Source organism: Cololabis saira, chromosome 11, assembly GCF_033807715.1.
Source record: "Cololabis saira isolate AMF1-May2022 chromosome 11, fColSai1.1, whole genome shotgun sequence".
Lineage (NCBI taxonomy): Eukaryota > Metazoa > Chordata > Actinopteri > Beloniformes > Belonidae > Cololabis > Cololabis saira.
Window position 1 is genome coordinate 41,121,070 of NC_084597.1, and position 71,328 is coordinate 41,192,397.

At 47.7% G+C, this 71,328-nt stretch overlaps 1 protein-coding gene across 1 annotated transcript; it reads right to left on the reverse strand.

Annotated features, from left to right (window-relative positions):
• Positions 1-14,213: 14,213 nt before the first annotated feature.
• Positions 14,214-41,044, reverse strand: LOC133454775 (nuclear receptor subfamily 5 group A member 2-like). The gene is made up of 6 exons (XM_061733498.1): positions 40,943-41,044; positions 40,699-40,840; positions 27,313-27,896; positions 26,872-26,991; positions 26,340-26,481; positions 14,214-14,461 (listed from the first exon to the last, which is right to left on the reverse strand). Exons 1-6 carry the CDS (start codon positions 41,042-41,044, stop codon positions 14,214-14,216), a joined length of 1,338 nt encoding a protein of 445 aa, XP_061589482.1.
• Positions 41,045-71,328: the final 30,284 nt, after the last annotated feature.

Below are 71,328 nucleotides of genomic sequence, written 5' to 3' on the forward strand. Positions count from 1 at the left end.
AACTAATGTTTCCTCAAAGGGATTTTGTAAATTGAAATGTTAAATAAAGTTTAAAAAGAAAAAAGATAAAGTATGTCGCTCTTTTGTTGTCGTCGGTTGCCATGGTGAATCCTTGTTTCAGGGCTCTACTGATGATGGCTTTTTAACTCGAGCTTAACAAACTCAGAGTTGATTGAACTAACTCAAATCCGCTGTTCTGGAACCGAAAACTCCGACTTTCCTATGTCAGGTTAAGTCAACTCAGGCCCCGTTTACACGGGGCAAAAACGGAGGCGTTTTCATGCGTTTTGGCCGTTCGTTTACACCAAAATGGAGGTCAAAGCCCCCAAAAACGATCATTTCTGAAAACTCCGGCCAAAGTGGAGATTTTCAAAAACTCAGTTTTCACATTTGCGTCTAAACCCATGGTCTAAACAGACAAAACGGAGGAAAACGGAGATTTACTTCACATTATGCGACAGAAACGTCACCAGCAGCGTCATGAGTGCGACCTGTGTTTCCAATTTGTTTGGCCACCTTCAATATTTTCTTTTATTTTACCTGTTTTAAATTCTCTCAGACTCTCGTTCCGTCTTGGAAGTAAAGCCTGAATTATGGTCCCGCGTTAAATCGACGCAGAGCCTACGGCGTAGGGTACGCGGCGATGCGCTGTAGGCTACGCCGTCGATTTTACGCGGAACCATAAATCTGCCTTTATTCACCCGCCCGAGACTCGCCTTTTATTCGCCCCACCAACCGCCCTGCGCTCCTGAAAGAAACTCCTAAAAGAACTCCTAGACAAGGCGGCAGGAAGAAAATAGAAGCAGGTCTAACGTCCGACCAAAGTGGGGAAAAAACGAACAAAATAACGGCGTGTGGTGACGCAATGAAACAGCGAACAGCTGGAGTGAGCGGCGTGTTCGTGGTGTTAAAGCAGCAAACATGTCAGATCATTACTGGGATGTGGGGAAAAAGAAAAGGACAGGAGAAATGATCAAATAGGTACCAGATCTTGTTGGATCCGGCAAATTAAGCCCTAATAAGATTATGATAATTTTATTATTATCTTAATATATCTTATTATTTTTATCAGAACCTTCCAGCTCCCTGGCATCTCCCTCCAGCAGCTGCCACTTTATTGAGGTTCTTGTATTGAAATGACTGTTTCCTACAGCGCTTTCAACTTTTTTTTCAACTTTCAACGGCTTTCAAAGCGAGCGACAGGAAGAAAATAGAAGCAGGGCGTGCGACAAAAGTCCAACTCAAAACGGCGCCGCGTCGCTCGCAACCAGTATAGTCAGTGCAATAAAAAATAAAGCAATGGAACTGTTTTTGACGCTGACGCTCGCTCGCTCGCATGCAGGGTAGACACGGTGTAACGCGGAACCATAAATCAGCCTTAACTGGAAGTTACACGTGTCATTTGTTGATGTTTTTTCCAGGATTCTGATTGGCTGGCATGACGTTACCAGCGTTTTCATGCGGGTCCGTGTAAACGAGGATATTTTTGAAAACGGAGAGGGAAAAATATCAGTTTTTGTAAATACCCGGCTACGTGTAAACGTGGCCTCAGAGTTCAGGTTTAAACTTGGAATTTGTTGAACCTGCTTCCTGGAATACCCCTCTGGACTACTTTTGTACAAACAGTCCGTTTACCCACTTTGAATATAGAAGTTTATTCAGATGTTGCAATCGCCCCCTGGGTGAACATTATCCATTATGTTAAAACATGTTATCTGTCTCAACTCAAAACAGTTTAAAGTGACATTGTTTTGTTCCCTAAAGACACTTTACACTCCCTGACTGTCAGGGTTTTGACACTTCCTCCCAGTTTTAGTTTCAGTTCTGTCTTGCCTGTGTCCCATCTGCCCTGATTGTGTCCGCACCTGTGTCTCATCTTGTCTCGTTATCCCCTCAGTATATCTTGTCTTGTCATTCCTTGGTTCCCTGTCGGTCCGTACTGTTCCCTCCTCCATGTGCTCCCAGTTTTGTTCTTTGTTACTTGTGGTTTTTGATCCTGCTCTGCAGCGCCTTGTTTTTGCCTTTTTATGGAATAAATCCCTTTTGTTTTTGAGAACTCCTGCCTCCAGCCTCCCTCTGTCTCCTGCACTTGGGTCCTGGAAAACCTAACCCTGACAGAACGGACCGACCAGGTGGACCCAGCGGGAGACTACCTCACCATGTTGGACTTTCTCTGCCGTGAAGCGGCCAAAAACGTGCGCTGGGCCGAGGAGGATTATTGTGACCCCTTTTGGGGAACACGCCTGGCTCTGGGTGGACCCAGGAGCCTGCAGAGGCTACGACGACGGCGTCAGCGCCAGCCCCAGCCCCAGCCCCAGCCTGTTCCGGTGGGGGCCCTGGACGCACCTCTTCCTGTTCCCGAGGTGGTCCTGGACGCATCCCAGCCTGTTTCCCCCTTCTGGGGAACACGCCTGGCTCGAGGCGGGCCCGGGGGTTCTCAGCCCCAGGGGAAGCGACGGCGTCAGCGCCAGCCCCAGCCTGTTCCTGCTCCAGCGGTGGTCCTGGACGCATCGCCCCCTGTTCCTGCTCCAGCAGTGGTCCTGGACGCATCGCCCCCTGTTCCAGCGCTGGTCCTCGACGCATCGCCCCCTGTTCTGGCTCCAGCGGTGGTCCTGGACGCCTCAGCTCCTGCTGGAGTTCCTCCTCCGGTGATGGTTCCAGACCCCCCTCAGCCAGCTCCGAGGATCCGTGCCCCCCCTCAGCCAGCTCCGAGGACCCGTGTCCCCCTTCAGCCAGTTCCGAGGACCCGTGTCCCCCCTCAGCCAGCTCCGAGGACCCGTGTCCCCCCTCAGCCAGCTCCTAGGACCCGTGTCCCCCCTCAGCCAGCTCCGAGGACCCGTGTCCCCCCTCGGCCGGCTCCTGGATGTGGACTGTGGGGACATCTGGGATCTGTCCCTTGAGGGGGGGCCAGCGCCCCGGACCCGGGTACCCCCGCAGCCGGCACCTCGGACCCGGGTACCCCCGCAGCCGGCACCTCGGACCTGGGTACCTCCGCAGCCAGCGCCACGGACCCGGGTCCCCACTCGGGCAGCTCCGGGGATCCTCTGCCCCCCGACGCCGGCTCCCCGCATCCTGTCTGCTCCTGTTCCGGTTCCCCGCATCCTGTCTGCTCCTGTTCCGGCTCCCCGCATCCTGTCTGCTCCTGTCCCGGCTCCCCGCCTCCTGTCAGCCCCGACTCCGGATCCTGAGGCGGTCCTGTAGCCCTCTGTTCCTGAGGCGGTCCCGCAGCCCTCTGTTCCTGAGGCGGTCCCACAGCCCTCTGTTCCTGAGGCGGTCCCGCAGCCCTCTGTTCCTGAGGCGGTCCCGCAGCCCTCTGTTCCTGAGGCGGTCCCGCAGCCCTCTGTTCCTGAGGCCGTTCCAGAGCCCCGTCAGGTTCCAGAGCCCCGTCAGGTTCCCGAGCCCTGTCAAGTCCCCGAGCCACGCCAAGAATCCCCGTCATGCCCCCCGCCAAGACCCAGGCCTAGGCCTCGGGGACGCCCCCCCGAGCTGTCTCGCTGGTCTGACCGGTCCCGAGGTCGGCCCCCGGAACTTTGGCCGTGTGTGGCCTGGGCCCTCCTCCAGGCCCCCTCCGCCCACCCTGGGTTAGGACTCTGGGGACATCTGGGATCTGTCCCTTGAGGGGGGGGGGGTACTGTCAGGGTTTTGACACTTCCTCCCAGTTTTAGTTTCAGTTCTGTCTTGCCCCGCCTGTGTCCCATCTGCCCTGATTGTGTCCGCACCTGTGTCTCGTCTTGTCTCGTTATCCCCTCAGTATATCTTGTCTTGTCATTCCTTGGTTCCCTGTCGGTCCGTACTGTTCCCTCCTCCATGTGCTCCCAGTTTTGTTCTTTGTTACTTGTGGTTTTTGATCCTGCTCTGCAGCGCCTTGTTTTTGCCTTTTTATGGAATAAATCCCTTTTGTTTTTGAGAACTCCTGCCTCCAGCCTCCCTCTGTCTCCTGCACTTGGGTCCTGGAAAACCTAACCCTGACACTGACAATGCAGGGTCCAGGCCAGGATGCAGAGCTGTAGTTTAACACACTTCTCTGCTGCTTCTCGAGGACCAAGGCCTGCCAACAAAACTGTAGGATTGCATTATGTAATTAGCGACTCTAAAACTGTAGGATTACATGATATTGGCGACTCTGGCCAGGTGCCTAACAAAATAGAAGTGGTTGCAGTTCCCCGCCCTCCAAAAGTTCACCAGGTGCAGCGTTATAGAGGCGTTAACCAAGATAACCTTGTAAAAATTAAAACCAATGTACATTTGGTACCAATTACAGACCGAAAAATTAGATGCGGACTACTAAATATACGATCATTAAGCTCCAAGTCTCTGTTAGTAAATGATATAATTACAGAGAGCAGGAGTGATATTTTCTGCTTAACAGAAACATGGTTACAGGAGGAAGAGTATGTTAGTTTGAATGAATCAACTCCGCCCGGCTACTTTAATCATCACATTCCTAGAAGCACGGGCCGAGGCGGAGGAGTCGCAGCAATTTATAACTCCGGTCTCCAAACAAAAAAAATAAAAAATAAAAAATTGAACCTAAGTGCAACTATAATACATTTGAAAGCCTCATGCTTGGTCTGAAATTTCCGAGCTGGAAATCAGAGAAGCCAGTTGTGTTAGTGGTAGTGTATCGGCCCCCTGCTGGTGTTTATCTAGAGTTTTTGTCTGAATTTTCAGATTTCCTTTCTGGATTATTGATCAGCACAGATAAATTCATCATAGTGGGTGATTTTAACATTCATATGGATGTTGAAAGCGATAATCTTAAATTAGCCTTCGATTCTCTTCTAGAATCAATGGGTATCTCACAAAAAGTGGATAAACCGACGCACTGTTTTAATCATACTCTCGATCTCGTTCTCACCTACGGTGTTGAAACTGATGGTCTGTTGGTGTCACCTGTAAACTCCTTTTTATCCGACCATTACTTAATAACGTTTGAATTTAATTTTGTTGACGTTGAAGTGCAAAATAGGAGGTATTATTTTAGCAGATGTTTGTCTGATGAAGTTAAATTTAGGGAGGCCATTGCTTATCTTACGACAGTGCGAAATAGTGATGTAGTCGAGGCCAGTGACCTGGGTTCTACCTCTGCAGATGTTGATTTCCTTGCTAGTAACACTCCTGATTTGTTGCATTCAGCTTTAGATGAAGTTGCTCCTTTGAAAAGGAGGGTTTCTAGCCACAGGAGCTTAACTCCCTGGTATAATTCAGATATCCGCATGTTGAAACAAAACGTGCGTAAAATGGAAAGGAAGTGGTACTCTTGTAGGTCTGTAGACTCTTATCGTGAATGGAAAGATATTCTAATAGTATATAAAAAAGCCATTCGCAAAGCCAGAACAGCTTATTATTCAACGTTGATAGAGGATAACAAAAGTAACCCACGTTTTCTGTTCAGCACTGTAGCCAGGCTGACAAAGAGTCACAACTCTGTTGAGCCGTGCATTCCTGCAGCTCTCAGTAGTGAGGACTTTATGAGCTTCTTCAACAGTAAAATCGCGAGAATTAGAGAAGAAATCAACCAGCCGGTTGTAGGTGTTTCTTCAGCTTTAGCGACTTCCCTACGCTCTGACTTATCTCTAGACTGTTTTGATCCTATAGACCTCCCTGAGCTGACCTCACTCGTCAATAGAGCTAAGCCAACCACATGTATGTTAGACCCCATCCCGACTCGACTATTCAAACATATTTTTTCTCTTATTGGTACGACAATACTGGACCAAATTAACCTATCCCTAAGTTTAGGATATGTACCACAGGTTTTCAAAGTCGCAGTAATTAAACCTTTACTTAAAAAACCTTCTCTTGACCCAGACACCTTAGCTAATTATAGACCAATTTCCAACCTTCCATTTGTGTCTAAAATTCTGGAAAAGGCAGTTTCAAGCCAGTTATGTGACTATTTGTATAGAAATGATCTGTTTGAAGTCTTTCAGTCAGGGTTCAGAATGCATCATAGCACAGAGACAGCACTGGTTCGAGTCACGAATGACCTCCTTATGGCCTCAGATAAGGGATTAGTGTCCATACTGGTTCTACTGGACCTCAGTGCTGCTTTTGACACTATAGATCATGGCATTTTACTGCACAGGTTAGAGCATGTTGTTGGAATTAAAGGGACAGCTCTATGTTGGTTTAAATCATACCTATCTGACAGGTTCCAGTTTGTTCATGTACATGAGGTTTCTTCAGAACAGTCAAGGGTCTGTTATGGTGTTCCGCAGGGTTCAGTGCTAGGGCCAATCTTGTTCAGTTTATACATGCAGCCGTTGGGAAGTATAATCCAGAATCACGGCATACACTTTCATTGTTATGCTGATGATACGCAGCTCTACTTGTCTATGAAGCCGGATGAAATAGAACCGTTAGTTAAACTTCAGGCATGTCTTAGGGACATCAAGGACTGGATGTCCAGAAATTTCCTGCTTCTAAATTCAGATAAAACAGAGGTTATCATTCTTGGTCCAGAGCATCTTAGGAAGGGATTAGATGGTGTTGCGATGGCTTCCAGTGCAACTGTGAGAAACCTTGGTGTTATTTTTGATCAGGATTTGTCGTTTAAACCATATGTCAATCAGGTTTGTAAAATAGCCTATTTCCATCTCCGTAATATTGCAAAGGTTAGGAAAATCCTCTCGCAGAGTGATGCAGAAAAACTAGTTCATGCGTTTGTATCTTCTAGACTAGATTACTGTAATGTGTTGTTAGCAGGATGTCCAAGTAATTTGCTGAATAGGCTCCAGCTGATCCAAAATGCAGCAGCACGAGTACTGACAGGAATTAGCAGGAGAGACCACGTCTCTCCAGTGTTAGCGTCGCTCCATTGGTTACCCGTAAAATTCAGAATCCAATTTAAAATTTTATTACTTGCGTATAAAGCCCAAAACGGCTTAGCTCCGCATTATTTGCAAGACCTGATAGTGCCTTATGTTCCTGTCAGAGCTCTCCGTTCTCAGAGTGCAGGTTTACTTGTAGTTCCTAGAGTATCTAAATGTAGATTTGGAGGGCGGGCGTTCTGCTATCAGGCACCACTACTATGGAACCAACTTCCAATCTGGGTTAAGGAGGCTGACACCACCTCCACCTTTAAAACTAAACTTAAAACATTTCTGTTTAGTAAAGCCTATAGTTAGTGTTTAGTAAACCTCTAGCTGGTGTTGGTAAATCTCTAGGTAGTGTAAACTTTAGTGTGTCAGAGTCGCTCCTGTAGTTTCTTGTGCTGGCCCCCCCTTCTCCTCCCTTTTCTCTCTTTTGTCCATGTTGCAGCATCCTTTGCCGGACACCGGAACCTGCAGGTGGTCGTGGGTGGCTTGTAGCTTGCATTACGGAGCACAAGTCTTTCCCTGACCCTGCACCCCAACCTGGGACTTGCTGATTGGGCCGGAGCTTCGGGAGCTGCGTGCTGGCCTGCGGTCCCCACCCCTGGTCATCCCGTTGCTGGCCCCCCTTCTCCTCCCTTTTCTCTCTCTGCAGGTGGTCGTGGGTGGCTTGTAGCTTGCATTACGGAGCACAAGTCTTTCCCTGACCCTGCACCCCAACCTGGGACTTGCTGATTGGGCCGGAGCTTCGGGAGCTGCGTGCTGGCCTGCGGTCCCCACCCCTGGTCATCCCGTTGCTGCTTCCACCTGCCTGCTGTGCTGTTGCCGTCCCTGACCCACCAGTCTGGCCCTCGGCAGGAGGGTCCCCCCTTATGAGCCTGGTCCTGCTCAAGGTTTCTTCCCTCCTAAAGGGGAGTTTTTCCTTGCCACTGTTTGGCTTAAGGTTTTTCTCCCACTAGGGGAGTTTTTACCTGCCATTGTTTATGTAATAACTGCTCGGGGGTCATGTTCTGGGTATGGGTCTCTGGAAAGCGTCTAGAGACAACTCTGTTGTATTAGACGCTATATAAATAAAATTGAATTGAATTGAATTGAATTGAATTGATAAACCCAGAGTTGATTTAGCTCTTAGGTATTCCTTTAAAACGGCAGTGAACACATCTTAAATCTGGGTTAGAGAAATACATCAAGTCATGATTATAATGAACATGGAGATCTTTTAACTCTTTGATCTTTTTTTTCTTTTATCACTCATCTCAAAAAACTCAGATGTCTGTGTTTGGGGTGGCTTGGGTCAGAAAATGTCTTTTTCACTGATCTGTTCAGATTTCTAGGATTCTCTGGCATCACAGACTCAGATTAGATTACAACCTCAAACAAAAAACATAGATGGAACAAGGACAAAAACTGCAACTTATCACAACGTTTTATTACAGAGACTCACGCATGTTACATAATTTAAAGGTACATCACTGGTCTGGTTTAAGTCGTATTTGTCTGATGGATTCCACTTTGTTAATGGAAATTAGTATTTCTCAAATACTGGACTGCTGGGGGGCTTCCCATGATGCAGCTCTTCTCACTCTGTTCTCTATAACTGCAAGTCTATGCATGCCACTGTTGTTAGCAACCTGTGTTCCTTCTTCCGAGCAAGTGTTCCTGATCTGTCGTTGTTGCTGTTCTCTCCTCTTTCCAGTCCTCTCATCCAAAAGGAAGACAGTTGTCCTTCCTGAGTCTGGTTCTGCCAGAGGTTTCTTCCTGTTAAAGGGTAGTTTTTACTTTCCATAGTTGCCTGGTGATTGCTCAGGATGGTGGATTGTATCAGAGATAGATTTGATGTAATCAGGGGGTTTTCTTAGCAAAGCAAAATTATTATTGTTATTTTATTGGCTTTGTATTAATTAGACTGATTTGGACAACATCAATTGTATTATTGTTATGATTTGGCGCTACATAAAAAAAGCTGAACTGAATGGAAAAAAGAGAGACAACTCACTTGTTAGCGAGCAGCAACATAAATGAATAAATTCTGTACCAATATCTGCGGCCAGTGACCAGAAAAATGAGCTCACAAACTGAATGTGTTGGATTTGTTAGGATAGCCGTCATGCCCACTTCTCCCACACTACCACGGTCAGCATCACCAGCCTTCTGATCACTGGTCCTGACACTACAACTCCCAGCATTCCTTACTTCTCCTCATCATGGTCTGCACTTGCGCCCTCATCACCTTCATCCATTTCACCTGGTCTCTTAGCTATTTACACCCTTTCACAAACCCCTGAGGGGTATTCCAGGAAGCGGGTTTAGTGAAAATCCTGAGTTTGTTAAGCCTGAGATGAGGGAAATCAGGAGTTTTCAGTTCCAGAAAGCGAGTTAACTCAAACTCTGAGTCAGTTACTATGGCAACTGAGCCTCTGAACCTAACCTGCTCGCTAGCAGGTTTACTGGAAGTGTTGGGATAGATAATACCTAGTGAAATACATCATGTTGTTCTGATATGCATTTGTAGTTATTTTATATGTATTAAGTAATAGAATAAATCGATACAAATAGACACAGAGTAATTCCATAAATGTATAAAAAAAATACTTTACAAAAACTTTACATTTTCCCCTGAAGCCAAAGTCTGGCGGCTGCCCCTGATCTAAATGACAATAAAATTTCATTCAATACCATTCCGTTTTCATCTGTAATATTATAAGACAGTGTGCTTAAATCAGGGTTCTCCAACCCTGGTCCTGGAGAGCACCTATCCAGCATGTTTTAGATCTTTCCCTGCTTCAGCACACCATGATACAAGGAGCTGTGTCAGCAACAGAACTGTCCAGACCTTGATGACAAGTTAATGACAACCATTGATTAGAATCCGGTGTGTTCATGCAGGGAGACACCTAAAACATGCTGGATGGACTCCAGGACCGGAGTAGGAGACCCCTGGTTTAAATGTTAAATGAATACTGCATTCAAACTTACACATTGACTGCAGCAACTCTCTCCCACGCCAATTCTCTCCTTTGCTGCTGCAGCTGTTGTTTTTTTCCGAAATATGCTCTCATACTCGCCATACGCACGTATTAACACTTCTAACTCCAGTGGCGTGAAGTATGTGGATCTTCAGATGCACACTAATGTTTCCTCTAAGGGATTTTGTAAATTGAAATGTTAAATAAAGTTAAAAAAAAAAAAAAAAAAGTATGTGGATCTTTTGTTGTCGTCGGTTGCCATGGTGAATCGTTGAATCAGGGCTCTACTGATGATGGCTTTTTAACTCGAGCTTAACAAACTCAGAGTTGATTGAACTAACTCATATCCGCTGTTCTGGAACCGAAAACTCTGAGTTTCCTTTCTCAGGATAAGTCAACTCGGAGTTGAGGTTTAAACTCGGACTTTGTTGAACCTGCTTCCTGGAATACCCCTCTGGACAGCTGTCTGTGTAGTCTTGTTTGGTCCACATGTCTTATGTTTGTCAAGCTACACTAACTTACTGTAACTGTGTCTCTGCGTGCGTCTTTGCGTGCTGTTACTTCTGGATTAAATCCTCCTCCAGTTACCCTGAGCTTGTGTCCGCCTGGGGTCCGTTTCACAAAGCAGGTTCAACAAACTCTGAGTCTAATCCTGAACTCTTAGTTGATCTACTCTGAGATCGGAAACTCTGAGTTTTCGGTTCCAGAACAGCGGATTTGAGGTAATTTACCCAACTCTAAGTAGTTTCACCTGGAGTTAAGCTCGTGCCTGAGGGAAATAAAAAGCCATCATCAGTAGAGCGCTGATACAAGGATTCACCATGGCAACCGGCGACAACAAAAGAGCGACATACTTTTTCTTTTTTTTATTTTAAACTTTATTTATCATTTCAATTTACAAAATCCCTTTGAGGAAACGTTAGTTTGCATCTGAAGATCCACATACTTCACGCCGTGTCCTTTTTCACCCGAATGGAATTAGAGATTTTAATGCATGCATACGGCGAATTTGAACATGTTTTTCGAAAAAAGAGTAACACCACAGCACAGAATATAATATAAAATTAATTTAACAGATCTCCACATCATTCACCTGCAATCCTGTGGAACTCCTTGATGGCTTGGACAGGTTTATGTAGGCTTGCCACCCGTCCCTTGAAATACGGAATTGTTCCGTAATTGAGAATTAAAAGATGCGTTCCGTATTGAACCAATACAGACACATATTATGCCAGGGTTCTCCAACTCCGGTCCTGGAGAGCACCTATCCAGCATGTTTTAGATCTTTCCCTGCTTCAGCACACCATGATACAAGGAGCTGTGTCCGCAACAGAACTGTCTGGACCTTGATGACAAGTTAATGACGACCATTGATTAGAATCAGGTGTGTTCATGCAGGGAGACACCTAAAACATGCTGGATAGGTCTCCCCAGGACCGGAGTTGGAGACCCCTGTATTATGCTCTTATTTATTTATGTAATAATATACAGTTGGAGGTCGGAAAAGTTGAATATATTGCAAAACATCATTCGCAGTAAATTCAACTTAAGGTGAAACAAATATTATTTCCAACTACATGCAAAGTGAGATATTTCAAGCCTTTATTTGTCATAATTTTGATGATTAGCCTATGGCTCACAGTTTATTAAAAACCCCAAATAAAAAATCTCAAAAAATTAGAATATATTATGAAATCATTAAACAATTCAATCATCAAAATTATAACAAATAAAAGATTAACATATATTGCTTTGCCTGTAATGAGACTATGTATAATGTACATATTACGTGGTCTGATAACCATCTCCCGACGAATATTTAATTCTCTGCGCATTCATTCTGCACCTTCATCAACTGTGTCTTCATCAAAAGGACATGCCATGTTCGTGACAATGGACTTCTAATATATATACTGACTCTGTTTTTAATGACAGGCGGCAGAACTTCGCCAAAACTCGCCTGCTGACTGAATGAATGAGGAAATCAAATGTGCGTGTGTCTCTGAAAGAGGCGGAGACGCAGAAAAACTCCAGGTTTCACGAGATAAACCTGGTCCCGACCAGGTTAGATTCAGAGAGTCTGTTACTACGGTAACTGACCGAGAGCTTAAGTTACCTCTCTTGTGAAACAGGCTAGAGTTACCTCTCTTTCTCTGGTTTGAGTTACCTCCCTTTGTGAAACGGAAAACTCAGAGTTTCCCTCATTTCAGGGTTAACAGACTCCGAGTTTTCACTAAACCTGCTTTGTGAAACGGACCCTTGAGGGGTATTCCAGGAAGCAGGTTCAACAAATTCAGAGTTTAAACCTGAACTCTGAGTTGACTTAACCTGAGATAGGAAACTCAGAGTTTTTGGTTCCAGAACAGCGGATATGAGTTAGTTCAATCAACTCTGAATTTGTTAAGCTCGAGTTAAAAAGCCATCATCAGTAGAGCCCTGAAACAAGGATTCACCATGGCAACCGGCAACAACAAAATACCACATAAGTTTTCTTTTTTTTTTTTAAACTTTATTTAACATTTCAATTTACAAAATCCCTTTGAGGAAACATTAGTTTGCATCTGAAGATCCACATACTTCACGCCACTGGAGTTAGAAGTGTTAATACGTGCGTATGAGAGCATATTTCAGAAAAAAAACACGAAACACGAGGATAGAAATGGCGTGAGGGAAAGTTGCTGCAGTCAATGTGTAAGTTTGAATGCAGTATTCATTTAACATTTAAGTGTTTCTCAATCCTGGTCCTCGTGGGCCACTGTCTTGCATGTTTTAGATGTTTCCCTGCACCAACACACCTGATTCTAATTAAAGGTCCTCATTAGCTTGTCACCAAGGTCTGCACAGTTCTGTTGATGACACAGGTACTTGTATCACGGTGTGCTGAAGCAGGAAACATCTAAAACATGCAGGACAGGGGCCCATGAGGAACAGGATTGAGAAAGCACACTGTCTTATAGTATTACAGATGAAAGCAGTGGTGGAATGGTATTGAATGTCATTTAGATCACACCCGGCTTCAGGGGAAAATGTTTTTTTTTTTAATGCATTTATGGAATTACTCTGTGTCTATTTGTATTGATTTATTATATTACTTAATACATATAAAATAACTACAAATGTATATCAGAAAAACATGATGGATTTCACTAGGTATTAATTATCTTTCCCAACACTCATACCCCCCCCCCCCGCTATCAATCTGTTTTTTAGCTCTGCAGTGTTACTAACTTACAAAAATGAAAAGGAAGCAGACAACCACGCAATTTTAAAAAAGAAAGAAAGAAGGCAAGTGAAGGGTCCAATGTTTCCCCAGCAGCAGAAGATATTAACGAGGTTGTAGCCACTGATGGATTAATTATGCAAGTTCATCTTAAGGTAAGATATCAAATCACCCTACCCTCTTATAAATCTGTTTAAGGGAAATATTTGACTTTTTTTTTTCACTCTCTCTCTCTTTCTGTCTTCTGCTCCTCCCTCTCCTTTTTGCATTTGGACTTTAACTGTTTGAAGTTAAACTGGGATGTCCCAGTGATATTGTTGCACCGACATAGTGAATAAAATACGTTGCGTTTGTTAGATAGGCTTTTTCTGCTCTCTCTGCCGCTTGCCCCATTGGCTGAATTGACGCCACTGAGGGAGGAGACAGAGAGAAACTCAGGCTTTATTGAAGTAAACCTGCTAGTGAGCAGGTTAGGTTCAGAGGCTCAGTTGCCGTAGTAACTGACTCAGATTTTGAGTTAACTCGCTTTCTGGAACTGAAAACTCTGGATTTCCCTCATCTCAGGATTAACAAACTCAGGATTTTCACTAAACCCGCTTCCTGGAATACCCCTCAGCTCCTTGAAAGCGTGACAATAGTACACACTTTCATCCAGCTTCTAATATTGTACTGATCATCACTGAAGCTGACCTCCACACACTGTTAACCTGCTGGTTAAAACAATCCAACAGCCAACATAAAAGGCCATGATCAATGCTTTGAGTCATCAATATCTGCCATTAGATATTAGCCTGGATATAATGGAAGGCTGAAGAAAAATGAAGTAGCTGCACTAATGATTTTGCACCTTCTGCATGTAACCAAATCAAAATAATCTTGTGGGGGTTTCATCAATTTCAAGATTTGATATATTGTCTATATTCTCTGTCTAATGTAAATAAAATGTGGGTTCAGAATCATCGTATTACGTTTGTGTTTACATTGTACACAGTGCCCCAATTTATTTGGGATTAAGGTTGAGCAATTATCCAGCAACAGGGACGACTCAAATAATCTCTTGTTAAAACTAAAGCGTGTACAAGGACATTTCTAAAGGCTCATACATGGAACAATGAAGCAAAAGGGCTACAGCAACATCCCATTAACTACATTCAGCTTTAATCAATGTTTAATGCTTCCATTTACTACCGTGACACACAGACAACTTCATGCCTAGTTGTTCTTGGCGTGGAGCATCTCATTGAGCAGGTTGTTGCAGGGGAGCTCACTGCTCAGGTGTCTGCAGTAGAGGTAGTCTTCAGCCAGCGTGCCGAGACAGCGTAGCTCAGACAGAAACAGCAGCAGGTGGTTGAAACGGTCAGGGCACTGGAACAAGGTGGACAGCGTGTACTCCAGCAGATCTCCTTCAACCTGCTCTTTCACACTCTCTACGAATCCGTGGTCTTCAAGATCCTTCACGTCTGACAAGTCCAGAAAAACAAAATTAACAACAACAATAATACTACATCAATACATTTAACAGGACAACAACACATGTTAACTTTAAAGTAAGAAGGTCTGTGCTCTCTTAGGTCTTTACTCACATCTCAGATATCAAGACAGTGCCAACCCTTTTAAAGCAAAAATAATGTAAAATCAAGCCATGGAGACCAAAACAGTTTTTTGAATCTGTTTGTGTAAGTTCTATATGTAAATATAACTTGATCGTGGCAGTAGTCTTGAATTAAGTCTCTTCACAGATTAATTGCAGAGGGTTGTAGCTGTGGGCAGGAAGCATCTCCTGTAGAGGTCTGACGGATCTCCCTTAGCAGTCTGAAGGATCTCCTGTAGATGTCTAAAGGATCTCCTGTAGAGGTCTGAAGGATCTCCTGTGTCAGTGTGAAGGATCTCCTGTAGAGGTCTGAAGGATCTCCTGTAGAGATCTGAAGGATCTCCTGTAGATATTTGAAGATCTCCTTTGTCAGTGTGAAGGATCTCCTGTAGAGGTCTGAAGGATCTCCTGTAGATATTTGAAGATCTCCTTTGTCAGTGTGAAGGATCTCCTGTAGAGGTCTGAAGGATCTCCTGTGTCAGTCTGAAGGATCTCCTGTAGAGGTCTGAAGGATCTCCTGTAGAGATCTGGAGGATCTCCTGTAGAGATTTGAAGATCTCCTGTAGAGTTCTGAATGATCTCCTATTGTTGTAGCCATTTCTTCATTTCTTATCCTTAGTTTAGAAAAAAGTTTAGTTCAGGATGTTTATGAAGTTGATCTGTTACTTTGAATTATCTTGGCTTGGTAATTAGTTTATGTTAAACAGTACCTGAGTTTATTTTATTTAATAATAACAATTGTTGGATGGGTGGGGCCGGGACACACCCCTCATTATTGGGACCGGTGTGGTGTGTGGGTGTGTGTGTGAGTCAGTCAGGCGGAAATGTCAGACAGGAGGCAGCTGTGGTTAAATGCCAATTTTGACCATTTCACGCTGTTTTTAGTTACTTTTCTAAATATTTTTCGTTTCGTTGGATTTTTCCCTAATTGTGGAGCCGCATTGATTTATGTTTGCAAGCCCCTTTTTTGGAAATAAATATTGGAAAAAAGGAAAAAGTCGCAACAGTGATGTGTGTAAAATCACCACGGTTTTGCTTCCCGTCAATGGCATCGTGTTCCTCGGATGCCAGGACATAAGTCAAAATTGCTTTGTTACTGGACTGACTGATACTGGACTGAAAAACATCACACAAAGAAGAGGATGGATTTCGCTTGTGGAGAGAGGAAAGAGACGGACGCGTGAGTAAAATACGGGCCGCCGCGTCCGCATGCTGGCTTTGTTTGCTTGCACTGGCGTTTGGACTGTCAACTCCTTGATCCTCTGTTTAATTTAATTATACAATATATAATATTTCGTGGTGGAAAATGGCAAGCCCTTCTGAGAAGGAAGAAGCTTTGGCGGAGGAGAGGAGATTGACCCAAACAATTAAAATGCGCCGAGGAAAGTTGTGCGCATTAACAAGGAAGAAGAATGAAGTTCTTGGCATGATAAAAATGAATGAAAATAAAGAGATTGTCAAGAAATTTATGGACTCGTTTAATGAACTGCTGTCCTCCTTCATGGAGCTGCAGGTTACTGTGCAATCCCTGCTAGACCCGGACGAGAGGGAGGCTGATCACTCTTACTGGTATGAGCCGAAGTTAATTGAATTCAAAGAATTCCTGCACACAGCTGAGGCATGGATGCGCAAGGATGATGATGGTACTGCTGCTGATAAAAATTATGATGATGATGGTGACGGTGGTGATGATGATGACGATGATGATGTCAGTGGTGATGTTGATGATGGTGAAATGGCAGACACTGAGATTGGACCCAGTGCATCTCAAGTGTCTGGATCCTCCAGAATATCAGCTGCCTGTTTAGAGGCTGAAGCTGAGCGTGCTGCTCTCAGTGCGAAGGTCCAAACTTTGAAAGAGAAGCATGCGTTGGATATGGAGGAAACTTTGTTAAAGGCCAAGCAAGAAAAGCTTGCATTAGCAGCTGAATTGGCAGCTGCAGAAGCCAAAGCAAAGGTGCTGAAACGATCTGAAACAGGTTCAGTGCATATACCATCATTCACCATTCACTATTCTGCTTCATCTGTGTCCTCCTCCTCCTCTTCCTCCTCTTCCACCGGAAAAGGCAAAACAAAGACACCAGTGCCAGATAAGACCCAACCACCTCTGAAAGCATCTGCTAAAAGAAAACATTTAATGAAAAAGGAACCCCGTACTGCCCCAATCACCAGCCATTTTCAGGAAAAACCAGCTGCTGTCCCAACTTACAGTCACATGCATGCCGGCAGCAGTGCTATACCAACTTACAGCCACACTGTCCCAACAAGCAGCATGGATGTGCTGGCAGATGTAGTGAGGAGACAAAATGACATCACTGAGCTGTTAGTCAAGCAGCAAAGAGCCTCTCGTCTTCCAATAAAAGAAATTCCCATCTTTGACGGTGACCCGCTCCAATACTGTTCTTTTATCAAAGCTTTTGAGCAAGGCATTGTAAGCAGGACTGACAGTGCACAGGACAACCCAGACAACTTGTGCGCAGCTGTCTGCATATGGAACCTAAAAGAGGATATAATGAAGATATAGAGCAGCTTGAATGGCATTTTGGGAACAAGGTGAAAATCATGTCAGCATTCATGAGCAAAGCTTTAAACTGGCCAGCCATAAAGGCAGAAGATGGAGCTGCTTTGAGATCTTACTCACTCTTTCTCTGAAGCTGCTACAACATCATGTCTGAGGTTGACTTTGTGGATGAATTGGAAAATGCATCGCATTTGAGGACAATAGTTTCAAAGTTACCCTTTAAGTTGCGTGACAGCTGGAGAACCACTGTATATGACATTCAGGAAACCAAGGGCAGAAGAGCAAAGTTTAAAGATCTTCTCCACTTCATTGAGAAAAAGACTCGTGTTCTGCTTGATCCCATCTTTGGAGAACTTAATACCCCAGTGGACAATAAAGCTAAAGCTGCACTAAAGGTGCAGCCAAAGACCAGCAGGGGGAGCAGTTTTGCCACCGCAGTTGCCACCATCTCTGGTCAGGCCAAAAGCAAAGCAGATTTGGAGCACAAGCAAAGCGTAAACCATGCATTTAAAAGACCCTGCATGTTTTGTGGAAAAAACCACACAATGGAAGTGTGTGACGTGCTTAAGTTTAGGCCCAACCAAGAAAAGGTGCAGTACTTGAAGGATAATGGATTATGTTTTGGATGCCTAGAAAAGGGACATATGAGCAGGGCCCGTAAAAAGCGCATGACATGTCAAATCTGCAGCAAGATCCATCCAACCATCTTGCACATTGAAACAAAGGAAAAGCAGAGACAAGAGCCAGCCCAAGCAGAGCGCCCAGAAGCCACCATGTCCAGCACTTTGGTCTCCTTGAACACTGGTAGCCACACTGGGGCTGGCGCAAAGGAGTGTGCACTTTCAATAGTCCCAGTGAAGGTTAAGCTAGGCAATGGGACAAAAACTGTAACAACATACACTTTTCTTGATGGAGGAAGCACAGCAACATTCTGCTCAGAGGCTTTAATGCATCAGTTGAATGCTAAAGGAAAGAGAGTTAGCATACTGCTAAAAACTATGGGACAGGCGAGACCAGTGACTAGTTACAAAATACCTGGGTTACAAGTTGCTGCTCTGAAAGGCAAAGCCTTCCTGAAGTTACCTGATGTCTATACGCATGGAAATATTCCAGTCACTACAGCAAACATTCCTCAGGAGGAAGACATTAAGAAATGGCCTTACCTGCAGAAGCTTGACTTGGCACGCATTGACGCTGGCATTGGGCTGCTCATAGGTGTTGATGCTCCCAAGGCCATGGAACCGCTGAGAGTCATAAACAGTGAGGGTAGTGGGCCCTACGCTGTTGAGACTCTGCTGGGATGGGTCATCAACGGTCCTCTTGGCTCAAATGGAAGTGGAGATGGAAATTCTGGTGTGGTGCAGGTCAATCGAATTTCCATAGAGGACCTGTTAGTCCAGCAGTACAACCAGGACTTTGTTGAACAACACAGCAGTGACAAGGATGAGATGTCAGTTGAAGATCAGCAGTTTATGGACATAGTGTCGAAGTCAGCTGTGCTGAAGAATGGCCATTACAACTTGAAGCTGCCTTTCCGCAACTCGAATGTGTGCCTGCCCAACAACAAAGCCGTAGCCCTGCAAAGAGCACATCACCTTATAAAAAGGTTCAAGAAAGACCTGAAGTTCTTTAGTGAGTACAAGGACTTCATGAGCGATGTTATCTCAAAAGGATATGCAGAAGTGATTCCACAAGATCAGCTGGGACATGAATATGGGAAAGTGTGGTTTGTACCACATCATGGAGTCTATCACCCACGTAAGAAAACCTTACATGTGGTGTTTGATTGTGCATCAGCATATGGTGGAACCTCCCTGAACAAGGAACTTTTGCAAGGTCCCAACTTGACAAACTCACTCTTGGGTGTGTTGCATCGATTCCGCCAGGGCCCCATAGCATTCATGACCGACATCGAAGGAATGTTCCACCAGGTGAAGGTGGCAAGTGAGGATGTCAACTTCCTGCGCTTTCTCTGGTGGCCAGATGGGGACATCACCAAAGATCTGGTTGAGCACAGAATGACTGTCCACATCTTCGGAGCTGTGTCATCTCCAAGCTGTGCCACATTTGCCCCGTTGAAAACAGCTGATGACCACCAAGATGAATACCCACCTGAGGTAGCGGACACCGTTCGACAGAATTTCTACGTTGATGACTGCTTAAAATCTGTCAACACAGTAGACCAGGCAACATCACTGTACCAACACCTCACAGAGCTGTGCACTAAAGGAGGATTCCGCCTCAACAAGTGGGTAAGCAACCATCGGTCTGTCCTGGCTGCCATCCCTGAAGATCAACGGGCTAAAGGCGTAAAAACATTGGACCTTGACAAAGACCAGCTTCCCATGGAGAGAGCACTTGGAGATCAGTGGAACGTGGAACAGGACACATTTACCTTCAGCATAGAGGTAAAATCACACTCTGTCACCCGACGTGGTGTCTTGTCCATCGTTAGCTCGGTGTATGACCCTCTAGGTTTCTTGGCACCGGTTGTACTCCCTGCAAAACAACTCCTGCAAGGCCTGTGCAAGACAAAGCTGGGATGGGATGACCCAGTACCACAAGAAATGGCTCAAGTATGGCAGAAATGGCTGGACGAGTTACCGCTACTGGATGCATTCAGTATCAACAGAAGCTTTGCACCCAAAGACTTTGGACAAATAATGGCAGCACAGTTGCACCATTTCTGTGATGCTAGTGAATCTGGGTATGGTTTGGTGTCTTACCTCCGGCTATCGAACACCAGGGGAGAAGTGAGCGTCGCCTTTGTCACTGGAAAGGCCAGGGTAGCACCGCTGAAGCAAATAACCATACCCAGGTTGGAACTTGCAGCAGCCGTCTTAGCTGCACGCATGGACAAGATGCTGAAAACAGAATTAGAACTTTGCAGGGGAAAGTCAGTCTTCTGGACAGACAGCAAGACAGTTCTGCAGTATATTGGCAGCAACACAAGGAGATTCAAAACATACGTGGCAAACAGAGTCTCCATAATCCGAGAGCTGTCAGAAGTGGAGCAATGGCAGCACATCAGTACCAAACTCAATCCAGCGGATACAGCATCACGTGGTGTTTTCCTTCGAACCTGATCGTGGATCAATGGACCACGTTTTCTCTCCAAACCTCAGTCACACTGGCCAGGAACAACCGAAGTGGATGGTGTTCCTGATGATGAACCGGAAGTTAAGGGTGAGATAATTGCCTGTGCTGTGGCGCTGGATGAGAAGGAAAGTCCCACAGGCAAACTCTTGGCCTACTTCTCCAAGTGGACAGACCTCACAAGAGCTGTGGCCTGGATACTGAAGTATAGGGAGCTACTGCATCAGCGAGGCAAGCAAAGAAAGCACACTTCCCCCGAACTCAAATTAAACCAGAGAAGTAGCACTTCAAGACTCTCTGTGGATGATCTGAGTGGCGCTGTAAAGGCCATCGTTTGTTTTGTGCAGCGGCAGACGTATCCAGAGGAAATTGAAGCTTTACAGAAGGGCGCTTTAAAGAAAACCAGCCATCTGTTTAGGCTTGACCCTGTGTTGGTCGATGGAGTTTTGAGAGTCGGCGGTAGGTTGAGCAGGTCTGCTCTTCCTGAAGAGACAAAGCACCCGATGATTCTGCCAAAGAACAGTCATGTCACAAAACTCATTCTGCGTCACATCCATCAGAAGGTTGGTCATGGCGGCCGAAATCACATGCTGTCTACTCTTCGTCGTAGGTACTGGATACCGCATGCCAACACTGCTGCCAGAGCTGTCATCAGGGAATGTTTGGATTGCCAACGACAACGGCAGAAACCTGGTGAGCAAAAGATGTCGGACCTCCCTGTAGACAGAATCACAGCAGACCTCCCACCATTCACATGCGTCGGAGTGGACTACTTCGGTCCGCTGGAAGTGAAAAGAGGCAGAAGCACTGTGAAGAGGTATGGTGTCCTGTTTACATGTTTGACATCTTGTGCAATCCATCTTGAGGTGGCTCACATGTTAAACACTGATTCATGCATAAACGCCATACAGAGGTTTGTCTGTCGCAGGGGTCAGGTCAAAGAGATAAGATCCGACAACGGAACAAACTTTGTCAGCTCTGACCGTGAACTGAAGCAAGCCGTCAGAGAGTTTAATTTAGGCAAGATGCAAGACTCTCTCATGCAAGACGGTATCAAGTGGACCTTCAATCCCCCACATGGAGCACACCATGGGGGAGTTTGGGAGCGATTAGTGCAGCAGGTCAAAAGAGTTCTTTGCACAGTGGTAAGGCAGCAAGTGCTGGATGACGAGGCCTTACATACTGCTTTGTGTGAAGTGGAGGCAGTCTTGAATGACCGCCCTATTACGACGTCTACCGACGACCCTAATGATCTTGAGGCACTAACCCCAAACCACCTTTTGCAGCTAAAAGCAAGACCTCTGATGCCACCTGGCTTGTTTGTAAAGGAAGACCAATACACCCGCAGACGGTGGAGGCAGGTCCAATATATAGCTGACCTATTTTGGAAAAGGTGGATAAAAGAGTACCTTCCACTCATGCAATCCCGTCAGAAGTGGAACAAGACACGAAGGAGCTTTGCAGTAGGAGACCTGGTACTCGTCATGGATGAGTCAGCACCCAGGAATTCATGGCCGCTGGGACGGGTCATAGAAACCATCGCAGACTCAAAGGGACTTGTTCGTCGAGTCCGTCTAAGGACGCAAACAACGGAGCTGGAACGACCCATCACCAAGCTATGTCTTCTGCTGATGGAGCCTGCTGATGGAGCATGCTGACGGAGCCTGCTGATGGAGCATGCTGACGGAGCCTGCTGATGGAGCATGCTGACGGAGCCTGCTGACGGAGCCTGCTGACGGAGCCTGCTGACGGAGCCTGCTGACGGAGCCTGCTGACGGAGCCTGCTGATGGAGCATGCTGATGGAGCCTGCTGATGGAGCATGCTGACGGAGCCTGCTGATGGAGCCTGCTGATGGAGCCTGCTGGGGTCTGAAGTCTACAGCTACATGTACACTGACAAACACGCCTCATCATACTTACATTCAGTACACTAATGCACGATACAGTTTCTCATAATGCACATACCCTTTGCACACACCATACATTTCATTATGCATGTCATTTTTGTTTTATTTTTGAGTCCTATGGAAGAGGAACGAAGACCTCTGTTTTCCTTCAAAATACTGCACATAATGGATGTAAAACATGCTATGTTTAGGACTCACTCCATCCTGGTAAGGCTACATTGTGTGTTATGGCTATTCAATTTAGTTTGTCATTATTGCTAAGCAATAATTAGGGGCCGGAATGTTGTAGCCATTTCTTCATTTCTTATCCTTAGTTTAGAAAAAAGTTTAGTTCAGGATGTTTATGAAGTTGATCTGTTACTTTGAATTATCTTGGCTTGGTAATTAGTTTATGTTAAACAGTACCTGAGTTTATTTTATTTAATAATAACAATTGTTGGATGGGTGGGGCCGGGACACACCCCTCATTATTGGGACCGGTGTGGTGTGTGGGTGTGTGTGTGTGAGTCAGTCAGGCGGAAATGTCAGACAGGAGGCAGCTGTGGTTAAATGCCAATTTTGACCATTTCACGCTGTTTTTAGTTACTTTTCTAAATATTTTTCATTTCGTTGGATTTTTCCCTAATTGTGGAGCCGCATTGATTTATGTTTGCAAGCCCCTTTTTTGGAAATAAATATTGGAAAAAAGGAAAAAGTCGCAACAGTGAAGTGTGTAAAATCACCACGGTTTTGCTTCCCGTCAATGGCATCGTGTTCCTCGGATGCCAGGACACCTATAGTGGTGTGAAGGATCTCCTGTAGAGGTCTGAAAGATCTCCTGTAGAGGTCTGAAGGATCTCCTGTGTCAGTGTGAAGGATTTCCTGTAGAGGTCTGAAGGATCTCCTGTAGAGATCCGAAGGATCTCCTGTGTCAATGTGAAGGATCTCCTGTAGATGTCTGAAGGATCTCCTGTAGAGATCTGAAGGATCTCCTGTAGAGATTTGAAGATCTACTGTAGAGTTCTGAGGGATCTCCTATAGCGGTGGGAAGGATCTCCTGTAGAGATCTGAAGGATCTCCTGTGTCAGTGTGAAGGATCTCCTGTAGCGGTCTGAAGGATCTCCTGTGTCAGTGTGAAGGATCTCCTGTAGCGGTGTGAAGGATCTCCTGTAACGGTGTGAAGGATCTCCTGTAGCGGTCTGAAGGATCTCCTTTGTCAGTGTGAAGGATCTCCTGTAGCGGTCTGAAGGATCTCCTGTAGCGGTCTGAAGGATCTCCTGTGTCAGTGTGAAGGATCTCCTGTAGCGGTTTGAAGGATCTCCTGTGTCAGTGTGAAGGATCTCCTGTGTCAGTGTGAAGGATCTCCTGTAGAGGTCTGAAGGATCTCCTGTAGAGGTCTGAAGGATCTCCTGTAGCGGTCTGAAGGATCTCCTGTGTCAGTGTGAAGGATCTCCTGTAGAGATCTGAAGGATCTCCTATAAAGGTCTGAAGGATCTCCTGTGTCAGTGTGAAGGATCTCCTGTAGCGGTCTGAAGGATCTCCTGTGTCAGTGTGAAGGATTTCCTGTAGCGGTGTGAAGGATCTCCTGTAACGGTGTGAAGGATCTCCTGTAGCGGTCTGAAGGATCTCCTTTGTCAGTGTGAAGGATCTCCTGTAGCGGTCTGATGGATCTCCTGTAGCTGTCTGAAAGATTTCCTGAAACGGTGTGAAGGATCTCCTGTAGCGGTCTGAAGGATCTCCTGTAACGGTGTGAAGGATCTCCTGTAGCGGTCTGAAGGATCTCCTATAAAGGTCTGAAGGATCTCCTGTGTCAGTGTGAAGGATCTCCTGTAGCGGTCTGAAGGATCTCCTGTAGCGGTCTGAAGGATCTCCTGTAGCGGTTTGAAGGATCTCCTGTAGCGGTCTGAAGGATCTCCTGTAGCGGTCTGAAGGATCTCCTGTAGCGGTTTGAAGGATCTCCTGTAGCGGTTTGAAGGATCTCCTGTAGCGGTCTGAAGGATCTTCTGTAGAGGTCTGAAGGATCTCCTGTAGCGGTCTGAAGGATCTCCTGTAGCGGTCTGAAGGATCTCCTGTGTCAGTGTGAAGGATCTCCTGTAGAGATCTGAAGGATCTCCTATAAAGGTCTGAAGGATCTCCTGTCTCAGTGTGAAGGATCTCCTGTAGCAGTCTGAAGGATCTCCTGTGTCAGTGTGAAGGATCTCCTGTGTCAGTGTGAAAGATCTCCTGTAGAGGTGTGAAGGATTTCCTGTGTCAGTGTGAAGGATCTCCTGTAGCGGTCTGAAGGTTCTCCTGTGTCAGTGTGAAGGATCTCCTGTAACGGTGTGAAGGATCTCCTGTAACGGTGTGAAGGATCTACTGTAGCGTTGTGAAGGATCTCCTGTAGGGGTGTGAAGGATCTCCTGTAACGGTGTGAAGGATCTCCTGTGTCCGTGTGAAGGATCTCCTGTAGAGATCTGAAGGATCTCCTATAAAGGTCTGAAGGATCTCCTGTGTCAGTGTGAAGGATCTCCTGTAGCGGTCTGAAGGATCCCCTGTAACAGTGTGAAGGATCTCCCTTAGCGGTCTGAAGGATCTCCTGTAACGGTGTGAAGGATCTCCTGTAGCGGTCTGAAGGATCTCCTGTAACGGTGTGAAGGATCTCCTGCAACGGTGTGAAGGATCTCCTGCAACGGTGTGAAGGATCTCCTGCAACGGTGTGAAGGATCTCCTGTAACGGTGTGAAGGATCTCCTGTGTCAGTGTGAAGAGTCTCCTGTAGAGATCTGAAGGATCTCCTATAGAGGTCTGAATGATCTCCTGTAGCGGTCTGAAGGATCCCCTGTAACGGTGTGAAGGATCTCCTGTAGCGGTCTGAAGGATCTCCTGTAACGGTGTGAAGGATATCCTGTAGTGGTCTGAAGGATCTCCTGTGTCAGTGTGAAGGATCTACTGTAGAAATCTGAAGGATCTCCTGTGTCAGTGTGAAGGATCTCCGTTAGCGGTGTGAAGGATCTCCTGTAGCGGTCTGAAGGATCTCCTGTGTCAGTGTGAAGGATCTCCTGTAGAGATCTGAAGGATCTCCTATAAAGGTCTGAAGGATCTCCTGTGTCAGTTTGAAGGATCTCCTGTGTCAGTGTTAAGGATCTCCTGTAGCGGTGTGAAGGATCTCCTGTAGCGGTCTGAAGGATCTCCTGTGTCAGTGTGAAGGCTCTCCTGTAGAGATCTGAAGGATCTCCTGTAGAGATCTGAAGGATCTCCTGTGTCAGTGTGAAGTATCTCCTGTAGTGGTCTGAAGGATCTCCTGTGTCAGTATGAAGGATCTCCTGTAGAGATCTGAAGGATCTCCTATAAAGGTATGAAGGATCTCCTGTGTCAGTTTGAAGGATCTCCTATAAAGGTCTGAAGGATCTCCTGTGTCAGTATGAAGGATCTCCTGTAGAGATCTGAAGGATCTCCTATAAATGTCTGAAGGATCTCCTGTGTCAGTGTGAAGGATCTCCTGTAGAGATCTTAAGGATCTCCTATAAAGGTCTGAAGGATCTCCTTTGTCAGTGTGAAGGATCTCCTGTAGCGGTGTGAAGGATCTCCTGTAACAGTGTGAAGGATATCTTGCAACGGTGTGAAGGATCTCCTGTAACGGTGTGAAGGATCTCCTGTATCAGTGTGAAGAGTCTCCTGTAGAGGTCTGAAGGATCTCCTGTAGCGGTCTGAAGGATCCCCTGTAACAGTGTGAAGGATCTCCTGTAGCGGTCTGAAGTATCTCCTGTAACGGTGTGAAGGATCTCCTGTAGAGGTCTGAAGGATCTCCTGTGTCAGTGTGAAGGATCTCCTGTAGAGATCTGAAGGATCTCCTATAAAGGTCTGAAGGATCTCCTGTAGAGGTCTGAAGGATCTCCTGTAATGGTCTATGCTGCAGTGAAGATGAAGAAGCCTCTGACTGAAGCCCCTTTGATGCTGAATTTTTGTGATGTGAAGAGCATTCCCATGTTTGTCCATGATCCTTTTCATTTTATAAAGTATACCTCTTTCCACGATCAGCTCCAGAAGCTCCAAAACAGTCTCCCAAAACAGAGGAAAGTGTTATCCTGCTCATTAAGGCTTTTAATTTTGAGCACCCAGAGCTGGGATGTTTTGATAACAATATAATTTAAGACGGTGAAAAGAGCAGCTGCCTGTTTTTTCTACTGATCCATATATTTTCAAAGAGAATCTCCAAATCTGTCGAAAAGGCCTTTTTATTCAATGAAACTAAAAGGATGTACTCACCTGGATTAAATAAGATTAGGAACTTGATGCAGGCGAACTCTTGACGGTTCACCCTTAGAATGTGCAGCCTTTCAACCAGGTCCTTTCCTTTCTGGGTCAGGTTGGCCAAAGCCAGACCAGCATCACAGTCTGACACATACACCTGGACCAGTCAAGACAGAAAAGTCATCACTCTTTGTGAATTGTATTCTCTGAACTTTCATGTTCATGTGTTATACCTCCTAGTAAAAATAAAAAATGAAAACATTTATTTTCATTCAGCTTCAAAGATAACTTTGAAAATGAAAATAAATAAGTGGTTAATATTCTCTTCTGATGTGGCATTTGCTAGAAATGTACCAACCTCTGAATTTCAAATGGCCCTGTCAGTATAAAGAGCTTTTGACTTTCTGAAGAGTCTAAATTTGTTGAGCTGAATCATCACACCAGATAACAGTATTGATGCCGTATATCTTATCTGAGTATGGATAAATGATTGGGCAGGATCATTTGTTATGGATATAAAGTCAGTAGAGAAGCTAAAATGACCCACCTCCTGTCCAGAGACCAGAACCAGACTTTCTTCTTTGCCATGAAGAACCACTCTGGGCAGGAAGTCCAGGACCAACAGTTCACTCCAACAGTGCTGCAGCAGCTTCATCTGGTCACCGACCTGGAGGTACACAAGAGAAAACTACAACCAGCCATCCATCCATCCGTCCGTCCGTCCGTCCAACACAAGAGAAAACTACAACTATGGAAGCATATGTTCCATCCATCCATCCATCCATCCATCCATCCGTCCGTCCGTCCGTCCGTCCGTCCGTCCATCCACGTATCCATCCATCCATCATCCATCCATCCATCCATCCATCCATCCGTCCATCCATCCATCCATCCATCCATCCTGCCAAGGGGCAGCTGGTGAGCCAGGATGTCCCAGAATCGTCCCAAAGCAGGATGTGAGGTATGGAACCAGAACAAAAGCTCTCACCTGAAGCTGCTTGAAGAAGATGGATGCCCGGGCCCAGTCCACGATAGAGCGCAGCAGCTGGTCTGCGATGACAAACATGTGGCTAAAGGTGCTGGAGGCCAAGTGGCAGCCTGTCAGCTCCTGATGCAGGTGAGCCGTGATCTTCTGCAGCTGCACCTCATCTGGATCACAGCGCAGGAACTCCATCATCAGCTGAGGCATCCTTGGGCCTGGTGTCAGGACTACTCTTGAATACGCCTCATGCTGGTCGATGAAGATTCCTGCAGCAAAGCCCGTTGAAGCTGCAGAGATGTCGCTGCACTCCGACTTGATGGTCCAGTTTGAGTAGGAGTCCTGCTGCTGGATGACAGCAGCTGGGACGGAGGGCACGAATGAAGATGTCGTTGAAGGATGGTTTGTGTTTAGGAGGGTGTCGTGAAGGATAAAGGTGACATCTCTCTGGTGCATCGAGGAACCAGTGCGACTTTCTTGTCCGAATCTATGAGCTTGTATCAGAGCGGTTTTCTGCTGCTTGAGAGCTCGATCACGCTTGTAAATGGGGCCAAACTTGTTTCTGCCGCCTCTCATGCGATCTGCACGAACAGCTGATGACAAAAGTTGATATTTTAATCCATGATGGACACATATGAGATGAATGGAGCTGATGAGAACATAACAAACCTTTTTGTGTGTAGCTACTACTAGCAGACGCTTTTATCCAAAGCGACTTACATCTGAGATCACAACACAAGCAAAAAATCACATGGGAGGGTCCAGCATGGATAAGTGCTGATCAAACTGCTGTGAGTCCAATTGGACACAGGTGCTGCCATGACAGTGCTAGAATTTATTTATTTATTTATTTTTTCTGTTCCTTTCCTCCCAACACAACAGTCCCTTTATAGAAGAAATCTATGTATTAAATGACACCATCATGCGATCATCTTGTCATAAGATGACAAGATGATGATAAACAACAAGTTTACTAGACGCCGAAGTGCTCCTTAAAGAGATGAGTCTTTAAGTCTTTAAAGGGGACATATTATGGCATTTAATCTATATTTTAAACAGGCCTTGAATGTCTTAAAAACAATCTAAAGCTTGTTTTTTCTACATAAATCAGAAATCCAGCCTGTGGGCCCTGTCTTTAGTTTTACAGCTTCTAAAGCCTTTTTCTGTGCTTCATTTTCAGGGCGGGGGGGGCTATGATAATGAGGCTCTGCGCTGATTGGCTGCTTGAATGACATGTAGGAGGGGAGGAGAATAAGCCTCGCTCCGGCCAGAGCAGCCGGCTGCGTCGTACACAAAATGTGTCCCATGCGAGAAGCTTCTGCGACAAAATCAATTCCATGGCTTTATTTTTTTTGTATTAGACTGTCCTAACTGGCCGCGAGTTTAACAGTTTCAGTGTGGACAGAGAGCGTCCGATGTCACGCAGCTTGACGTGATAGTCGGACGCTCTCATTCAGTTACACGCTGTAAACGGATCTTAAAGCCTGATTAACGGTTCTGCGTTAAATCGACGCGTACCCTACGCCGTAGGCTCTGCGTTGGTGTAACGCGGAACCATAAATCAGCCTTTAGTCACCTCGTCTTCACACAGGAAGAATTCTCATCATTTCTTATGTTACAAGACAGATGAATCATGTTAACTGTATTCATGAATCACAACACTGAATTTTCACAAATGGCAACTTTATTGTTAAAAAAATAAAATATGAGTTGTATATAAATAACATTTATGCACTATTGCTGGCTCAAGGAAGGACCGTTCGTTTTCTGAAGGTGTCGTTGAACAGCTTCAGTTGCTTGGAAGATCTGAAACCTGACAGAAAAAATGTATTACTAATTTACCTAATGAGTGAGTGGCTCCGTTAGGGGACACTGGAGCCGGGCCGGTCCGTGAGCAGCTCCGGCAGCTCCGTATGCGGCGCCGGGGCTCCGGAGCTAAGCTAAATACTTAGCCCATGCAAAGATTATACAAATATAAATAACATTAAAAAAAAGGAACTTACCGCTGACTCGTGTGCAGTTGCCGGGTCCGTGCTGTGGGAACTGATCCTTTTATGAGGGTAAATGTCGATGCAAAATCTCATTTCTACTGTCCCTCGCTGTTCAAACATCCACCGCTTCTAAACAATGGCGGAGCTCGAGCCGGCGGAGAGAGCTGGTTGTGGGCGTGGTTTCAGCAGCGGAGGCCGAACCTCTGCGTCTCGGGTGACGTCACCCAGATTCGTCGCAGATTCTAATCGGCTCAAAAAAAATCACGTGACACTGGGGGATTCTGTCGGCGGGGGTCACAGACCTTGCAGAAATTCATGGGATTTCGTCTCCCCTCTGCTGGCAGGGTGAGGGGAGATTACTTTATATATGTTAAAACAAGAAAAAACGTGTTTTTCATAATATGTCCCCTTTAATCGGACAGAGTTTGGTAGGTCGTTCCACCATCGGGGAACAACGGAGGAGAAGAGTCTAGCTACTGATTTCACACCACATTGTGGTGGAAGAACCAGGCGTCTTTCACTGACTGAGCGGAGCTGTGGAGAGGGAGTGTAGCTCTGGATGAAGCAGTGAAGGTAGGCAGGAGCCGTTTGGGTAATTGTTTGGTAAGCCGGAGCTTTGAACTTGATGCTGCAACTGCGAGCCGGTGCAGAGAGATTAGCAGCGGCGTGACATGAGCTCTCTTGGGTTGGTTGAAGACCAGACGTGCTGCTGCATTCTGGATCATCTGCAGAGGTTTAACTGAGTACACAGTAAGGCCGACCAACAAGGAATTACAGTACTGGTAGTCAATGCGTGACATGACCAGAGCCTGAACCAAGAGCTGTGCCGTATGTTCTGTCAGGTAGGGTTTTCGTGATGTTGTAAAGAGCAAATCAGCAAGACCGGGAAACTGAGGCAACATGGTCCTAAAAGGTTAGGTCATGTAGAGATATCAGAAAGACAGGCTGATATTTGCATTGAGACAGCAGTGTTACCAGGTGGGAAGGAAATGAAAAGCTGGATGTCATCGGCATAGCAGTGGTAGAAGAACCCATAAGAAGAAAAATGTGTGTCGTGCACTCCAGAGCAACCAGAGTGGTATCATCAACAAGCGCAGAAGCCAGAGTCTGTGATTTTCTAGGGTTGTGTTGGTGCCTTTGACGAAGCTTTAGTGTGACGGCAATGTTCTTGAAGAAAAGAGAGAAACATCTGCTGCTTTCAAAACCACATCTCCTCCAGTGACCACCATGTAGTTCTCAACAAGACAATGCAAAACCACAATTCTTACATACTGCGAAGGCATGACTGAGGAAGAAGAGGGTATGGATACTGGACCGACCATCTGCAGAATACAGCGGTCCTGTACTGCTACTCATCTCAAGACATGTTTGCAGGAAGAACAAAGCAAAATTAGACCTAAAACTCTTCATCGCTCGTACCCCTCAATGCCAAAATGCCTTTTAAGTGTTGTAAGAGGAACAGGCGACATTGTCGAGTTGAAGGATTCACTGTACCAACGTGTGTTCTGATGTTTTTTATACCTGACATGCAAATGTTTAGCTTTCACAATCAAATTACATTGAACGTATGAATACTTTTTGAAGTATGGTTCCAACCATTTCTTTGTGCTTGGGACACAAGCAGATGAATTCCACATTCAGAACCTAGAGAGGTATGGGCGGTCCAGACCAGGAACTCCAGCAAGCTAGAGCTTGTGTTGTGTGAATGACCGTTATGGTTACACTTTCATTCTGAATTTTCCTTCTTGGTCTCCTTTGGCTCAGCTTTAAATCGGCTGTAAGTCACCTGTCCCGGGAGAGGGGAGGCAGCGCCAAGGTTTACTGGTCCGGACTCAGGAAATATAACTGCGTTAGGTTTAGACAAGGTCCCTGAATGCAGACTCGAAGCAGATGACCCGCTGAAGAACAAAGTACTGCTGGAAGTGACACCGATCCAACTGAGGCAAGCTGAAAACGAGAAATCATGACCCTTACAATCAGCTTGTTCAGGGCATTCAAGAGCATATTGCAGGTTAGGGTTTTTTCAAAAATTATACCTGACCTTATGTGAAAATGACTATTTGAGAAGTTAATGTAGGATTTAATATGTTTTACAAGACATAAGGGCACGTATTCAGAGGAAAAAGTGGCGGATTTTAGCAAAGCTCCTAAAAACGCTTTTTTTTTTCGAACACCGCGTCATATGACGCAGCAGCAGGGAGACGTCTCCACAGCTCTGCCGCATCTTACTGCGCAGACCCCGTACACACGTAGCCGGGTATCTGCTAAACCGAAGATATTTTCCTACGTTTGGACCCGTCATCCACATGAAAACGCAAATAAACGAATGTTTAAAAAAACTCTGGGCAAAGTGAAGATTTTTGAAAACTCCGTTTATGTAGATGCGTGTAGACCTGGTGTAGACAGTCTGACGTCTAACGTGCAACCTTTGTTTACTACAGAACTACAGATGATCCACCATCTGTTCTCCAAGCTACTTATTAAATAAATGGTCTCTGCTCTTGACCACCGTTTACTGCGTTACACCGATGCAGAGCCTACGCCGTAGGGTACGCGGCGAGCCTACGCCTTACCCTACGGCGTAGGGCTGCGTCGATTTAATGTGGCAGCTCCGTGGCGGGACACGGGGGAACTCGGGCTCGGAGACGCGGCTCCCGGGGAAGCTACGCCGCGGAGGCCGGCCCGAAGGCCGGAAGAACCGATGATCTACAGGTTTGGAATGCTTATGAATGTGGTCGAAAACGCATATCTTCGGTTAGGTGTGGAAGGTTTTTTTTTTTAACAACGATGTAATGCGGATACAAATTATTTTATAAACGAAGGGGGGGAAATATTCGGTTTTAAAAATACCCGGCTATTTTGGACGCATTTAATCAGAAAAAAGAGAAGATAATAAGCTTGTTTTCTGTTTAGAAAGTACAAACGTAGACAGATTACAAGTACTCACTCATCTTTTAGGAGTTATTTTTGGAGTTTCTTTCAGGAGCGCACGGGCGGATGCTGCAGTGAATAAAGGCTGATTTATGGTTCCGCGTAAAATCGACGGCGTAGCCTACGGCGTAGGTTACGCGGCGCACGCAGCGTTCGGTGTGTCGCCGCGTAACCTACGCCGTAGGGTCTGCGTTGGTCTAACGCGGACCCGTAAATCAGCCTTTTAAAAAGCGAGTTTTAGCTGTCAATCAAAAGAACGTGGGGGCCCTAACTGGTTCGTAATTATAAGGCTGTGGCCCGTCATATTGGTGTGAATACACATTCACAATCTCTTCAGTGTCACAACGTAAGTTACGGATGTAACTATGGTTCTGTGAATTCCTGGATGACTGCCAGTGGCAGTAAACAGAGTGGATATGTCTCCTCGCGCTCCGCGCAGGTCGAGATTTAATAACAACAATGTCACGTGAGTGACGTGTAGGCTACCTGTGCATCTATAAATACTGCCCGGTAGCCTACATCCGGCCTCTTGAATCTTCTCGCAGGAAGTTCGGAGTGACCGGTGTGACTGGCAGTCATCCAGAAATTCACAGAACCATAGTTACATCCGTAACTTACGTTCTGTGAATTCCTGGATGACTGCCAGTGGCAGTAAACAGACTGGATGACTCATACCAGCACTGTCACGAGGAACAACACCCACCTAGTGGTCAGCCGCAGAGGCCAAAGGCAGAACGGCCGAAGCCAGCGTGGACCCAGAGGCCACATTAAGGCGATAGAATCTGGAGAAGGTGCACGGCACCGTCCAGGATGCCGCTGCACAGATCTCCGACAATGGTACCCCTCTCATTGCCGCAGGGCACTTCCTCAGAAAGGCGGTCTTCCATGACGTCGTCCCCAAGGACCCCCCTGCCATAGGCTCAAAGGGCGCCTCGCCCAAGGCCTGCAGGACCAGCGGCAGGTCCCATGCCGCTGCACGCTGCACTCTGGGGGGGCGGAGTTTCCTGGCACCCTGCAGAAACTGTGCCACCCAGTAATGTGCACCGACTGGTCTACCATCGATGTGGTGGACAGAGATAGCCGCTACGTGCACCTTCAAGGACGAGGCCGCCCGGCCAGCCTCAAACAGATACTGCAGGTACCGCAGTACAATCTGTAATGGACAGGAGATCGGGTCAAAACCCCCGTCCCTGCACCAGGAGGAGAGAGCGGCCCAGCAATGCGAATACATCCTTCTTGTGGAAGGAGCTCTAGCATTCTGCAAGGTCTCACATACTGAGGGCTCAAGGTGCGTCAAGAATGACCCTCCCCTCTCAATGGCCAGGCCCAGAGTTGAAGGAGGCTCGGAGAGGGATGCCATACCTCCCCGCCCAGCTGGGACAGGAGGTCCGACCGTACTGGGAGCTGCCAAGGCTCCCCGTCCAACAGGCTGAGGAGCGTGGAGAACCAAATCCTCAAGGGCCACTTGGGCGCCACCAGGAGGGCCCTGTGACCCGATAATCTCACCCTGTGAAGCGTGGGCATCACCAGGGGAATCGGAGGGAACGCCTAAAGGAGGCCTCTCGGCCAAGTGTTGGCGAGAGCGTCCATCCCGAGCGGGGCACTGGTCTCCGCCAAAGAGAACCATAGTGGACAATGAGTCGTATACTCCGAGGCGAACAGATCCACACGGGCTTCCCCGTATAGATCCCAAATCATTCGCACCACCTGGGGGTGCAACCGCCAGTCCCCTGGGGGCAGCCGTCGGCGTGAGAGGGAATCCGCCGCCACGTTGGCTCTGCCCCCCCTGGCAATGCACCCCCCTGTGCATTGCCCTCAAGGAGGCCAATTGAGGATGAGCCCACATCCACAATCTCCGGGCCTCGTTCAAGGCGTCCAGCGACCTGGTTCCCCCCTGGTGGTTGACATGAAACACTGTTGAAGTGTTGTCTGTCCGGACGAGTACATGCTTGCCCCTGAGAAAGGGCAAGAAGTGCCTCAGCGCCAAGTAGACAGTCCGGAGTTCTAGGACATTGATGTGCCGTCCCCGCCACAGAGGGCCCCAAACCCCCTGGACTGACCTCTTCTGCCATACCGCACCCCAACCCTGAGGTGAGGCATCTGTTGTCACCACCTCTCGCTTCGACGGGACTTAGTCGAGAGGAACACCGTGCAATAGAAAGGTGCTGTCCCGGCACCGGTGGAGATGAATAAGGCACTGGCGTGTAACCTTGACCTTGACCCACCTGTGAAGGCGAGGGTCCATCCGGAGGCTGTTGAACCACATCTGCAGGGGGCGCAGGTGCAGCAGCCCCAGAGGTGTCACAGCCAAGGCCGCCGACAGCATCCCGAGCAGTCGGAGCCATGTGTGGACGGGCAACCTCATCCCGAGGCGGAAGGACCGTAGCAGGTCCTGAATCCGCTCCGCCCGCTCTGCAGTAAGGCGTGCCTGCATCTATAAGGAATCGAGGTACAGGCCGATGAAGGTGGTCTGCTGGGTAGGACGCAACAAGCTCTTCTCCCAATTCACCGACATGCCCAGAGCCTCGATATGTGCGAGGACCCTGGATGTCATCAGCTCTGCCTCCTGGAGCGAGGGGGCGCATATAAGCCAGTCGTCCAGATATGGGAGAATCACATCACCCCCGACAGGCATAGCGATGTCAAGGCCGCCCTCATGCATCTGGTGAAGATGCGAGGAGCCAGGGACAGGCCGAAAGGCAGGACGGCGAACTGATAGGCGTGGCCTTGAAAGGCAAAACTGAGAAACCGTCTGTGGTCTGGGTGTATTGGGACGTGAAAGTAGGCGTCCTTGAGGTCTATGGAGGTGAACCACTCCCCTGGAGTGACAGAGTGAAGGACGTCGCGTGTACGCAGCATCCGAAATGGGAGGACCTTCAGGTACTGGTTCAGACCCCGAAGGTCCAGCACAGGCCGAAGAGAAGTGTCTTTCTTCGGAATGAGGAAGTATGTTGAGTAAAACCCACTGCTCTGTGTACGTGGGTGAACTCTTGTGATGGCTTTTTTGTCCAAGAGTTTGGCTATCTCTTGAGACAAACACAGGGCCCTCCCGGGGTCTCTGACTGAGGTTTCCCTGACCCCGGAGGGTGGTGGGGGCCGGCGGCGGAACTGCAACCTGTAGCCCTGGGAAAGTGTTTTCAAAACCCATATATCTTGAGAATGGGCTGCCCAATAGGCCAGGTGCTGATGTGAAAACCTGCCCACCGCCGGCCCGAGGCCCTCATAGAGTGCCTCGAGGATTATTTGGGGGTTTGGGGGGACGCTGGTGTTGCCCCTGCAACCGCCGAGACCGGCGAGGTGGAGGCTGTGCGGATGTGAGCGGCGCAGGTCTTGTGCGCCCCGTGTCCTGGAGTGCTGAGCTGGGGGTCCCATGCTCGTACTCTGACGACCCCAGGCCTCTGATGCCTGACCCGACTGCTTCCTGCGCTCCAACGCCTGTTCTGCCTCTGGCCCAAACAATTGGCCCGGCACTACAGGAAGCTTCCGTAGCATCTGCCTGCAATCGTCAGACATGGGTGCCTGCGCCAGCCACAGCTGACGCCGCGTCACCACCAGGGTGGACATCAGTCGGCCAAGCTCTCTGGTCATCAACCCGAAGACTTGGAGCGCAGCGTTGTTCGTGTCACCCAACTCCTCGCCCTCATGCTCCGACTGCAACATCTGGGACTGGGCGAGGATGAGCACGGAGAGGGAGTTCCCAATGCGAGCCATGCGGCCTGCCGCATCATAAGCCGTCGAGAGAAGGCTATCCGTTACCCGGCACTGAGGCCTAGGACAGCGGGCCTTATCTTTGAGCGCCTCATCTGGTGAAAGGACCAGTGAGGCGATACACGGGTCCACCGGAGGCATGTGAACCAGGCCATGTTGCTCCACCTGGCGCATGGAGGCCAAGGTCCTCGCATCCTGGAATCCCGGATTGGAATTCCGGTTCCGGGTCGCTGCTTGTGTGGTCGACCAGCCGGTCAGCTGAGCAGATTTACGTTCCTTTATGCTCTTTTCACGCTCTTTTTATGCTATTTTTTTGCTATTTTTTTCCCTTTTTTGGTCTGTTTTTGTTTGTCTTTTCGCCGACCATCCGGCACTTTTTTTTGGGGATTATTTCTCTGCGACGCTACCTGTGTTTTTTTTTTTTTTCGCACCCGACATGGCGCCGCGAATCAATTACAGCAGAGACTTCCTCATACAGCTGCAGCCGCAGTCTGAACTCCGGACTTCCAGCCCCGCTCCGACGGATTACTTTCCTGGGATTATACTCTGTGGATACCCCAATAACCAGCACATCTCTGTCTGCAAAACTTTACCCAAGGTAAACGGGAGGGGTTTAAAGAAGGGTGGAGTGACAGCGAGACTTAAACGGGAAACGCACAAACAAAGAGCGCTCCCGTCCATTATCCTGGCCAACGTGCGGTCTCTCGGCAACAAATTGGACGAGCTGCAGGCTTGTGTGAACCATCTGCACGAGTTCAGAACTGCTTCTGTTCTGGCTTTCACTGAATCATGGCTTAATAACAGCGATCAGGACGGCATGCTGCAGATAGACGGCTTTTCAGCACCCGTTCGTCTGGACAGAGACAATGAGCGCACCGGGAAACAACATGGCGGCGGCGTGTGTCTGTATGTAAATAACAACTGGTGCTCTACAGTCACTGTGAGGGAGAAGCTGTGCACCGCAGACATTGAGCTTCTGGCTGTTTCCCTGCACCCCTACTACCTCCCCAGAGAGTTCCCTCAGCTCTTCATCATCCTGGTCTATATCCACCCCAGAGGTAATGCAGCTAAAGCAACTGAGCATCTCACCAGCACTCTGGACAACCTGGAACACTTATCCCCGGACTCTCCTAAATTCATACTAGGTGACTTCAACCACTGTTCCCCCGACAAGTCCCTTAAAGGCTTTGAACAATATATAACATGCAACACTCGGCAGGGGAAGACTCTGGATAAATGCTATGGTAATGTACCAGACGCATTCAAAGCCCTCCCCCTCCCCCCCCTCAGCTCTGCAGACCACCACACCATCCTGCTGGCCCCTGCTTACACTCCAGTCATCAGGAGGATCAAGAAGACCAAGAAAAAGATCAAACAGTGGACAGCGGAAAGTATCCTCACCCTGCAAGGATGTTTTGAAGCCACTGACTGGGACAGTCTCCTTTCTCCCTCCGATGACATCAACTTACAGGTCGACACAGTGTCATCATACATCTCCTTCTGTACGGACACTATTATTCCATCAAAAACAGTCACAATCTACCCCAACAATAAACCCTGGATCACCAAGGAGCTCATGAAAATTCTCAACAATAAGAAAAGGATTTTTTTCACCGGCTCTGAACTGGAAAAAAAGGAGGTCAACAGGGAGGTGAAGAGGGCCATTAAAACTGCCAAGCAGGACTACAAAAACAAAGTGGAGGAAAAATTTGTTGCAGGGGACCTCCGCTCAGCCTGGCAGGGCCTCAAAACCATGGCCTCTGTGAACACTGCTTCCACCTCCCCCAGAACCATCCAGGTGGAGTGCAGCACCCCCTCCTCCCTCCCTGACGATCTCAACGCCTTCTACTCCAGTCGGACAACTCCACCCAGCTAGAGGAGTCCAGATCCTCACTCAAACCTGGCAGCTCTGCACTCACCTTCACGACTGAGGACGTGGTGAGTGCCCTCAGGAGGACCAGAGACAGGGGCTCACCCGGTCCCGACAACATCAGCGGCCGACTCCTGAGACACTGTGCAGGGCAACTAGGGAGTGTGTTCCGGACTCTTTTTCAATACTCCCTCGACAGTCACACCGTTCCACAGCTGTGGAAACACTCCACAGTCATCCCTATCCCCAAAAAAAATAAACCTAAGACTCTGAATGATCTCCGTCCCGTGGCCCTCACCTCCCTGGTGGTGAAGGCTATGGAGAAGATCATCAAAAAGCACATCATCAGAGCAACTGACACCCTAATGGACCCACTCCAGTTTGCATATCGCGCAGGCAGAAGCGTGGATGATGCAAAAATCTTCATCATGGAGTCCATCCACAAACACCTGGAGCTCCCTGACTCATCCGCCAGACTTCTGTTCACTGACTTCTCATCAGCATTCAACACCCTGTGGCCCCACATCCTGGCCACTAAACTCTCCTCCCACTTTCACCTGGATGACCAGTTAATCCTGTGGATCCTGGACAGAACCCTGCCTGTCTGTTCCTGTCCTTTCAAGCAGCAGGCCCTCAGTCAGGCAGATAAAATCATGAAGGACCCCTCCCACATACTCCATCCTGCATTCCAGTGGCTCCCCTCCAGGGGCCACAGGAGTCCGGCGAAAGAATGGGTTGCCCGCCGGTTGGGCAGCGGGCGCATCATCCAGCCCGACCTTAGCCAGGGCCGCACGCAGTGTTACCTGCAAAGGGCAGGGGCCCTCCCCCAGCTCAGTGCTCCCAGAGCTCCTGAGGGATGTCTCCGAGCCAGCCTCTGCCTGTATGCTAGCTGGGTCAACCACCAGACACGGCAGCTCAGGGGAGGGATACTCGCCAGAGCTAAACACCCTGTCACGGCCTTGAAACATGGAGTTTGAAGCCCTGGTAGACATAGCTTCGTCTCCACAATCTGACTCCCAGGGGACCGCCAGAGGTGGGGAGGGTGGAGCCCGCTCCCTCACTAAGGCTTTAAGCTGCTCCAGTTCAGCCCGTAAATCCTCCATCTCACTGCGAGAGGGAGCATCATTCGCCTTCTTCTGCGTAGGGCCACTGCGCTCGTCATGGGGCCCCGCTCTGCGCTTGTCCCGGTGTTTTTTGCGGGAACCTGCACTGACATGAGCGGGCCCAGAGGGTTGGAGGTCGCTCCTTAACAGGAGGCCTTCCATCTGACGCAGCTGTTCCTCTCTCACTGAGAGCGGCAAAATGCTGCAGTTGATGCAGGGGTCGGACAGGGCCTCCCTCAGGTGCCCCACCCCCAGACACTGGGGGCACAATTCATGGCCATCCTCTACCAACAGTAGAGTGCCACACGATGTACAAGCCATCATTGCTTCCTCCAAAAAATAAAAGGGTCAAGTTAGGAAATCTGGGCGAGAACCGAGACTCGATCAGAACATCTAACAGACTCCCCACACCACTGTTTTCAATCCAAACAATTTAGTGTGGAACCAGGCAATCCAGGCGAGAACTGTGGCCACCACAGAACGCGTCCGGAACTTCTGGCCTCAGTTTTTTTTTGTTTTTTTTTAATATATATATATTTTTTTAAATTTATATATATTTTTTTTTCTTTTTTTTTTTAAAGCTTAAGTAAAAAATACTTACCAAGCCAGGCTAGGAACCAACAGACGAGAGCAGTGGGCTGACCACTGAACACGGCTGGGACATCTAGCATGTGGAGGAATCAGCTCAGCACAAACAATTCAAGACAGTTTGTGTTGCTGGGGAAAGAGCCAGCCCGAGACACGGGCGCTCGAATCCTCCAGATAGAAAAAGGGAGAGGTAAGATGGCTTGACAACCACAGCCTTAGAGGGCACAACGTGCGCTCCGACCAAGAGTCACAGGCACCAACCAGAGTTGAGCTTACCTCCCCGAACCTGCAGAAAAATATAGATCCGAAACACGGATGTACGGAGCGATTAACCCGCGAAGTAAGTCAGGTTAACAGCGAGAAGATTCAAGAGGCCGGATGTAGGCTACCGGGCGGTATTTATAGACGCACAGGTAGCCTACACGTCACTCACGTGACATTGTTGTTATTAAATCTCGACCTGCGCGGAGCACGAGGAGACATATCCACTCTGCTTACTGCCACTGGCAGTCAGGAGGGAATGAAACAGAACCAACATTAAGATCCATTATTTTTCCTATTGTTGAAATTCACCGCACTCCCCGGCGCTACGTCACTTCCGGTTCAGCTTTTTCAGATGCGGAAGTAAAATACTCTCACAAAAACAACTCCGGAGGTCACTGTAGTATATATTTATGCGTATTTCAATGAAAATTCAGTTCCTACATTATTTTCCTACATATTGATTCACAGGGGTCTCCAACCTGCAATATGCTCTTTAAGTAGCTTTCTATGTCTTGTTGTCCACCTCCACATTCTGGGATTTGGTGAGCTGATTCTGGAGACCTTATCAACTAATGCAGCTCACCACCACATGTTGGTCAAACTGCCTTAAAGACATCCATGTGTGCAAAAGAAGCAACATTTTATCTCTCTGTGGAGGCTGATAAATATACAATTAATTTTGCTGTTCATTTTGTTTGCCCTCATTTTAAAATTCTTGCTTTACTGAAGTTTATGTTGCTATTTCTTCGCTAAAGGAAAGCAGAAAGAAGAGAGAAAGGAAAGGAACATAATATAAATTGTTGATGTCTGTTTAACTTTTTTAAATAACTTCTTAATAAAACATACAACTAAGGATATCAATGGATGGATAACGAAACAAACGTGGCGGCCCACTGCTGCCTGAGGTGTTTTTCTGAAAGTAAGAAGTCTCATGTTTTACCATCTAGCCTCATGCCAACCTCTAGGCACTTCTGGAATCTGCAGAAAGGACAGCGTTTCCTTTGAATTTTATCCATCCTGCACTGCTGCCTCTCCACACAGGTATACGTCTTGTTGTTTTGAACCGTCCTCTTGAAAAATCCCTGCAAGAATGAAAGAGAGAGGAAGAAAAACATTGCTTTAGGCACGGCGGTGTCAGTTCTAATGCTCAGTGCGTCTGTCAGAAAGTGTCAGCTTGAGCGCACCTTGCAGCTCTCACAGGTGAGCAGACCATAGTGGTACCCAGATACTTTATCTCCACACACTGGACACAGCTCTTCCAGAGTCCCATCACACCTGTAATCCATTCTAGACAACCAACACAGGAAAACAATCCTGCACAAGTAAACAACATTATGCACGTACAGACTTTTCAGAGAAGGTCAAAAGATTAGATTAAAAGTTTTGGAACAATTGAATTCAGTAATGGTGAATTCGTTTTAAATGAAAAAGTGTTAGTTGAATATAAAAAGGCTTGGAAGAGGACGATGCTGATATAAATCTAGGATTCAGTGACTGTTGTACCTTTTGAATGGTTGTCTTGCAGCAGCTGAGTGAAGTGAAGTTAGAGCAGGTAAAGGCGCAGGCTCTTCCTCCAGCCGTCCATCCCACAGGTGACACCAGCGCAGTGATCACACGCTGACTCTACAGAGTCTGGATTTGTGTCATCATCCCGAGGAGGAGGGATGCTCTCTTGGTCCAGATCCTGTGGGTCCATTGTGTCCAGGTTCCAACCAGTGGGCGTTTCCGATGTACCAGACTCACCTGTCGTCTGTGCTTACACCTGCTTCCTCACCTGTTACATAACAGGATATTCAATGTGTTCAGACAAACCGATGATGACTTTTCTCCTTCCTTTTGTTGCCATCTGCTAAAGCAGGAGAAGAGTTTATGTGATCTTGTCTTAAATGAAAGTACAATTCGTGACACCACTGCAAGACAGATCCTTCATACGTGGAGTATTTTATGTGCTCCTCCACAGATACGTACACATTTATGCATATTTAAAATAGAAAAGAAAAAGATTTTTCCCGGTGCATCTGTTTGCTCTGTGATGTGAATACAGGAACCTGCAATTCTCACAAACCGATTCACAGCTGAACATTTAACCATTTTAATAAAAGTGAATGATTGTTGAATTACTTTTGAATGTGATGGCAACAATGTAAATAGTGTGTGTGTGTGTGTGTGTGTGTGTGTGTGTGTGTGTGTGTGTGTGTGTGTGTGTGTGTGTGTGTGTGTGTGTGTGTGTGTGTGTGTGTGTGTGTGTGTGTGTATATATGTATATATATATATATATATATATATATATATATATTAGTGCTGTCCAACTTAACGCGTTAACGATGCGTTAACTTCACGTCCTCTTAACGCCGACAATTTTTTTGACGCATGAAATAAAAAAAAAAAAGGCGCAACATTTCTGGCGCTCGTCGGCACCCGTAGCCTGGGGAAACGTATGGTGGATTGAAAGATGGAGCGATGCGGCGCGATGCGGCGCGATGCGGCGCGATGCGGCGCGATGCGGTGCGACTCGGCGCGCCGTTTTGAGCTGGACTTTTTTTGCACGCCCTGGTTCTATTTTCTTCTTGTCGCTCGCGTTGAAAGCCGGTTGAAAGTTGAAAAAAAAAGTTGAAAGCGCTGTAGGAAACAGTCATTTCAATACAAGAACCTCAATAAAGTGGCAGCTGGCTGGAGGGAGATCGCCAGGGAGCTGGAAGTTTCTGATAAGATAATAAGATATAATAAGAATCTTATCTTAATCTTATTAGGGCTTAATTTGTGCTGGATCCTGCCGGATTTCTTGTGTCCTCTGCTTTTTCCCCACATCCCAGTAATGATCTGACATGCTGACATGTTTGCTGCATTTAACACACGCCGGTCACTCCACGCTGTTCGCTGTTTGATTGCGTCACCGCTGTTTTTTTTCCCCACTTATTCCACCGAATAATAGGCTTGTTTTCTGTTTAGAAAGTACAAACGTAGGAAGATTACGTAAGTAATCACCCATCTTTCACTTGTCTCTTTACTCTTTTAGGAGTAATTTTAGGAGTTTATTTCAGGAGCGCACGGTCGGGTGAAGGCTAATTTATGGTTCGACTGAGTAGGGTACGCGGCGACGCGCACCGTTCGGTGAGTACGCCGCGTACCCTACGCCGCAAGGTCTGCGTTGGTGTAACGCGGAACCATAAATCAGCCTTTTAAAAGGCGAGTCTCAGCTGTCAATCAAAAGAACGTGGTAGAACGTGGGGGCCGATAACGCGTTCAGTGTGGACAGAGTGTGTCCGATGCCACGCAGTGCGACGCGACAGTCGGACACTCGCATGCAGTTAGAACAGGCTCTAAAGAGCGCAGCGCGCCGCTCCGCTCCGCCCCCCCACCTCGTCAAAGCAGACAACGCTGTGGCAGCTTGCAAAAAATTACCAGTCAAATCAAACTTTATTTGTTAAGCGCTTTTCTTACAAAATAAAAAAATGCAACGCAAAGCGCTTTACATAAAAAATAAAACTCAATAATGCCCCCCTGCACACACACACTCGCACAGACGGGCGCACGAGTTTATGGCTGAGCACTGAGGATCAGGTGAGGAAACGGCTGCACTTTATAGGTGGAGTTACTCCCTGCTGTTACATGTGCACTTTATTTGTTTGTAATTTAGTTTTTGTATCCCCCTGTTTTGATCCCGCTTAGGAGAAGGGGATATTTTTTGAGCCTTTTGTTTTCCTCCATATGTTTATAAATGCATATGATTCATTGTTTTACATTGAGCTGCTTAAAAAAACAAGGAATCTTAAGTTAATCTTTACAAGTGTAAAGTTGGGGTCTACATTGTGTTTGTATTTATGAAGGAATGTTACATTCAGGTCAAAAGCTTTTTTTGTGGAGTTGAATAAACATTGGCATAAAGCAGCATATTTGCCCTTTCTCAGGTTGTTAACAGTATTAAAAACATTAAAAAAAATACCTTGAGGTAATTTAGAACAGCACAAAATGTGTGAATAAATTAATCGCAATTAATCGCATAGTTAATTACAGAAATCATGGATTAATTAAGATTAAAAATTGTAATCGTTGGCCAGCACTAATATATATATATATATATATATATATATATATATATATATATATATATATATATATATATATATATATATATATATATATATATATATATATATATATATATATATATATATATATATATATACATACATTACATAACCAGTAGATGGGGTGGTTGCATTAAACAACACACAGCAGTCTACTGTTCTTTGAGATGGACAGAGGAACTTTATATCATTAATTATTGGCTGTATACTCACAACATTTCTTGTCCTTAACATTTCAGAATTAAAAACAAAAAATCAATCGCAAAGACAGCACAGGTCTGTAATTTATATGAGACTGCAAATAGAAATTTCAATTCAATTCAATTTTATTTATATAGCGTCTAATACAACAGAGTTGTCTCTAGACGCTTTACAGAGACCCATACCCAGAACATGACCCCCGAGCAGATATTACATAAACAATGGCAGGTAAAAAACTCCCCTAGTGGGAGAAAAACCTTAAGCCAAACAGTGGCAAGGAAAAACTCCCCTTTAGGAGGGAAGAAACCTTGAGCAGGACCAGGCTCATCAGGGGGGACCCTCCTGCCGAGGGCCAGACTGGTGGGTCAGGGACGGCAACAGCACAGCAGGCAGGTGGAAGCAGCAACGGGATGACCGGGGGTGGGGACCGCAGGCCAGCACACAGCTCCCGAAGCTCCGGCCCAATCAGCAAGTCCCAGGTTGGGGTGCAGGGTCAGGAAAAGACTTGTGCTCCGTAATGCAAGCTACAAGCCACCCACGGCCACCTGCAGGACAAAAGAGAGAAAAGGGAGGAGAAGGGGGGGGCAGCAACGGGATGACCAGGGGTGGGGACCGCAGGCCAGCACACAGCTCCCGAAGCTCCGGCCCAATCAGCAAGTCCCAGGTTGGGGTGCAGGGTCAGGGAAAGACTTGTGCTCCGTAATGCAAGCTACAAGCCACCCACGACCACCTGCAGGTTCCGGTGTCCGGCAAAGGATGCTGCAACATGGACAAAAGAGAGAAAAGGGAGGAGAAGGGGGGGCCAGCACAAGAAACTACAGGAGCGACTCTGACACACTAAAGTTTACACTACCTAGAGATTTACCAACACCAGCTAGAGGTTTACTAAACACTAACTATAGGCTTTACTAAACAGAAAGGTTTTAAGTTTAGTTTTAAAGGTGGAGGTGGAGTCAGCCTCCTTAACCCAGATTGGAAGTTGGTTCCAAAGTAATGGTGCCTGATAGCAGAACGCCCGCCCTCCAAATCTACATTTAGATACTCTAGGAACTACGAGTAAACCTGCACTCTGAGAACGGAGAGCTCTGACAGGAACATAAGGCACTATCAGGTCTTGCAAATAATGCGGAGCTAAGCCGTTTTGGGCTTTATACGCAAGTAATAAAATTTTAAATTGGATTCTGAATCCAATTTAAGATCCAGAAAAAAGAGTAAAGTAAAGAAGTTCCCCAAACCCCACTCACACATGCTGCTATTTAGGTGTTTTTTTATTGGAGTTATTATGAACATTTATAATGGTTACATTTTTCATCTTATCAGTTTCCATACATCTTATTTAGCTTCACACACACTTGTACACAACCACTAGTGTCACGGTTTGTTTCGGTTCAAGTTTTATTTTGAAACCTGTGTCTTTGTGTTTCAGTTTTGTCTTGACTTCTCTGGTTCCAGGTGCCCCGATTGTCCTTTGTCTCTTCAACCCTTCTGTGTATATCTGGCCTTGTCTTTCCTTTGCTCCCTGCTGGTCTGTACTGTTTCTACCCTCCTTTTGTCCTGTCAGGCTTTTGGATTTTGGCTCTTGTGTTTCTTTTTGTCAACCCTGCTTTGCAGTGCTTTTGGTTTTGTTTTCGGGATTAATAAATCACCATTTTTGGTACTCCTGCCTCCTGCTCTCCTGCATTTGGGTCCTATCAACAGCACAATGTGACAACTAGTCCATAAACACACACATAAACAATGCAGAGGAAGAAACACACAACTGCCATGGGGACGGTGGATGTCTCTGCAAAGACGACATCTGAGCTGCGACCACAAGCCACAATGTGCTTGGGAAGTTTCCTGGGACGGCCTGGGTGGACAATATAAGTGGACAACAGAGGTGGAGGCTGACAGGAAAGCTGCTGTATCATGAGCCCTGCGACTACAGCTCAACTATGAGACCCCTCCACCATCGATTAGGACCCTGTCCAACCTGCACAAACATGGACCCGAAATTATTTTGATGCAAAAATACATGAATAGATAGATAACTATCTTTAATAGATCTTTAATAACTCAAATACCATAATGACACTTTATACCATCTCAGACATCCTTCAGGTCGAGGCAAATGGATGTCCTCTCTAAGTTTGGTCCTGCCGCAGGTTTTTTCCTCCTTGTCCATTTCTGATTATGTGTTCATGAGTGTTTGTTATCTTCATGTAAATCACATTTCTTTCAGCTGATCTTTTAAAGGACAAACTTTGTTTCTGTTTCATTCCTTCCAGACTGCCAGTGGCAGTAAACAGAGTGGATATGTCTCCTCGCGCTCCGCGCAGGTCGAGATTTAATAACAACAGTGTCACGTGAGTGACGTGTAGGCTACCTGTGCGTCTATAAATACCGCCCGGTAGACTACATCCGGCCTCTTGAATCTTCTCGCTGTTAACCTGACGTACATCGCTGGTTAATTGCTCCGTAGATCCGTGTTTCGGATCTATATTTTCTGCAGGTTCGGGGAGGTAAGCTCAACTCTGGTTGGTGGTGTTTGACAGCCTGCCTGTGACTCTTGGTCGGAGCGCACGTTGTGCCCTCTAAGGCTGTGGCTGTCAAGCCATCTTACCTCTCCCTTTTTTCCATCTGGATCGAGCGCCCGTGTGTCGGGCTGGCTCGCTCCCCAGCCACACAAACGGTCTTGAATTGTTTGTTGTTGGGCTGATTCCTCCACATGCTAGATGTCCCAGCCGCGTTCAGTGGTCCGCCCACTGCTCTCGTCTGTTGGTTCCTAGCCTGGCTTGGTATTATTTGGTAAGTATTTTTTACTTAAGCTTTAAAAAAAAAAAAAAAAAAAAATATATATATATATATATATATATATATATATATATAAATTTAAAAAAAAAAATATATATATTAAAAAAAAAAAAAAAAAGCTAGTCCAGAGGTTCCGGACGCGTTCTGTGGCGGCCACAGTTCTCGCCTGGATTGCCTGGCTCCACACTGAAGTGTTTGGATTAAACAGTGGTGTGAGGAGTCTGTTAGATGTTCTGATCGAGTCTCAGTTCTCGCCCAGATTTCCTAACTTGACCATTTTATTTTTTGGAGGAAGCGATGATGGCTTGTACATCGTGTGGCACTCTACTGTTGGTAGAGGATGGCCATGAATTGTGCCCCCAGTGTCTGGGGGTGGGGCACCTGAGGGAGGCCCTGTCAGACCCCTGCATCAACTGCAGCATTTTGCCGCTCTCGGTGAGAGAGGAACGGCTGCGTCAGGTGGAAGGCCTCCTCTTTAGGAGCGACCTCCCACCCTCTGGGCCCGCTCATGTCAGTGCAGGTTCCCGCAAAAAGCACCGGGACAAGCGCAGGGCGGGGCCCCATGACGAGCGCAGTGGCCCTACGCAGAAGAAGGCGAAGGATGCTCCCTCACGCAGTGAGATGGAGGATTTGCGGGCTGAACTGGAGCAGCTTAAGGCCTTAGTGAGGGAGCGGGCTCTGCCCTCCCCACCTCTGGCGGTCCCCTGGGAGTCAGATTGCGGAGACGATGCTATGTCTACCAGGGCTTCAAACTCCATGTTTCAAGGCAGGGTGTTTAGCTCTGGCGAGTATCCCTCCTCTGAGCTGCCGTGTCTGGTGGTTGACCCAGCTAGCATACAGGCAGAGGCTGGCTCGGAGACATCCCTCAGGAGCTCTGGGAGCACTGAGCTGGGAGAGGGCCCCTGCCCTTTGCAGGCAACACTGCGTGCGGCCCTGGCTAAGGTCGGGCTGGATGATGCGCCCGCTGCCCAACCGGCGAGCAACCCATTCTTTCGCCGGACTCCTGTAGCCCCACCCTTTGATGTCCCGCCCTCGCCTGCCTTTTTGCAGGAGCTGCAGCGCTGCTGGGCAGATCCAAAGGCGTTTGCCTACCATGGCAAGGATGCGAGGACTTTGGCCTCCATGCGCCAGGCGGAGCAACATGGCCTGGTTCACATGCCTCCGGTGGACCCGTGTATCGCCTCACTGGTCCTTTCACCAGATGAGGCGCTCAAAGATAAGGCCCGCTGTCCTAGGCCTCAGTGCCGGGTAACGGATAGCCTTCTCTCGACAGCTTATGATGCGGCAGGCCGCATGGCTCGCATTGGGAACTCCCTCTCCGTGCTCCTCCTCGCCCAGTCCCAGATGTTGCAGTCGGAGCATGAGGGCGGGGAGTTGGGTGACACGAACGACGCTGCCCTCCAAGCCTTCGGGCTGATGACCAGAGAGCTTGGCCGCCTGATGTCCACCCTGGTGGTGACGCGGCGTCAGGTGTGGCTGGCGCAGGCACCCATGTCTGACGATTGCCGGCAGACGCTACGGAAGCTTCCTGTAGTGCCGGGCCGGTTGTTTGGGCCAGTGGCAGAACAGGCGTTGGAGCGCAGGAAGCAGTCGGGTCAGGCATCAGAGGCCTGGGGTCGTCGGAGTGCGAGCATGGGACCCCCAGCTCAGCACTCCAGGAGACGGGGCGCACAAGACCTGCGCCGCTCACATCCCCCGAGCCCCCCTCCGCAGCCCTGGCAGCACAGCCGGGTTGCTGGGGGTGGTGGGCGTCAGCCCAGGGGCGCACACCCTCCACCTCGCCGGTCTCAGCGGGTGCAGGGGCAACACCAGCGTCCCCCCAAACCCCCAAATAATCCTCGAGGCACTCTATGAGGGCCTCGGGCCGGCGGTGGGCAGGTTTTCACATCAGCACCTGGCCTATTGGGCAGCCCATTCTCCAGATGTATGGGTTTTGAAAACACTGTCCCAGGGCTACAGGTTGCAGTTCCGCCGCCGGCCCCCACCACCCTCCGGGGTCAGGGAAACCTCGGTCAGAGACCGCGGGAGGGCCCTGTGTTTGTCACAGGAGATAGCCAAACTCTTGGACAAAAAGGCCATCACAAGAGTTCACCCACATACACAGAGCAGTGGGTTTTACTCAACATACTTCCTCATTCCGAAGAAAGACACTTCTCTTCGGCCTGTGCTGGACCTTCGGGGTCTGAACCAGTACCTGAAGGTCCTCCCATTTCGGATGCTGTGTACACGCGACGTCCTTCAATCTGTCACTCCAGGGGAGTGGTTGTGGATGTGGGCTCATCCTCAATTGGCCTCCTTGAGGGCAATGCACCTCCCTGGCAGAGCCAACGTGGTGGCGGATTCCCTCTCACGCCGGCAGCTGCCCCCGGGGGACTGGCGGTTGCACCCCCAGGTGGTGCGAATGATTTGGGATCGATACGGGGAAGCCCGTGTGGATCTGTTCGCCTCGGAGCGTACGACTCATTGTCCACTGTGGTTCTCTTTGGCAGAGACCAGTGCCCCGCTCGGGATGGACGCTCTCGCCAACACTTGGCCGAGAGGCCTCCTTTATGCGTTCCCTCCGATTCCCCAGGTGATGCCCACGCTTCACAGGGTGAGATTATCGGGTCACAGGGTCCTCCTGGTGGCGCCCAAGTGGCCCTCAAGGATTTGGTTCTCCACGCTCCTCAGCCTGTTGGATGGGGAGCCTTGGCAGCTCCCAGTACGGTCGGACCTCCTGTCCCAGCTGGGCGGGGAGGTATGGCATCCCTCTCCGAGCCTCCTTCAACTCTGGGCCTGGCCGTTGAGAGGGGATGGTCATTCTTGACGCACCTTGAGCCCTCGGTATGTGAGACCTTGCAGAATGCTAGAGCTCCTTCCACAAGAAGGGTGTATTCGCATTGCTGGGCCGCTTTCTCCTCCTGGTGCAGGGACGGGGGTTTTGACCCGATCTCCTGTCCGTTACAAATTGTACTGCGGTACCTGCAGTATCTGTTTGAGGCGGGCCGGGCGGCCTCGACCTTGAAGGTGCACGTAGCGGCTATTTCTGTCCACCATGGCCACATCGATGGTAGACCAGTTGGTGCGCATTACTGGGTGGCACAGTTTCTGCGGGGTGCCAGGAGACTGCGCCCCCCCAGAGTGCAGCGTACAGCGGCATGGGACCTGCCGCTGGTCCTGCAGGCCTTGGGCGAGGCACCCTTTGAGCCTATGGCAGGGGGGTCCTTGGGGACGACGTCATGGAAAACTGCCTTTCTGTTGGCTGTTACGTCTGCCAAGCGTGTGAGCGAGCTCCACGCCCTTTCAGTCAGTCCTACGTGCCTTCGGTGGAAGGCAGACAGCTCAGGAGTGACCCTGTGGCCAAATGTCGCTTTCCTGCCTAAGGTGTTACCCCCTGACCATGCCAATCAGGCCATAGAGTTGGCAGCATACCATCCTCCCCCGTTTGAGTCCCGGCTGGAGGAGCGGGCTAATTTGCTGTGCCCGGTCCGGGCGTTGCGGCTGTACCTTCAGGCAACACAGAGCTTTCGACGCTCTGAGCAGTTGTTTGTGTGCTACAGGGGGGCGCACAAGGGCCGTGCCCTGTCGAAGCAACGGCTCTCCCACTGGATTGTTGAAGCAATCAAACAGGCTTATGACGTGGCAGGTAGACCTGCCCCTTCAGGCGTTGTCTGTCATTCCACCAGGGGTGTGGCCACTTCCTGGGCGGCAATGAGAGGGGTACCGTTGTCTGAGATCTGTGCAGCGGCATCCTGGACGGTGCCGTGCACCTTCTCCAGATTCTATCGCCTTAACGTGGCCTCTGGGTCCACGCTGGCTTCGGCCGTTCTGCCTTTGGCTTCTGCGGCTGACCACTAGGTGGGTGTTGTTCCTCGTGACAGTGCTGGTATGAGTCATCCACTCTGTTTACTGCCACTGGCAGTCTGGAAGGAATGAAACAGAACGTAAGTTACGGATGTAACTATGGTTCTGTGAATTCCTGGATGACTGCCAGTCACACCGGTCACTCCGAACTTCCTGCGAGAAGATTCTGGGAGGCCGGATGTAGTCTACCGGGCGGTATTTATAGACGCACAGGTAGCCTACACGTCACTCACGTGACACTGTTGTTATTAAATCTCGACCTGCGCGGAGCGCGAGGAGACATATCCACTCTGTTTACTGCCACTGGCAGTCATCCAGGAATTCACAGAACCATAGTTACATCCGTAACTTACGTTGGTTAAAGTTGTTAAGTTAGCAGTTGATGGACAACATTAAGAAAATTGTATTTAACACCAAACTACTGGGGTGTTTAATCGCTGTTTAACTTTGATGTGACTCATAAAAACGTAATATAAAAAGGAGCTGAGGCAGGAAATGTCTGAACTTTTGGTCCTTCAAGTGTGGATCCTGATGGGAAAGCTGAGCGCCTCCGCATCTGGATGCGCTTCAGAGCATCTGCTGGGATAACTGGTGGCTTTCCTTGATCCAGTAGCTCAGGGCGTTTTGGCAGGAGCCACGGGAGCCAAACTGCTCAGAGGTCATGGCAGGAGGCCATCAAAGTGTTCTCCTTCATCAGCGGCTGCAGATTAATGCTGTATTCATCCTGTTATTCAATTATGATGAATTAAGATGAATGTTCAGTTGTTACGATCCTCCTGCAGAGCATAATTGTTGATATCTTACATCCAGTTTTTTGGATTTATTGATCTCAGTCAAACAGAGGGACCTGATAGTTAAGACAGTGCTATGAAACACAAACATAAAACCAAGGTGTATGTATCTACTGAGTAAAAGCTGATCCTCCTATTTGCTGAAGTTTGTTTGTTCCCTCTCATACTCTGAATAATAAGACATGGTTGCATATTTCCACCACTCTGTTGGGTAAAATTTTCATTTCAAAGGCAAAATCTTGGCCTAAAGCGTACTTTGTGTGCATTTACAGCTAACGATGCTTTAATGCTTTAATAAGAAGCTGGGTTTCTCTGGAGGCCAAGGGTTTCAGGAAGGAAGAGAGGTTTTATCCATCTCGCCGGGTATCTAACTTGGGATTTCCGCACTGATACGCTCTGTTTGAGAAGCACCTAAGTGGGTTTTTGGAAAGAACATATGAACCATGTGTATTAAGACGGGATACTGTGCCGTCCAACTCTCGCGAAATTATTTGATCTCAGTTGAAGTGAGGACTCATGAAATGATCCTTGATTGTTTAAATATAATTGTAAATAATTGGCTTTACTGTAGAGAGAGTCAATTCATGACTCTTACAGCAGATCATCCGTTTCATCTTACCTCATCTTACCTCATCTGCCTCTTTCAAACCAGCCTACTGCTAATCTTCTTTCATCACATCCAGAAATGTCCTCCCCCTTTTTCTCCTGCCTGGCAGCTTCAGCCGCTCTATCCTGCTACCAAAGTATTCACAAGCCTTCTCTTTATGGGTCCAAACCATCTCAGTTTAGACTTTATTTCCAACCCTGGCTCTGATGTGCTTGTTTTTAATCCGAACATGTTAATCTTCCTACTCTGCCTCTTTCCTGAAGGTCAGCGCTGATGTCTCTGAGACAGAGGGGAGCTGGTGTCATTATCTTCTAGTAAATTATTTTCTTGCTTCTATACTGTTTCAACATAGAGCTCCAAACATACTTTTCCTCTCACTTCCCCTTACCTGGACTCCCTTCTTTACCAGGTATTCCCCTCTCTACCTATTAATCTGCACAATCTTTTCCTTCCTACCTCCTTTCATTTACATACATGTATTCTGTCTTACACGACTGACCTTTGTACTTTGTACTTCTTCTCTCTACTACACATCTCCACCTTTCCAAGTTAACTTCGACCTGTCCACCTCCCACCTTCCTTGTTTCTATCTTCCCTGCTGGTAGAACTGCCTGATCGCTAGAGAAAGGATGTCTCTCGCTATCTTCAGAAAGCTCTTGAAAACAATTTTTTCCCATCTTTTTTTTCTGAAGGATCTCCTGTAGATTTCTGAAGGATCTCCTGTAGCGGTCTAGAGAATCCTCTGTAGCGGTCTGAAAGATCCCATGTAGAGGTCTGAAGGATCTCCTGTAGATTTCTGAAGGATCTCCTGTAGCCGTCTGAAGGATCTCCTGTAGCGGTCTGAAGGATCTCCTATAGATTTCTGAAGGATCTCCTGTAGCGGTCTGAAGGATCTCCTGTAGATTTCTGAAGGATCTCCTGTAGCGGTCTGAAGGATCTCCTGTAGCGGTCTGAAGGATCTCCTGTAAATTTCTGAAGGATCTCCTGTAAATGTTTGAGGAATCCCCTTTATAGGTCTGAAAGATCTTCTGTAGAGGTCTGAAGGTTCTCCCGTAGAGGCCTGAGGGACCTCCTGTAGCAGTCTGAAAGATCTCATGTAGCTGTGTAAATTGTCTACTGTAGAGATCTAAAGGATCTCCTCTAGTGGTTTGAAGGATCTCCAGTAGAGGTTTGAAGGATCTCTAGTAGCGGTTTGAAGAATTTCCTGTAGCGGTCTGATGGATCTCCACTAGCGGTTTGAAGGATCTCCTGGAGAGGTCGGAAAGATCTCCAGTAGAGGTCTGAAGGATCTCCAGTAGAGGTCTGAAGGATCTCTAGTAGCGGTCTGAAGAATCTCCTGTAGAGATCTAAAGGATCTCCTCTAGTGGTTTGAAGGATCTCCAGTAGAGGTCTTAAGGATCTCTAGTAGAGGTCTGAAGGATCTCTAGTAGCGGTCTGAAGAATCTCCTGTAGCGGTCTGAAGGATCTCCACTAGCGGTTTGAAGAATCTCCTGTAGAGGTCAGAAAGATCCCCTGTAGAGGTCTGAAGGATCTCTAGTAGAGGTCTGAAGGATCTCTAGTAGCGGTCTGAATAATCTCCTGTAGAGATCTAAAGGATCTCCTCTAGTGGTTTGAAGGATCTCCAGTAGAGGTCTGAAAGATCTCCAGTAGAGGTCTGAAGGATCTCCAGTAGAGGTCTGAAGGATCTCTAGTAGCGGTCTGAAGAATCTCCTGTAGCGGTCTGACGGATCTCCACTAGCGGTTTGAAGGATCTCCTGGAGAGGTCGGAAAGATCTCCAATAGAGGTCTGAAGGATCTCCAGTAGAGGTCTGAAGGATCTCCAGTAGAGGTCTGAAGGATCTCTAGTAGAGGTCTGAAGGATCTCTAGTAGCGGTCTGAAGAATCTCCACTAGCGGTTTGAAGGATCTCCTCTAGTGGTTTGAAGGATCTCCAGTAGAGGTCTGAAGGATCTCTAGTAGCGGTCTGAAGAATCTCCTGTAGCGGTCTGAAGGATCTCCACTAGCGGTTTGAAGGATCTCCAGTAGAGGTCTGAAGGATCTCCAGTAGAGGTCTGAAGGATCTCCAGTAGAGGTTTGAAGGATCTCCAGTAGAGGTCTGAAGGATCTCTAGTAGAGGTCTGAAGGATCTCTAGTAGCGGTCTGAAGAATCTCCTGTAGAGATCTAAAGGATCTCCAGTAGAGGTTTGAAGAATCTCCTGTAGCGGTCTGAAGGGTCTCCACTAGCGGTTTGAAGAATCTCCTGTAGAGGTCAGAAAGATCCCCTGTAGAGGTCTGAAGGATCTCTAGTAAAGGTCTGAAGGATCTCTAGTAGCGGTCTGAAGAATCTCCTGTAGAGATCTAAAGGATCTCCTCTAGTGGTTTGAAGGATCTCCAGTAGAGGTCTGAAAGATCTCCCGTAGAGGTCTGAAGGATCTCCAGTAGAGGTTTGAAGGATCTCTAGTAGCGGTCTGAAGAATCTCCTGTAGAGATCTAAAGGATCTCCTCTAGTGGTTTGAAGGATCTCCAGTAGAGGTCTGAAAGATCTCCCGTAGAGGTCTGAAGGATCTCCAGTAGAGGTCTGAAGGATCTCCAGTAGAGGTTTGAAGGATCTCTAGTAGCGGTCTGAAGAATCTCCTGTAGCGGTCTGACGGATCTCCACTAGCGGTTTGAAGGATCTCCTGGAGAGGTCGGAAAGATCTCCAGTAGAGGTCTGAAGGATCTCCAGTAGAGGTCTGAAAGATCTCCAGTAGAGGTCTGAAGGATCTCCAGTAGAGGTCTGAAGGATCTCTAGTAGATGTCTGAAGGATCTCTAGTAGCGGTCTGAAGAATCTCCTGTAGCGGTCTGAAGGATCTCTTGTAGAGGTCTGAAGGATCTCCACTAGCGGTTTGAAGGATCTCCACTAGAGGTCTGAAGGATCTCCAGTAGAGGTCTGAAGGATCTCTAGTAGTGGTCTGAAGAATCTCCTGTAGCGGTCTGAAGGATCTCCTGTAGCGGTCTGAAGGGTCTCCACTAGCGGTTTGAAGGATCTCCTGTAGAGGTCAGAAATATCCCCTGTAGAGGTGTGAAGGATCTCTAGTAGAGGTCTGAAGGATCCCTAGTAGCGGTCTGAAGAATCTCCTGTAGAGATCTAAAGGATCTCCTCTAGTAGTTTGAAGGATCTCCAGTAGAGGTCTGAAGGATCTCCAGTAGAGGTCTGAAGGATCTCTAGTAGCGGTCTGAAGAATCTCCTGTAGCGGTCTGATGGATCTCCACTAGCGGTTTGAAGGATCTCCTGGAGAGGTCGGAAAGATCTCCAGTAGAGGTCTGAAGGATCTCCAGTAGAGGTCTGAAGGATCTCCTGTAGAGGTCAGAAAGATCCCCTGTAGAGGTCTGAAGGATCTCCTGTAGAGGTCTGAAGGATCCCCAATAGAGGTGTAAATTATCTCCTGTAGAGATTAGAAGGATCTCCAATAGAAGCCTTATGGATGTCCTGTAGAGGTCTGAAGGATCCCCCGTACAGGTCTAATGGAACTCTTGCACCTGTCTGAAGGATCTCCCTTAGAGGTCTAAAGGATTTCCCTTAGAGGTCTGAAGGATCTCCCGTAGTGATCTGGATTATCTCCTGTAGCTTTCTGAAGGATCCCCTCTAGACATCTGAAGGATGTCCTGTAACGGTCTGAAGGTTCTCCTGTAATGGTTTGAAAGATCTCCTGTAGCTGTCTAAATTATTTACCGTTGAGGTCTGTAGGATTTCCTGTAGAGGTCTGAAAGTTCACCTGTAGAGGTCTGAAAGTTCACCTGTAGAGGTCTGAAGGATCTCCCGTAGAGGTCTGAAGGATCTCCGGTAGCTGTCTAAATTGTCTCCCGTAGTGGTCTGAAGAATCTCTCTGAAGGACCTGCTGTAGAGGTCTGAAGGATCTCCTGTAACGTTCTGAAGGATTTCCTGTAGTGGTCTGAAGCATCTCCTGTATTAGTCTGAAGGATCTCCTTTAGTGGTCTGAAGGATCTCCTTTAGCTGTCTAAATTGTCTCCCGTAGAGGTCTGAAGGATCTCCTATAGTGGTCTGAATGACCTCCGGTAGAGGTCTAAAAGATCTCTTGTAGCTGTCTAAATTGTCTCCTGTAGCTTTCTAAATTGTCTCCCGTAGTGGTCTGAAGGATCTCCTGTAATGTTCTGAAGGATCTTCTGTAGAGGTCTGAAGGATCTCCTGTAGAGGTCTGAAGGATCTCCTGTAGTGGTCTGAAGGATCTCCTTTAGTGGTCTGAAGGATCTCTGGTAAAGGTCTAAAAGATCTCTTGTAGCTGTCTAAATTGTCTCCCGTAGAGGTCTGTAGGATCTCCTATAGTGGTCTGAATGACCTCCGGTAGAGGTCTAAAAGATCTCTTGTAGCTGTCTAAATTGTCTCCTGCAGTGGTCTGAAGGACCTGCTGTAGAGGTCTGAAGGATCTCCTTTAGTGGTCTGAAGGATCTCCTTTAGCTGTCTAAATTGTCTCCCGTAGAGGTCTGAAGGTTCTGCTATAGTGGTCTGAATGACCTCCGGTAGAGGTCTAAAAGATCTCTTGTAGCTGTCTAATTTGTGTCCTGTAGAGGTCTAAATTGTCTCCTCTATAGGTCTGAAGGATCTCCTCTAGCGGTTTGAAGGATATCCGGTAGAGGTCTAAAAGATCTCTTGTAGCTGTCTAAATTGTCTCCTGTAGTTGTCTAAATTGTCTCCTGTAGTGGTCTGAAGTATCTCCTTTAGTGGTTTGAAGGATCTCCTTTAGCTGTCTAAATTGTCTCCCGTAGAGGTCTGACAGATCTCCACTAGCGGTTTGAAGGATCTCCTGGAGAGGTCGGAAAGATCTCCAATAGAGGTCTGAAGGATCTCCAGTAGAGGTCTGAAGGATCTCCAGTAGAGGTCTGAAGGATCTCTAGTAGAGGTCTGAAGGATCTCTAGTAGCGGTCTGAAGAATCTCCACTAGCGGTTTGAAGGATCTCCTCTAGTGGTTTGAAGGATCTCCAGTAGAGGTCTGAAGGATCTCTAGTAGCGGTCTGAAGAATCTCCTGTAGCGGTCTGAAGGATCTCCACTAGCGGTTTGAAGGATCTCCAGTAGAGGTCTGAAGGATCTCCAGTAGAGGTCTGAAGGATCTCCAGTAGAGGTTTGAAGGATCTCCAGTAGAGGTCTGAAGGATCTCTAGTAGAGGTCTGAAGGATCTCTAGTAGCGGTCTGAAGAATCTCCTGTAGAGATCTAAAGGATCTCCAGTAGAGGTTTGAAGAATCTCCTGTAGCGGTCTGAAGGGTCTCCACTAGCGGTTTGAAGAATCTCCTGTAGAGGTCAGAAAGATCCCCTGTAGAGGTCTGAAGGATCTCTAGTAGAGGTCTGAAGGATCTCTAGTAGCGGCCTGAAGAATCTCCTGTAGAGATCTAAAGGATCTCCTCTAGTGGTTTGAAGGATCTCCAGTAGAGGTCTGAAAGATCTCCCGTAGAGGTCTGAAGGATCTCCAGTAGAGGTTTGAAGGATCTCTAGTAGCGGTCTGAAGAATCTCCTGTAGCGGTCTGACGGATCTCCACTAGCGGTTTGAAGGATCTCCTGGAGAGGTCGGAAAGATCTCCAGTAGAGGTCTGAAGGATCTCCAGTAGAGGTCTGAAAGATCTCCAGTAGAGGTCTGAAGGATCTCCAGTAGAGGTCTGAAGGATCTCTAGTAGATGTCTGAAGGATCTCTAGTAGCGGTCTGAAGAATCTCCTGTAGCGGTCTGAAGGATCTCTTGTAGAGGTCTGAAGGATCTCCACTAGCGGTTTGAAGGATCTCCACTAGAGGTCTGAAGGATCTCCAGTAGAGGTCTGAAGGATCTCTAGTAGTGGTCTGAAGAATCTCCTGTAGCGGTCTGAAGGATCTCCTGTAGCGGTCTGAAGGGTCTCCACTAGCGGTTTGAAGGATCTCCTGTAGAGGTCAGAAATATCCCCTGTAGAGGTGTGAAGGATCTCTAGTAGAGGTCTGAAGGATCCCTAGTAGCGGTCTGAAGAATCTCCTGTAGAGATCTAAAGGATCTCCTCTAGTAGTTTGAAGGATCTCCAGTAGAGGTCTGAAGGATCTCCAGTAGAGGTCTGAAGGATCTCTAGTAGCGGTCTGAAGAATCTCCTGTAGCGGTCTGATGGATCTCCACTAGCGGTTTGAAGGATCTCCTGGAGAGGTCGGAAAGATCTCCAGTAGAGGTCTGAAGGATCTCCAGTAGAGGTCTGAAGGATCTCCTGTAGAGGTCAGAAAGATCCCCTGTAGAGGTCTGAAGGATCTCCTGTAGAGGTCTGAAGGATCCCCAATAGAGGTGTAAATTATCTCCTGTAGAGATTAGAAGGATCTCCAATAGAAGCCTTATGGATGTCCTGTAGAGGTCTGAAGGATCCCCCGTACAGGTCTAATGGAACTCTTGCACCTGTCTGAAGGATCTCCCTTAGAGGTCTAAAGGATTTCCCTTAGAGGTCTGAAGGATCTCCCGTAGTGATCTGGATTATCTCCTGTAGCTTTCTGAAGGATCCCCTCTAGACATCTGAAGGATGTCCTGTAACGGTCTGAAGGTTCTCCTGTAATGGTTTGAAAGATCTCCTGTAGCTGTCTAAATTATTTACCGTTGAGGTCTGTAGGATTTCCTGTAGAGGTCTGAAAGTTCACCTGTAGAGGTCTGAAAGTTCACCTGTAGAGGTCTGAAGGATCTCCCGTAGAGGTCTGAAGGATCTCCGGTAGCTGTCTAAATTGTCTCCCGTAGTGGTCTGAAGAATCTCTCTGAAGGACCTGCTGTAGAGGTCTGAAGGATCTCCTGTAACGTTCTGAAGGATTTCCTGTAGTGGTCTGAAGCATCTCCTGTATTAGTCTGAAGGATCTCCTTTAGTGGTCTGAAGGATCTCCTTTAGCTGTCTAAATTGTCTCCCGTAGAGGTCTGAAGGATCTCCTATAGTGGTCTGAATGACCTCCGGTAGAGGTCTAAAAGATCTCTTGTAGCTGTCTAAATTGTCTCCTGTAGCTTTCTAAATTGTCTCCCGTAGTGGTCTGAAGGATCTCCTGTAATGTTCTGAAGGATCTTCTGTAGAGGTCTGAAGGATCTCCTGTAGAGGTCTGAAGGATCTCCTGTAGTGGTCTGAAGGATCTCCTTTAGTGGTCTGAAGGATCTCTGGTAAAGGTCTAAAAGATCTCTTGTAGCTGTCTAAATTGTCTCCCGTAGAGGTCTGTAGGATCTCCTATAGTGGTCTGAATGACCTCCGGTAGAGGTCTAAAAGATCTCTTGTAGCTGTCTAATTTGTGTCCTGTAGAGGTCTAAATTGTCTCCTCTATAGGTCTGAAGGATCTCCTCTAGCGGTTTGAAGGATATCCGGTAGAGGTCTAAAAGATCTCTTGTAGCTGTCTAAATTGTCTCCTGTAGTTGTCTAAATTGTCTCCTGTAGTGGTCTGAAGTATCTCCTTTAGTGGTTTGAAGGATCTCCTTTAGCTGTCTAAATTGTCTCCCGTAGAGGTCTGAAGGATCTCCTATAGTGGTCTGAATGACCTCCGGTAGAGGTCTGAAAGATCTCTTGTAGCTGTCTAAATTGTCTCCTGTAGAGGTCTGAAAGTTCACCTGTAGAGGTCTGAAGGATCTCCCGTAGAGGTCTGAAGGATCTGCCGTAGCTGTCTAAATGGTCTCCCGTAGAGGTCTGAAGAATCTCCTGTAATGTTCTGAATGACCTCCGGTAGAGGTCTAAAAGATCTCTTGTAGCTGTCTAAATTGTCTCCTGTAGTGGTCTGAAGGACCTGCTGTAGAGGTCTGAAGGATCTCCTGTAACGTTCTGAAGGATTTCCTGTAGTGGTCTGAAGCATCTCCTGTATTAGTCTGAAGGATCTCCTTTAGTGGTCTGAAGGATCTCCTTTAGCTGTCTAAATCAGGGGTCACCAATCCTGGTCCTCGAGGGCCGGTGTCCTGCATGTTTTAGATGTTTCTCTGCTTTAACACACTTGATTCTAATTAATCATCGTCACCAGCTTGTCATCAAAGTCTGGATAGTTCTGTTGATGACACAGTCACTTGTATCATGGTGCAATGAAGCAGGGAAACATCTAAAACCTGCAGGGACACCGGCCCTCGAGGACCAGGATTGGTGACCCCTGGTCTAAATTGTCTCCCGTAGAGGTCTGAAGGATCTCCTATAGTGGTCTGAATGACCTCCGGTAGAGGTCTAAAAGATCTCTTGTAGCTATCTAAATTGTCTCCTGTAGAGGTCTAAATTGTCTCCTCTATAGGTCTGAAGGATCTCATCTAGCGGTTTGAAGGATATCCCGTAGAGGTCTGAAGGATCTTCTATAGTGGTCTGAATGACCTCCGGTAGAGGTCTAAAAGATCTCTCGTAGCTGTCTAAATTGTCTCCTGTAGCTGTCTAAATTGTCTCCTGTAGTGGTCTGAAGTATCTCCTTTAGTGGTTTGAAGGATCTCCTTTAGCTGTCTAAATTGTCTCCCGTAGAGGTCTGAAGGATCTCCTATAGTGGTCTGAATGACCTCCGGTAGAGGTCTAAAAGATCTCTTGTAGCTGTCTAAATTGTCTCCTGTAGAGGTCTAAATTGTCTCCTCTATAGGTCTGAAGGATCTCATCTAGCGGTTTGAAGGATATCCCGTAGAGGTCTGAAGGATCTCCTATAGTGGTCTGAATGACCTCCGGTAGAGGTCTAAAAGATCTCTTGTAGCTGTCTAAATTGTCTCCTGTAGCTGTCTAAATTGTCTCCTGTAGTGGTCTGAAGTATCTCCTTTAGTGGTTTGAAGGATCTCCTTTAGCTGTCTAAATTGTCTCCCGTAGAGGTCTGAATGATCTCCTATAGTGGTCTGAATGACCTCCGGTAGAGGTCTAAAAGATCTCTTGTAGCTGTCTAAATTGTCTCCTGTAGAGGTCTGAAAGTTCACCTGTAGAGGTCTGAAAGTTCACCTGTAGAGGTCTGAAGGATCTCCCATAGAGCTCTGAAGGATCTCCTATAGTGGTCTGAATGACCTCCGGTAGAGGTCTAAAAGATCTCTTGTAGCTGTCTAAATTGTCTCCTGTAGAGGTCTAAATTGTCTCCTCTATAGGTCTGAAGGATCTCCTCTAGCGGTTTGAAGGATATCCCGTAGAGGTCTGAAGGATCTCCTATAGTGGTCTGAATGACCTCCGGTAGAGGTCTAAAAGATCTCTTGTAGCTGTCTAAATTGTCTCCTGTAGCTTTCTAAATTGTCTCCCGTAGTGGTCTGAAGGATCTCCTGTAATGTTCTGAAGGATCTTCTGTAGAGGTCTGAAGGATCTCCTGTAGTGGTCTGAAGTATCTCATTTAGTGGTTTGAAGGATCTCCTTTACCTGTCCAAATTGTCTCCCGTAGAGGTCTGAAGGATCTCCTATAGTGGTCTAAATTGTCTCCTGTAGAGGTCTGAAAGTTCACCTGTAGAGGTCTGAAAGTTCACCTGTAGAGGTCTGAAGGATCTCCCGTAGAGGTCTGAAGGATCTCCCGTAGCTGTCTAAATTGTCTCCCGTAGTGGTCTGAAGGATCTCCTGTAACGTTCTGAAGGATTTCCTGTAGTGGTCTGAAGCATCTCCTGTATTAGTCTGAAGGATCTCCTTTAGTGGTCTGAAGGATCTCCTTTAGCTGTCTAAATTGTCTCCCGTAGAGGTCTGAAGGATCTCCTATAGTGGTCTGAATGACCTCCGGTAGAGGTCTAAAAGATCTCTTGTAGCTGTCTAAATTGTCTCCTGTAGAGGACTGAAGGATCTCCTTTAGCTGTCTGAATTGTCTCCTGTAGAGGACTGAAGGATCTCCTTTAGCTGTCTAAATTGTCTCCCGTAGAGGTCTGAAGGATCTCCTATAGTGGTCTGAATAGGGTTGCCACCCGTCCCTTGAAATACGGAATTGTTACGTAATTGGGAATTAAAAGTTGCGTTCCGTATTGAACCAATACAGACATAAATTATGCTCTTATTTATTTATCATAACTTGTCATAATATACAGGTCAAGGTCAGAAAATTTGAATATATTGCAAAACTTCATTCGTAGTAAATTCAACTAAAGGTGAAACAAATATATTATTTCCCACTACATTCAAAGTGAGATATTTCAAGCCTTTATTTGTTATAATTTTGGTGATTAGGGCTCACAGTTTATGAAAACCCCAAATAAAAAAATCTCTATTATGAAATCAATAAACAATTCAGTCATCAAGATTATAACAAATAAAGGTTTAACACATCTTGCTTTGCATGTAATGAGACTATGTAATATATTAGTTTCACCTTTTAAGTTGAATTATTGAAATAAATTAACTTTTACACCATATTCTAATGTTCCGACCTTCACCTGTATGAATATTATACATCTGGGCTGATGTGGACGTACATAGAATAGGAGGTTATTTCAGTTGCTAGATGGTTGGCTGTCTGTACAGTCATGCAAGTTCAATGCTATTAAAGCACTTTAGACTTTAAATCACAGCATTTAGTTTTTTCATATAAAATACCTACATTTCTATACAGTTTAGAAGTTTTGGTTGTGTCCCCTTTTTTGGCACCTGCACTGCTGAAATCGGGGCGTCCCTTATTTCTATTTCTGAAAGGTGGCAATCCTAGGTCTAAATGACCTCCGATAGAGGTCTAAAAGATCCCATGTAGCTGTCTAAATTGTCCCCTATAGAGTGCTAAAGGATCCCTTGTAGGGGTATGAAAGATCCCCTGTAGAGGTCTGAAGGATCTCCTTTAGCTGTCTAAATTGTCTCCTGTAGAGGTCTGAAGTATCTCCTTTAGCTGTCTAAATTGTCTCCTGTAGCTGTCTTAATTGTCTCTCGTAGTGGTGTGAAGGACCTGCTGTAGAGGTCTGAAGGATCTCTTGTAGTGGTCTGAAGGATCTCCTGTAGAGGTCTGAAGGATCTCCCGTAGAGGTCTGAAGGATTTCCCGTAGCTGTCTAAATTGTCTCCTTTAGAGGTCTAAATTGTCTCCCGTAGTGGTCTGAAGGATCTCCTGTAACATTCTGAAGGATCTCCTGTAGAGGACTGAAGGATCTCCTTTAGCTGTCTAAATTGTCTCCCGTAGTGGTCTGAAGGACCTGCTGTAGAGGTCTGAAGGATCTCCTGTAACGTTCTGAAGGATTTCCTGTAGTGGTCTGAAGGATCTCCTGTAGTGGTCTGAAGGATCTCCTGTAGAGGTCTGAAGTATCTCCTTTAGTGGTTTGAAGGATCTCCTTTAGCTGTCTAAATTGTCTCCCATAGAGGTCTGAAGGATCTCTTATAGTGGTCTGAATGACCTCTGGTAGAGGTCTAAAAGATCTCTTGTAGCTGTCTAAATTGTCTCCCGTAGTGGTCTGAAGGACCTGCTGTAGAGGTCTGAAGGATCTCCTGTAACATTCTGAAGGATTTCCTGTAGTGGTCTGAAGCATCTCCTGTAGTAGTCTGAAGGATCTCCTTTAGTGGTCTGAAGGATCTCCTTTAGCTCTCTAAATTGTCTCCTCTAAAGGTATAGGATATCCTCTAGCAGTTTGAAGAATATCCCGTAGAGGTCTGAATGATCTCCTATAGTGGTCTGAATGACCTCCGGTAGAGGTCTAAAAGATCTCTTGTAGCTGTCTAAATTGTCTCCCGTAGAGGTCTGAAGGATTTCCTTTAGCTGTCAAAATTGTCTCCTGTAGAGGTCTAAATTGTCTCTCATAGTGGTCTGAAGGACCTGCTGTAGAGGTCTGAAAGATCTCCTGTAGCGCTCTAAAGTGATCTGAAGGATCTCCTTTAGCTCTCTAAATTGTCTCCTATAGAGGTCTGAAGGAACCCCTATAGTGGTCTGAATGACCTCCAGTAGAGGTCTAAAAGATCTCATGTAGCTGTCTAAATTGTCCCCTAAAGCAGGGGTTCTTAACCTTTCTGACCTTGGGGCCCAATTTTTTCAGTAGAGAGTGGCCCGGGGCCCGTTAAATATTAACACTGTATAGCAGGGGTATTCAACTTTAAGAGGTCCATTTAGAGAAAATTTACTCAAGCGGAGGTCCAGAACATCATAATAATATATATATATTTATATATACTTCCAGTAGGCCCACCACCCGCAGGAAGGACCATGGCAGGCCGGTGCATTGTGGGCTGGGTAGCAGTCGTGGCGGGGTGCCTCGACGACCCAATCCCTGGACATCAACCCTCACAGTGGGGACATGGAATGTCACCTCGCTGGGGGGGAAGGAGCCGGAGCTTGTGCGTGAGGTTGAGAGATACCGGCTAGAGATAGTCGGGCTCACCTCCACACATAGCTTGGGCTCTGGAACCCAGCTCCTTGAAGGGGGCTGGACCCTCCACTACTCTGGAGTTGCCCAGGGTGAGAGGCGGCGGGCTGGTGTGGGCTTGGTTATAGCCCCCCAGCTCAGCCGCCATGTGTTGGAGTTCACCCCGGTGAACGAGAGGGTCGCTTCCCTGCGCCTTCGGGTCGGGAAAAGGTCTCTCACTGTTGTTTGTGCCTACGGGCCGAACAGCAGTGGGGAGTACCCGGCCTTCTTGGAGTCCCTGGGAGGAGTACTTGATAGTGCTCCAACTGGGGACTCCATTGTTCTACTGGGGGACTTCAACGCTCACGTGGGCAATGACAGTGATACCTGGAGAGGCGTGATTGGGAGGAACGGCCTCCCCGATCTGAACCCGAGTGGTGTTTTGTTGTTGGACTTCTGTGCGAGTCACAGTTTGTCCATCACGAACACCATGTTCAAGCATAAGGGTGTCCATCAGTGCACGTGGCACCAGGACACCCTAGGCCGGAGGTCAATGATCGACTTTGTTGTCGTTTCATCTGACCTTCGGCCGCATGTCTTGGACACTCGGGTGAAGAGAGGGGCTGAGCTGTCAACTGATCACCACCTGGTGGTGAGTTGGATGCGCTGGCGGAGGAGGAGGTTGGACAGACCGGGCAGACCCAAACGGATTGTGAGGGTCTGTTGGGAACGTCTGGCTGAGCCCTCTGTCAGGGACATCTTCAACTCCCACCTCCGGGAGAGCTTCTCTCGGATCCCTAGGGGAGGCGGGGGACATCGAGTCCGAGTGGACCATGTTCTCTGCCTCCATTGTCAACGCGGCGGCTCGAAGCTGTGGTCGCAAGGTCTCCGGTGCCTGTCGTGGCGGCAATCCTAGAACCCGGTGGTGGACACTGGAAGTACAGGATGCCGTCAGACTGAAGAAGGAGTCCTACCGGGCTATGTTGGCCGGTGGGACTCCTGACGCAGTAGATAGGTACCGGCAGGCCAAGCGGGCCGCGGCTCGGGCAGTCTTGGAGGCAAAAACTCGGGTCTGGGAGGAGTTCGGGGAGGCCATGGAGGAGGACTTTTGGTCGGCCTCGAGGAAATTCTGGAGGACCGTTCGGCGCCTCAGAAGGGGGAAGCAGTACTCTGCCGGCACCATTTATGGTGCTGGTGGGGAGCTGTTGACCTCGACTGGGGACATTGTCGGACGGTGGAAGGAATACTTCGAGGATCTCCTTAACCCGACTGACATGCCTTCCACTGAGGAAGCAGAGGGTTGGGGCTCGGAGGCGTGCTCATCCATCACCCAAGCCGAGGTCACTGAGGTGGTTCGTAAGCTCCTCGGTGGCCGGGCACCGGGGGTGGATGAGATTCGCCCTGAGTACCTCAAGTCTCTGGATGTCGTAGGGCTGTCTTGGCTGACACGCCTGTGCGACATTGCATGGAGGAAGGGGACAGTACCGCTGGGGTGGCAAACCGGGGTGGTGGTCCCTCTGTTTAAAAGGGGGGACCGGAGAGTGTGTTCCAACTACAGGGGGATCACACTTCTCAGCCTCCCGGGGAAAGTCTACGCCAGGGTACTGGAGAGGAGATTACGGCCGATAGTCGAACCTCGGATTCAGGAGGAACAATGCGGTTTTCGTCCCAGTCGTGGAACACTGGACCAGCTCTATACCCTCCGCAGGGTGCTCGAGGGTTCATGGGAATTTGCCCAACCAGTCTACATGTGCTTTGTGGATCTGGAGAAGGCATTTGACCGTGTCCCTCGTGTCATTCTGTGGGGGGTGCTGAGTGAGTATGGAGTCCGGGGCCCTCTACTAAGGGCTGTCCGGTCTCTGTATGATCGAAGCAGGAGTCTGGTTCGCATTGCCGGCAGTAAGTCAGACTTGTTCCCGGTGCATGTTGGACTCCGGCAGGGCTGCCCTTTGTCACCGGTCCTGTTCATAATTTTTATGGACAGGATTTCTAGGCGCAGCCAGGGGCCGGAGGGGATCCGGTTTGGGAACCTCAGGATTTCATCTCTGCTTTTTGCAGATGATGTTGTCCTGTTGGCTTCATCAGACCGGGACCTCCAGCATGTGCTGGGGCGGTTTGCGGCCGAGTGCGACGCGGCAGGGATGAGAATCAGCACCTCCAAGACCGAGGCCATGGTTCTCGACCGGAAAAGGGTGGCATGCCTTCTCCGGGTGGGTGGAGAAGTCCTGCCTCAGGTGGAGGAGTTCAAGTATCTCGGGATCTTGTTCACGAGTGAGGGAACAATGGAGCGTGAGATTGACAGGCGGATCGGTGCAGCGTCCGCAGTAATGCGGTCGATGTACTGGACCGTCGTGGTAAAGAGGGAGCTGAGTCGAAAGGCGAAGCTCTCGATTTACCGGTCAATCTACGCCCCTACCCTCACCTATGGTCATGAACTTTGGGTAGTGACCGAAAGGACAAGATCGCGGATACAAGCGGCCGAGATGAGTTTCCTCCGCAGGGTGGCTGGACGCTCCCTTAGAGATAGGGTGAGGAGTTCGGTCACCCGGGAGGAGCTCGGGGTCGAGCCGCTGCTCCTCCACATTGAGAGGAGTCAGCTGAGGTGGCTTGGGCATCTGTACCGGATGCCTCCTGGACGCCTCCCTAGGGAGGCGTTCCAGGCATGTCCCACCGGGAGGAGACCCCGGGGAAGACCCAGGACACGCTGGAGAGACTATGTCTCTCGGCTGGCCTGGGAACGCCTCGGACTCCCCCCGGAAGAGCTGGAGGAAGTGTCTGGGGTGAGGGAAGTCTGGGCATCCCTGCTGAGGCTGCTGCCCCCGCGACCCGGTAACGGATAAAGCGGGAGAAGATGAGTGAGGAAGAGCTGGAGGAAGTGTCTGGGGTGAGGGAAGTCTGGGCATCCCTGCTGAGGCTGCTGCCCCCGCGACCCGGTAACGGATAAAGCGGGAGAAGATGAGTGAGTATCTATATATATATATATATATATATATATATATATATATATATATATATATATATTCAAGTACATCTGCATCTGACTGTTATATTAAAAAAGTACATATTTGCCCATTAACATGTGTAACTAGGGCTGTCTTGGCTGACACGCCTCTGCGACATTGCATGGAGGAAGGGGACTGTACCGCTGGGGTGGCAAACCGGGGTGGTGGTCCCTCTGTTTAAAAAGGGGGACCGGAGAGTGTGTTCCAACTACAGGGGGATCACACTTCTCAGCCTCCCGGGGAAAGTCTACGCCAGGGTACTGGAGAGGAGATTACGGCCGATAGTCGAACCTCGGATTCAGGAGGAACAATGCGGTTTTCGTCCCGGTCGTGGAACACTGGACCAGCTCTATACCCTCCGCAGGGTGCTCGAGGGTTCATGGGAATTTGCCCAACCAGTCTACATGTGTTTTGTGGATCTGGAGAAGGCATTTGACCGTGTCCCTCGTGCCATTCTGTGGGGGGTGCTGAGTGAGTATGGAGTCCGGGGCCCTCTACTAAGGGCTGTCCGGTCTCTGTATGATCGAAGCAGGAGTCTGGTTCGCATTGCCGGCAGTAAGTCAGACTTGTTCCCGGTGCATGTTGGACTCCGGCAGGGCTGCCCTTTGTCACCGGTCCTGTTCATAATTTTTATGGACAGGATTTCTAGGCGCAGCCAGGGGCCGGAGGGGATCCGGTTTGGGAACCTCAGGATTTCATCTCTGCTTTTTGCAGATGATGTTGTCCTGTTGGCTTCATCAGACCGGGACCTCCAGCATGTGCTGGGGCGGTTTGCGGCCGAGTGCGACGCGGCAGGGATGAGAATCAGCACCTCCAAGACCGAGGCCATGGTTCTCGACCGGAAAAGGGTGGCATGCCTTCTCCGGGTGGGTGGAGATGTCCTGCCTCAGGTGGAGGAGTTCAAGTATCTCGGGATCTTGTTCACGAGTGAGGGAACAATGGAGCGTGAGATTGACAGGCGGATCGGTGCAGCGTCCGCAGTAATGCGGTCGATGTACTGGACCGTCGTGGTAAAGAGGGAGCTGAGTCGAAAGGCGAAGCTCTCGATTTACCGGTCAATCTACGCCCCTACCCTCACCTATGGTCATGAACTTTGGGTAGTGACCGAAAGGACAAGATCGCGGATACAAGCGGCCGAGATGAGTTTCCTCCGCAGGGTGGCTGGACGCTCCCTTAGAGATAGGGTGAGGAGTTCGGTCACCCGGGAGGAGCTCGGAGTCGAGCCGCTACTCCTCCACATTGAGAGGAGTCAGCTGAGGTGGCTTGGGCATCTGTACCGGATGCCTCCTGGACGCCTCCCTAGGGAGATGTTCCAGGCATGTCCCACCAGGAGGAGACCCCGGGGAAGACCCAGGACACGCTGGAGAGACTATGTCTCTCGGCTGGCCTGGGAACGCCTCGGACTCCCCCCGGAAGAGCTGGAGGAGGTGTCTGGGGTGAGGGAAGTCTGGGCATCCCTGCTGAGGCTGCTGCCCCCGCGACCCGGTAACGGATAAAGCGGGAGAAGATGAGTGAGTGAGAGATGAGTGTGACATGTGTAACTTGAATTACACATATTTTTTTCTTTTAAAAATAAAATAGATTTTATTTTATTTTTCAAATGCTATCTTATTTTATTTCTCTACCAGCAGTTTGAATTTCCCCTTTTCTTTGTTAATTTTCTCAACACATTTTTTATAATAAATTAATATAAACACATCTTAACAATTGAACAGTTTTGCAGTTTCTCTTTCTTCCCCTTAATCTTATGCCCCCACTTTCTGTTGTTCAGTGAGAGAACTGAGCTCTAATTTCTCCTGCCAGGACTTTAAATCTGGGCTGGATGGTGTCAGGTTCTCATACACATGAGAAGGTGCTCATTGGTGAACCTGGAACGATATTTAGTTTTAATTATGTTCACTGTGGAGAAAACTGCTTCACAGCTGTATGTGGACCCAAACATGTTTTAAGATGGTCAGCTTATTTTCTGTGACTTCAGTTCAGACTTGAGTGGATATGTTTGATGAAAAACTTTGTGTTTTGTTTCAGTGGCGTTTCACTTTCGCACTTTGAACGCCACGGTCTCTGAACGTATGAGACACTGGTTTTGTCCCAGTGGGAAGACTGAACCAGGATGAATCGGTCCATTCCGGGTTGAACGTTCCTTTCTACCTGTTACGCTTCTCATCTCTGTAAGAGTCAAACTAATTACTTACTAAGTAACTTACTAAGTTTTATTTACATTAATAAGTTGTCAGGACTGCGCGTGTCGGATTTCATCCGAGCCTGATCAGCTGCGACGGGCAAAGCCAGCACCGCAGCTCTCTGGTCGCGCTGCAGCTGTGTCACTTTCCGATGCTTTTGCGAGCCCGAACAACAGTCCAGCCCACACATCTAAATCTACAATCCTTCAGCAGTAACGACGGAGCCCGCAAGCCCGAGCGGCACCGACCTCCACGGCCGCGGGGACGCGTCAGGATAAATGATCACGCTGCGCTCGCTCCCTCTGGGCGCAGACCCAAGTAATCGATCCCTGATCCTGGCGGATCTAAACGTACTCTGTGCAAAATGAAGGATTTTCTCTATAAATACACACCATTTCTCTTACTATTACACGTACAGCTAGCTGAGGGTCTTCTTCTCCTCATTTGGTCGGGAGTTGCTATGCAGTCCTGCGGCCCTCGCGGCCCACACGTACAAAACTGAATTTTTGGGGTCGCGGCCCTATGGTTAAGAATCACTGCCCTAAAGAGTTGTAAAGGATCCCTTGTAGGGGTATGAAGGATTCTGTGTCCCATCTGCCCTGACCGTCTGCACCTCTGTCTCGTTAACCCTTTAGTATATCTAGTCTTTCCCCTGCTCCCTGCTGGTCCGTACTGTTTCATCCTTCCATATTTTCCACGTCAGGTTTTTTCATAGTTTTTGATTCATGTTCATATTCTGGTTTTTGGATCCTGCTCAGCAGCGTTTTTTTTTAGTTAATAAATCACAGTTTTTGACAACTTCTCCTGCATCTGGGTCCTGCTCTCCTGCATCTGGGTCCTACTCCAACCTTCCTGACATTGAGGTCTGAAGGATATCTTTTATTTGTCTGAAGGACCTCCTGTAGAAGTCTCAATGATCTCCTGTAGAGGTCTGAAATATCCCCCATAGAGATGTGAAGGATCACCTTTAGAAGTCTGAATGATTTCCTGTAGCTTTATAAATTACAGGAGATCCATCAGACCCCTACAGGATATCCTTTAAACCACTACAGGAGATCCTTCACATCTATATAGGTTATCCTTCATACCTCTACATGGGATCTTTTAGTCCGCTATAAGGGATCCTTTAGATGTCTACGGAGACATCTGGAGATCCTTCAGACCTAAGGATCTCCTGTAATGGTTTGAATGATCCCCTGTAGACGTCTGAAGGATCCCTTTCAAGGCCTCCTGATTTCACCAAGCAAAAGAATCATCCATGAGCCTAAAGAGCTAAGTTTTAACTTAATCAAACCAAAGAACACACTTCCAAAAGTAATTCATGTTTCAGATGTTCATGGGCATACTTCAGTTGCTTTGTTAGTTGTGAAGTTCTTGGATGGTGAACTCAAAGGCCGGCACGGTGAAGAGCACTCACTATATCACTCATGAAACGTCAAGTCCAGAAGGAGTCAGACCAGCCAAAGTCATCTTAACAGACAGTCAGAGACTCGTTGACGTCTCCCACTGCTGTCCTCTCCAGAACTCCGTAAATTTCACACACTTTCAACCACTTCTGGCTGTGTTGAGTATCTTTTGTAATGACACAATATAAAACTCCTGGAAATGTCAGTATGTCCTCTTTTTCTAATTAGTGATAAGTTCCAGGCTGATTTCTTTACTTTTAGGCCCGGTGGTAGTGTTTTTCAACAAGAATTTGAGAAAAATCTCTCTCTCCCTGTCATTTAATCAGTGTTATAGTTTTTCTTGTCAGAGCAGGTAGAGCTCTAGAAAGTATGAACCTCTACCTGACGAAGCTTTGTTAATGTCCTGAGTCATTATCAGCTTCACCTGAACATTACCTGTTTGTGGAAAGACCACATGGCCTTGCTGCAAACTAACTCCACTGCACGTGTTTCAGGCACCTACAGAG

What these genes read in the sequence shown, in the direction of transcription:
- LOC133454775 (XM_061733498.1), bottom strand. Translation starts at nt 41,044, where the DNA reads ATGGATTACAGGTGTGATGGGACTCTGGAAGAGCTGTGTCCAGTGTGT. An exon ending in GGTTGGCATGAGGCTAGATG is followed by an intron (nt 27,897 to 40,698) that starts GTAAAACATGAG and finishes TTTTGTCATCAG; the next exon opens with CTGTTCGTGCAGATCGCATG. An exon ending in TTCTGGTCTCTGGACAGGAG is followed by an intron (nt 26,482 to 26,871) that starts GTGGGTCATTTT and finishes TGACTGGTCCAG; the next exon opens with GTGTATGTGTCAGACTGTGA.